Genomic DNA, 72,089 nt, shown 5'->3' with positions numbered 1-72,089 from the left:
GAGTGATTACCTTTATGCTCCATTGAGGTACTTAACACAGTGTTATAGTCTCCTACCATAATGATTAGATCATGTGTTGCCTGTAAGTTCAATAAATTGGTATAAATGTTTTCGAAGAAGTGTGGATCATCCTGATTTGGACCATATAAATTAATGAGCCAAATCTCTTTTTCGTCCACTTTCATATTCAAAAGGATCCACCTTCCTTGCGAATCATTCCTGACTATTTGCACATTCAGATCAACATTTTTGTTTCTTAATATCATCACATCCTTTGAGTTCCTTTGTCCATGACAGAAAATTATTTCACCACCCCATTCCTTTTTCCACGTAACTTCATCTAAGGATGTCGAGTGAGTTTCCTGTAAACAGTTTATTCAGTGGGAAAGGGAATATATTCCTTTTCTTTTAGCCATGTAAAGACAGATCTTTTTTTTTTATCTGCTAAACCATTACAATTATAACTGGCTATACTTATTTCACCCCTTACCATAACTAGATACTATTCTCAGTCTAAACTGACCCTAATTAGTGCTTGTAAAGTTCCTGGCATCAGAGGTATTATGAAGGTCAAAACTAAAGCTTTCAAATGTCTGAAATTTAGAATTCAAGAAATAGGTTCTAGCAATATTTGTTTTATTCCCGTGTCTGTTTGCCTGTGAGCCAATGCCACAGATGTTAGAAAATTGAGACAGGATATTATGTGTGTATCAAATCTGAGTAGGTTGATGTGTATGATATTGGATGTGATATAGTGAGTGTGTACGATGTCTGGTCAAGAGTAAGACTATAATCTGTGATGTCCAAATAAGTAATAACTCTGCCAATTTGCATGGTTGAGTGTTTGTGTGTAACATGTAGTGCGTTTAGCCTTAATATTCATGATGATAATTGTAATCCATATCGTATCACCATCATAGTTGTGTCATAATTACCTTTAACATAATTGAAAAACACATCCCAGCATTTCCATAGCAATTGACGTTTCACGAGACCTTGCATTACTCTAAAGACGGCTTCACTACAGTACAAATGTATTCCATACAATATGTTATTCCCCAATGCCCCTATTCTGATATCTTCCCCTTGCTTGTTGTAAATATATATAAACGTGTAGACAAATACATAAAAAAGATAGACAAACAATAAACACATTAAATTATAAAACAGTTCTCGACAAGAGAGAGGGAGAAAAGAGAGAAAAAGAGAGTGCGAGAGGAGAGCGAGATCAGGTGTGTGTGTGAATGTATAATTCCATATGTGTAAGCAAGCATGTAATTGAGTATGTGTGTGTTCATATCCACTTCATAATGTTCAAATAATTTTACAGTTCCCATACCTTCTTTTTTTTCGTAACCTGAAGGTCTCTGTAGAATTTAGTACAGCCATGGTGTTATGGAGCTGTCTTGGAATAGCTGTCCATCTATAAAGAGTTTGTCCACAATGATAAAGGCACGCCGACCATCCTTCATTTGTTGTCTTTGTACCAGATACAGTCTCTTACGACATTCGTTTATTTCCCTTGGAAATTTGTCATTGAGACCTAATTTGCTTTTGATCAGCTCCTTTTGTTGGTAGTCTTAAAATTTTGCGATGATCGGTCGGGGACCTTTGGTCTTGTCGCTCCGAGCTCCAAGTCTGTGTACTCGGTGGAAAGCCACCTTGTTCACAGTCTCTAAAGGAAGTTTCAAGGCGGATTGCATGAATTCTCTGATCGCGCCCTCTGGATTATTGGATGCGTCCTCAGGAATCCCAGAAAAAAAATATTATCATGCATGCTACGACTTTGTATGTCTAGTAGCGACTCCTTCATCACCCTGTTTTCCCTGAGTAGACAATCCATGTTGGAATCGTGGATTTTTACATTGGCTGTATCTTGTTTTCTCTTTGGAGCGTGAGAATTTCACTCTGGCTGAAGTCCAAACTCCCTCTCAGCCCTTCTACCTTCTCATACAACTTTTTCAGTGTTGCATTGATTCCAGCCAGAGCACTAGCCTCTACCTCAATGGTAAGTAAATCGTCCGTGTCTGTAGATTAATCTGTTTTTCTTTTTTTTGTCAGGTTAAAGTTATTTTGTGAGGTGGTCGGATCTTTCCATGAAGGAGTATGTTGTTCCTCCATTGCGTAAAGCTGTTGGTACTCGTCGATTTCCCTCAGGATCTCCTTAGTATCCAGATTGGCTCTTTACTGCAACCAGTTGTTTTACGAAAAAATAATGAGTCTTTCCCACGATGATGACAGGTGTCTGTAGTACAGCCAGCTTGCACTCGCGGAATCCACACACAAAAATGAACACAAACTTGCAGTCCCAGCCGTAAAGGCTAACCGCGTCGTGGAATCCTTAGCAACAAAACTTTAGTTCGGAATAAAATCGATTTAATGAAAATCTTTTAATGTAAACAACAAACTGAGTGTAGACAGTACAATGTACAATTTAACCTGTTGAGTGTAGGGGGCAGTATTTTGATGTTTGGATGAAAAATGTACCAAAATGAAACTGCCTATTTCTCAGGCCCAGAATCTAGAATATGCATATACTTGTCAGATTAGGATAGAACACACTCTAAAGTTTCCAAAACTGTCAAAATATTGTCTGTGAGTATAACAGAACTGATATTGCAGGCGAAAACCTCAGGAAAATCCAACAAGGAAATGCCTAAGAGATACGAATCTCCCTGTTCCATTGCATGCCTTCCCTCCATTTAAAAGGGATATCAACCAGATTCCTTTCTCTATGGCTTCCACATGGTGTGAACAGTCTTTAGACATAGTTTCAGGCTTTTATTCTGTAAAATGAGCGAGAAAGATCACATGGCTTCAGTGGATGGCTGGGAGCCAGTAGAGTTTTGCATGCGCAACAGCTTAGAGCAGACATTTTCTCTCTCTCTCCTATTGAAAAAGCTACGGTCCGGTTGAAATATTATCGATTATTTGTTGTAAAAACAACCTGAGGATTGATTATAAAAAACGTTTGACATGTTTCTACAAACTTTACGGATGCTATTTGGAATTTGTCTGCCCCGTCGTGACCGCTCGAGCCTGTGGATTTCTGAACAAAACACACCAACCAAATGGATGTATTTTGGATATAAAAAATAATCTTTATGGAACAAAAGGAACATTTGTGTAACTGGGAGTCTCGTGAGTGCAAACATCCAAAGATCATCAGAGATAAGCGATTCATTCTATTGCTTTTCTGACTTTCGTGACCAATCTACTTTGCAGCCAGCTGTTTGTAATGTTTTGCCTGCTGAGAGAGGTGTCCTAACATAAACGCTTGGATAGCTTTTGCTGTAAAACTTTTTTGAGATCTGACACGCCAGGTGGATTAACAACAAGCTAAGCTGTGTTTTGCTATATTGCACTTGTGATTTCAAAAATGATCCCGCTAATGGGATTGGTGCGCCAATAAGTTAATGCATTTTAGAATTAAAGCGCAAACGTAACAAAATGCGGAGAAAGTCAAGGTGTCTGAATACTTTCTGAAGGCACTATCATTTGCAGAGGTGGCTAGAGTACTAAAAGTTTGCACTTAAGTAAAAGTACTGTAAATTAGATTAATTTACTCAAGTAAAAGTATCCCTTTTAAGAAACTACTCAAGTAACAACAACAAAAAGTGTCAGGTCAGAAAACTACTGAAGTATTAGCTACAAATGTTCTTTGGTCATTTTTTACACCTTGTGGTAACCTGTGAGAACAAACAAAAAGGACAACAACTAGAGCTGATTTCCAGAACTTTGGAATATTTCCTGATAACAATGTTAACAAAAAAAATGTGGGTTATTGAGCAAACAATGATGGGCGCTGCACCTTTCCTGCCAGGTGTAATGTTAAATTTGTTACTGAACCATGATCTCGGTGTGCATAAATGAGAATGATTTGCTGGTGTTAAACCCTATATGTGACTAGTTTCAGGAAACTAGGGGTATGTTGCACGTCACTACTTCACAGGAGTGGCATTTGAATGGAAACATTCTATTTTTTGAATGCGTTTTTTGGCAGAAATGCCTTCTGCATCATGTGAACGTTCATGTGCCTTAATAACAAACTTGATTTCCATCCATAAATACAAATCAAATTGTTAAATTATGAGCGTAGTTGGTTTAGCTTCGGAAAAAGACAGGAACGTTCCCGGTAGCTAGGCTGGATGGGCTGGACATGCCGGGAGATGACTTTGGATTGGTCTGCCATGTAACATGTTTCTGTCTATAACACAAGCTTTTCAGTATGTGTTGACAATCCTTTCTACCATGCTGTTTTTGAAAGATATAACGTTAGCCATCAAACTACAAAAGTTTTGCTACTTTTCTCAACAACACTGCACACTCCACGGTCAGTGTGAACTGGAGTGACCTGACACAACGCTGCCAAACAAGATGCAGCTACAAACAAAACAGAGTTAAATGGTTCCAGTCTGCTGTGAAGCATTCATCCATGTATGTAAGAGTCTAGCTAAATTTTCAGATAAGTTTCTAATTTTGTCAGAATTATTGAAAGTTAATGCATACGGTTAGTTAGCTAACAAAAGTTAGCTTGCTGGCTAACATTACATGTATGATCTGTGTAGTAATATTTTTCCAGTCAGAAATCCCTTTGCATTGCTAGTTATAGCCTAATGTTAGCTAGCTAACATTGAACCTAGTTTGTTAGCTTTAGCTACCTGCAGATTCATACTACAGCTATGACAATGTTTGCATTGGTAGTAGTATGAGTTGGGATTATGCCAGTTTATTGTTTAGCTACTTAGCTACATGTCTAAACAAAAGATTCCACTTCAGGTGGATTATTACATGACCCATCAAATTAGCCAGGTGTGTCTGGGGGTGATTACGGCCATCTATTTTATTGTCTAGACAATAGTGACCCATCCACTTAACTATATGTGACTGGGGGGTGGTTATAGCATTTCCTTCACATGACCCATCAATTTAGACAAGTGTGTCAGGTAAGTGTCATTTAATAATTATGACATTTTTATCTGGACACTTTGTTTTTGATGTTGCAAGTAACTACTTCACTGTACCGTTTCCACATTCTGTGCCTGGTACATGTGACAAACTTTTATTTGATATAGTGTGTGTTTACCACATGACCTCACGTGAATCCTTAAAGAGATGGGTGGGGCTAAGGCTTAATAGGGTGTGAAAGATGCTGAATGGGTGTAGACAAAGAAGAGTTCTACAGTAGGTTTGCTGAAACATTCAAAGGCCATTTTCTAAAAAGTGGGGTTACGAGTTTATCAACCTTCAAAGTAGAATTTCTTTCCCATTGTATCTGGAGAAGGCCAGCATCCCAGAGTCGCCTCTTCACTGTTGATATTGAGACTGGTGTTTTGCGGGTACTATTTAATGAAGCTGCCAGTTGAGGACTTGTGAGGCGTCTGTTTCTCAAACTAGACACTCTAATGTACTTGTCCTCTTGCTCAGTTGTGCACCGGGGCCTCCCACTCCTCTTTCGCCATGTAGCACTCACTTCCGTCATCATGAAGTGATTTGAGAGACTAGTCGAGGATTATATCACCTCCACCCTACCTGACACCCTAGACTCACTCCAATAGGTCCACAGACGACGCAATCACACTGCCCTAACCCATCTGGACAAGAGGAATACCTATGTAAGAATGCTGTTCATCGACTACAGCTCAGCATTTAACACCATAATACCCTCCAAACTCGTCAGACCCTGGGTCTCGACCCCGCCCTGTGCAACTGGGTCCTGGACTTGCCGTACCCAGGTGGTGAGTGTAGGAAACAACATCTCCACCCCGCTGATCCTCAACACTGGGGGCCCACAAGGGTGCGTTCTCAGCCCTCTCCTGTACTCCCTGTTCACCCATGACCGCGTGGCCATGCACGCCTCCAACTCAATCATCAAGTTTGCAGACGACACTAGTGTTAGGCTTGATTACCAACGACGAGACGGCCTACAGGGAGGAGGTGAGGGCCCTCGGAGTGTGGTGTCAGGAAAATAACCTCACACTAAACGTCAACAAAACAAAGGAGATGATCGTGGACTTCAGGAAACAGCAGAGGGAGCACCTCCCTATCCACATCGACAGGACAGTAGTGGAGATTAGATTTTTTGATTTTGATTTTATTAGGATCTCTTTTAGTCCCCATTTGGACTAATCTTCCAAGAGTCCTTAACATTAAAATACAATTTATAATACAAACACACTTTCACATATAACACACTATTACAAACATACATAATACACTAGCATAATGACCCAATAAATACTCAATCTAAAAAAAATAAAAAAAATATTGATTCTTCATCTACTATAGTCCCACAACATTTCTATATACTATATTTAAATTGTTTTTAAATCATGTTTAAACGTATATATTGAAAGGTTTCTAGTTTGCTCAGTTAATTTATTCAATTTCTTTATTGCTCTAAATCAAAATGTTCTTTTGCCCATTTCTTTTTTCTGTCTGGATAATGCATAGATTGTGGACAATCTATTCCTAGTATTTACGGAATGTCTGTCTCTTATCAACTGAATACCATTGTGAATAGAACTTGGCAATTTTAAATGATGTATATTATAAAATAAGATAAGCATGTTTTTTTCAATTATCTTGTCGATTGATGACCAACCAAGAACACTGCGCATGACTGCAACAGAAGAACCATATCTCTGCCTTAAAACAATCCTTGCTGCTTTATTCTGTTCATTCTGCAGCCTCCTAACTTCACTAGATGATGCATTCCCCAGACCACCGAACAATAGTTCACTTGACTCTCAACCAATGCCTGTGTTATTTGCTGAAGGATTTTCCCTGGTAAATATTTAGCTATCCTTCTGATTATGCATGCTGTTTTAATATATATTTTTTTTTACATAGATTAGTTATTTGAGACGACCATGATAAGCAGTTGTCTAGCTGCACTCCCAGTAGTTTGGTTTCTGCCACTTCTTCAATTTGTACTCCTCCCATACTTAATTGTATCCCATGCTGTTTTGGCCTTTTCCTAGTTGAACAGACCAACATAACTTTGGTAACCCCCCTATCCACATCGACGGGACAGTAGTGGAGAAGGTGGAAAGTTAAGTTCCTTGGCGTACACATCACGGACAAACTGAAATGGTCCCCACACACAGACAGCGTGGTGAAGGTGGTGCAACCTCAGGAGGCTGAAGAAATGTCTTGTCACCAAAAACACTCACAAACTTTTACAGATGCACATTCGAGAGCATCCTGTCAGGCTGTATCACCCACCGCCTGGTACGGCAACTGCTCCGCCCACAACCATAAGGCTCTCCAGAGTAGTGAGGTCTACACAACACATCAACAGCGCGTCAAACTACCTTTCCTCCAGGACACCTACACCACCCAATGTCACAGGAAAACCAAAATGATCATCAAGGACAATAACCACCCGAGCCACTGCCGTTCACCCTGCTATCATCCAGAATGCGAGGTCAGTACAGGTGCATCAAACCTGAAAAACAGCTTCTATCTCAAGGCCATCAGACTGTTAAAAAGCCATCACTAATATTGAGTGGCTGCTGCCAACATAATGACTCAAATCTCTAGCTACGTTAATAATAAAAAATTGGATGTAATAATAAATGTATCACTAGTCACTTTAAACAATGCCACTTTATATAATGTTTACATGCCCTACATTACTCATCTCATATGTATATACTGTACTCTATAACATCTACTGCATCCTGCCTATGCTGTTCGGCCATCACCCATCCATATATTTATTTGTACATATTCTTATTAATTCCTTTACACTTGTGTGTATAAGGTAGTTGTTGCGAAATTACTTGTTAGATATTACTGCATGGTCAGAACTAGAAGCACAAGCATTTCGCTACACTCACATTTACATCTGCTAACCATGTGTATGTGACCAATAAAATTTGATTTGGTTAGAGACCGTTTGCTTTGTTTGGTGAAGGGAGTAGTACACAGAGTTGTACGAAATCTTCAGTTTCTTGGCAATTTCTCACATGGAAAAGCCTTCCTTTCTCAGAACAAGAATAGACTGACAAGTTTCAGAAGAAAGGTCTTTGTTTCTGGCCATTTTGAGCATGTAATCAAACCCACCAATGCTGATGCTCCAGATACTCAACTAGTCTAAAGAAGGTGAGATGTATTGCTTCTTTAATCAGTACAACAGGTTTCAGCAGTGCTAACATAATTGCAAAATAATATTCTAATGATAAATTAACCTTAAAATTATAAACTTGGATTAGCTAACACAATGTGCCATTGGAACATAGGAATGATGGTTGCTGATAATGGGCCTCTGTACGCCTATGTAGATATTCCATTAAAAATAATCTGCCATTTCCAGCTACAACAGTCATTTACAACATTAACAATGTCTACACTGTATTTCTATTCAATTTGATGTTATTTTAATGGACAACAAAAAAAAAATACAAAAACAAGGAAATGTCCCCACACACAGACAGCGTGGTGCAACCTCAGGAGGCTGAAGAAATGTGTCTTGTCACCAAAAACACTCACAAACTTTTACAGATGCACATTCGAGAGCATCCTGTCAGGCTGTATCACCGCCTGGTACGGCAACTGCTCCGCCCACAACCATAAGGCTCTCCAGAGTAGTGAGGTCTACACAACACATCAACAGGGTCAAACTACCTTTTTTTGTGGGAATTTTACCCCGTTTTCTCCCCAATTTCGTGGTATCCAATTGTTGTAGTAGCTACTATCTTGTCTCATTGCTACAACTCCCGTACGGGCTCGGGAGAGACGAAGGCTGAATGTCATGCGTCCTCCGATACACAACCCAACCAGCCGTACTGCTTCTTAACACAGTGCGCATCCAACCCGGAAGCCAGCCGCACCAATGTGTCGGAGGCTACACCGTGCACCTGGCAACCTTGGCTAGCGCGCACTGCGCCCGGCCCGCCACAAGATTCGCTGGTGCGCGATGAGACAAGGCGATCCCTACCGACCAATCCCTCCCTAACACGGACGACGCTAGGCCAATTGTGCGTCGCCCCACGGACCTCCCGGTCGCGGCCGGTTACGACAGAGCCTGGGCGCGAACCCAGGGACTCTGATGGCACAGCTGGCGCTGCAGTACAGCGCCCTTAACCACTGCGCAGAGGCCGACCCCAAACTTTTGAACGGTAGTATAAATAGAATAATGAAATTTCTTACTATTCTCCATGGTTGGTCCTCTTGCTTATTCTTTGAAAGTGGAAGGAGTCACAGTAACACACCTGAGCCTGCTTACTGCACAACACACTCCACCAATCAGATTGATACACAAGTGTGAAGGTGTGGGTTATAGGGTGTCTACATTTTTCAATATGCATGACTCTTAAAAAGAGCCTGTTTTTGTACAGACATCACATCCTTACCTAAACAGCACCCTCACCTGAAAAGTAGAAACTGGGAATTTAATAACTGCAGTTGAAATAGCTACGTAAATGGAAGAATACTCTTATTGCAATGTGAATGGCTCTTAAAATAGTCTTTGGTTGTGCATAGTCTATCAGTCTATGGTGTTGCCAGGGAACAGCACCCTCTTCGAAGAAGTAGGAGGTGAATATCTCCAGCACACAGCTTGACTCTCTTGCTGCGTTGTTGGACCCCATCCTTGAAACATCGTGCAGCGCAGAAGGCTTCTCTGGCACAAGGCAGTGAGCTGCAGATCCCCTCCTGGTCCTCGTGTCCATCCTCATGAAGTTATGTAGAGCAAAAGGTAGCCTTCACACACCTGAATTCCTCCAGGAGGCAGTCCCAGATGGCCCTGGTCACCCAACCTTGCAGTGCCCTACACGTTAACTGTAGGCAATCGTTTTGAAGAAATCTCCAGTTACAAGGTATCTGTTGGAATATGGAAAACAATTGTTAGATATTTACATCACTGGATTAAAAGATGCATGGGCACATGTTCAATAACACGTGACAAGTGACAATAACAGGATCATATCAAGGATAGCATCACAAATGAATACATACAGTGCCTTGCGAAAGCCCCCTTGAACTTCGCGACCTTTTGCCACATTTCAGGCTTCAAACATAAAGATATAAAACTGTATTTTTTTGTGAAGAATCAACAACAAGTGGGACACAATCATGAAGTGGAACGACATTTATTGGATATTTCAAACTTTTTTAACAAATCAAAAACTGAAAAATTGGGCGTGCAAAATTATTCAGCCCCCTTCAGTTAATACTTTGTAGCGCCACCTTTTGCTGCGATTACAGCTGTAAGTCGCTTGGGGTATGTCTCTATCAGTTTTGCACATCGAGAGACTGAAATTTTTTCCCATTCCTCCTTGCAAAACAGCTCGAGCTCAGTGAGGTTGGATGGAGAGCATTTGTGAACAGCAGTTTTCAGTTCTTTCCACAGATTCTCGATTGGATTCAGGTCTGGACTTTGACTTGGCCATTCTAACACCTGGATATGTTTATTTTTGAACCATTCCATTGTAGATTTTGCTTTATGTTTTGGATCATTGTCTTGTTGGAAGACAAATCTCCGTCCCAGTCTCTGGTCTTTTGCAGACTCCATCAGGTTTTCTTCCAGAATGGTCCTGTATTTGGCTCCATCCATCTTCCCATCAATTTGAACCATCTTCCCTGTCCCTGCTGAAGAAAAGCAGGCCCAAACCATGATGCTGCCACCACCATGTTTGACAGTGGGGATGGTGTGTTCAGGGTGATGAGCTGTGTTGCTTTTACGCCAAACATAACGTTTTGCATTGTTGCCAAAAAGTTCCATTTTGGTTTCATCTGACCAGAACACCTTCTTCCACATGTTTGGTGTGTCTCCCAGGTGGCTTGTGGCAAACTTTAAACGACACTTTTTATGGATATCTTTAAGAAATGGCTTTCTTCTTGCCACTCTTCCATAAAGGCCAGATTTGTGCAATATACGACTGATTGTTGTCCTATGGACAGAGTCTCCCACCTCAGCTGTAGATCTCTGCAGTTCATCCAGAGTGATCATGGGCCTCTTGGCTGCATCTCTGATCAGTCTTCTCCTTGTATGAGCTGAAAGTTTAGAGGGACGGCCAGGTCTTGGTAGATTTGCAGTGGTCTGATACTCCTTCCATTTCAATATTATCGCTTGCACAGTGCTCCTTGGGATGTTTAAAGCTTGGGAAATCTTTTTGTATCCAAATCCGGCTTTAAACTTCTTCACAACAGTATCTCGGACCTGCCTGGTGTGTTCCTTGTTCTTCATGATGCTCTCTGCGCTTTTAACGGACCTCTGAGACTATCACAGTGCAGGTGCATTTATACGGAGACTTGATTACACACAGGTGGATTGTATTTATCATCATTAGTCATTTAGGTCAACATTGGATCATTCAGAGATCCTCACTGAACTTCTGGAGAGAGTTTGCTGCACTGAAAGTAAAGGGGCTGAATAATTTTGCACGCCCAATTTTTCAGTTTTTGATTTGTTAAAAAAGTTAGAAATATCCAATAAATGTCGTTCCACTTCATGATTGTGTCCCACTTGTTTTTGATTCTTCACAAAAAAATACAGTTTTATATCTTTATGTTTGAAGCCTGAAATGTGGCAAAAGGTCGCAAAGTTCAAGGGGGCCGAATACTTTCGCAAGGCACTGTAAATACCACTTGAAGCTTGATGATGAGTTGATCATTTGATTCATCGGTGCAGTGCTAAGGAAAAAACAAAAATGTGCACCCCTTTGAGTCCCCAGGACTGAGAACCACTGCTCTTCATTGGGACCTCTTCATATGTAGACTGGCTTTCATAGCTCTCTTTATCTGAAGACAGAAAACCTCACAAGAAATAGACTTCATTATAGTCAAATTCACCACACTGAATATTATGTTGCTATTATCTCCATCCTCACTTCTAGGGACAGGAACTACACAAAAGTACCTGCCCTATCTAGCATAGCCTACTCTCTCACTGGCAGTTGGGGCTGCTCTCCTTTGTTTGTTTCTTTACAGTGATAAATACATCAAGATAGCTAGCTAATATGAAGTTACAGCTGAAGTCGGAAGTTTACATACACTTAAGTTGGAGTAATTTAAACTCGTTTTTCAACCACTCCACAAATATATTGTTAACAAACTATAGTTTTGGCAAGTCGGTTAAGACATCTACTTTGTGCATGACACAAGACATTTTTCCAACAATTGTTTACAGGCAGATTATTTCACTTAAAATTCACTGTGTCACAATTCCAGTGGGTCAGAAGATTACATACACTAAATGGACTGTGCCTTTAAACAGCTTGGAAAATTCCAGAAAATGAGGTCATGGCTTTAGAAGCTTCTGATAGGCGAATTGACATCATCTGAGTCAATTGCAGGTGTACCTGTAGATGTATTTCAAGGCCTACCTTCAAACTCAGTGCCTCTTTTCTTGACATCATGGGAAAATCAAAAGAAATCAGCCAAGATCTCAGAAAATTGTAGACCTCCACAGGCCTGGTTCATCCTTGGGAGCAATCTCCAAACACCTGAAGGTACCACATTCATCTGTACAAACAATAGTACGCAAGTATAAACACCATGGGACCAAGCAGCAGTCATACAGCTCAGGAAGGATACACGTTCTGGTTCCTATAGAGATGAATGCACTTTGGTGCAAAAAGTGCAAATAAATCACAGAACAGCAGCAAAGGACCTTGTGAAGATGCTGGACGAAACAGGTACAAAGTTATTTATATCCACAATAAAATGAGTAATATTTCAACATAACCTGAAAGGCCGCTCAGCAAGGAAAAAGCCACTGCTCCAAAACCGCCATAAAAAAAGCCAGACTACGGTTTGCAACTGCACATGGGGACAGAAATCATACTTTCCTCTAGTCAAAAATAGAACTGTTTGGCCATAATTACCATCGTTGTGTTTGGAGGAATAAGTGGGAAGTGAAGCACGGGGGTGGCAGCATCATGTTGTGGGGGTGCTTTGCTGCAGGAGGGACTGATGCACTTCACAAAATAGATGGCATCATGAGAAGGAAAATTATGTGGATGTATTAACGCAACATCTCAAGACATCAGTCAGGAAGCTAAAGCTTGGTCGCAAATGCGTCTTCCAAATGGACAATGATCCCAAAGAATTCTTCCAAAGTTGTGGCAAAATGGCTTAAGGACAACGAAGTCAAGGTATTGGATTGGCCATCACAAAGCCCTGACCTCAATCTTATAGAAAATTTGTGGACAAAACTGAAAAAGTGTGTGCGAGCAACGAGGCCTACAAACCTGACTCAGTTACACCAGCTCTGTCAGGAAGAATGGGCCAAAATTCACCCAACTTATTGTGGAAAGCTTGTGGAAGGCTACATGAAACATTTCACCCAAGTTAAACAATTTAAAGGCAGTGCTACCAAATACTAATCGAGTGTATGTAAACTTCTGAACCACTGGGAATGTGACGAAAGAAATAAAAGCTGAAATCAATCAGGTGGAACTCTACTATTATTCTGACATATCACATTAAAATGAAGTGGTGATCATAACTGACCTAAGACTGGGAATTTTTACTAGGATTAAATGTCAGGAATTGTGATTTTAAATGTTTTAAATGTAAAATGTATTTGGCTAAGGTGTATGTAAACTTCCGACTTCAACTGTAGGTATATTGTGATATTGTTAGTGTTCAAATACTGGAGAGTTGAGACCAAATCACGGACGCTGGACAGAGTGGATTTCAGTTGTAACGAAAGACAGTTTTAATGAGTCAGAGATATCTTGTCCCGCAGTTTTACGTGCACGGACCTAGTTCACATAACTCGGCAAGGAGCCAGGTGAAAAAGAGGCCTATACAATGGTTACATACATTTTTATACATAGAATAAAGTAGGTGGAGTCTTGTCGTTTCGGTCTTCTTGACTGGTCGGAGGGTTGGAGGCGGGCCTTGCTCTAGCCAGAGCGGGCCCCATTGGTGCACAGCAAAAGTTCTTTGCTCTTGGGACCGGCCAGTTAGAGGGAGATGAGATGTGTGTTTATATAAGGAAGAGGGGGTCAGTCTTATGGCTGGGTGTATGTGTTCTTACGACGGAATGTCTTTGTTTATATGAGCTATGTGTATGAATATTTATATAACAAATCCCCCTCTTCACATCTATTAGACGTGAAAACTATAGCAGAAAGGTGGCGGTTGCAATCGTGGGTATACATAAGGTGGTGCTCCTAACCTTGTCTGGTTTGCATGGTGGGTCTGTAGGTGTAGTGCTACGTTTGGGACGGGAGTGATTGGAGGGAGTGATATCAGGAAAGGAGTTAGGGACATGTGTAGGGGTTGGTGTATGTGATGTGGCAGGGTGAAATAGTTGTTCAATTAACCATGTGAAAGTCCTAGGGTTACTCCAAATATCAGTATGAATATCACAAATAAGGGACCAGATATCCCCAGCCTCACCCAGAGAGGGAGAAATTTCCCTCTAACTGGGCGAGGTTCCCTTCTCAGGGGAGGCGGAGTTTGATGCCGCATCACCTGAGGAAGGAGTGTCTTCATTTGGAATCGAATTTAGGCCGCTCAAATCAGCTCTGACTTCAGTCAGTGTTCTAGAAGGAATTGGGGCTGGGGTGCAATGTGTAAGGCGGTGCCAAGGTGTGCCTGATTTACCTTTGACCTGGACTGAGTGTGAAGTAACCTCCTTCACTTCGTACGGTCCAGTCCACCTGGGTTCCAGCCACTTTCTCTTGTGGACTGTAACCCTCACCCCGTCACCAACCTTTACCTTCAGTAGTGGCGTGTCCCCCGGCAGCTCCCCCTCCTGGACCTTGTGAACCTGGGTAGAGAGTGCTGCAGAGAGAACCGTCAGTTTTTTCACATAATTAGACATTACAATTTGTTGTACATCAAGGGCGGGCATATGACCTCCCTCCCTTGGTGGACCATGCATGACTCTACCAGTCATTATCCCATGAGGCACATACTTTAGCTATCTTAGCTTTTGCTTTTGGTTTGACGTTCCACCAGATTTTGGGATTGGGGCCTGTACACAGATCCAAATCTGTGGGTTATGCCAAATCTTTCTTCCACCTGTCTCAGGTGTTTGTTAAATGTGAGCCATTTGTCAAATTTGATTTGTCTTGGGATGCCATACCTGGGTATTAGTTTGGTTTGTAGCCACTTAAAGACTGACCTAGCATCCTCCCTTTTTGTTAGTATTGCCTCTACCCATTTGGAGAACCTATCTACTATGACTAGGAGATAGAGTTTGCCTTTAGATAAATTTTCGGGGCCCATGTCGGTGTAGTCTATACTAATATCCTGAAAACATGCATTAGGTATTACGTATGAGCCCATTGGTGTTTGATATGGTTTCTTTGGGTTGTGTCTGTCACAACCATTGCATTCGTCACAAAATAAATCATCGTCATAAAATAAGTCAGTCATATTTTTTATGTGAGGGTGCCACCAGATGTGCGAGGCCTTTTTGGAGGGTCTTTAGTTTGCCTTCGTGTGTGGGGCCATGTGTTTCTCATAAAAGTTCTGGGTCCATCAGTGTGGCCTGCTTCATAGGCATGGGCTGAGTCTGTATAGATATTCAGTCTTTCCTTTTCCTCTGATGAGGACCTGCGTCAATCCGATGATTTCAGCTAATTTGGCCGATGCTGGTTGAGGGATGATGGCTGATTGAAGGGTGCCATCACGAGGTGAGCTGTTTTTTCAATAGCTTTTGCTACTGCAGCAACGTATCTGGAGCATGTTGACTGTCCTACCTCAATGTGGTCAAGTTTGAAGAGTAGTACATCAAGACCCTTCTCTCCCCCTCTTGTTTCTGGAATAGGACGGATGAGGTGAATCCTTCCCTTTCAGAAACATCCAAATGGAACTTGTTCTTGTAGTCAGGTGCAGTCAGAGCTGCTGCCGCTGATAGATCTGTTTTCAGGAATGCTATGGCTGTTGATGCTTCAGCCGTCCAGGCCAGGGGTGCATGGAGGTTCCTTGATCGTAGGATGACCGGTGCTGCCACCCCCTCTGGGCCACACCCAATGGTACAACACCTGATAGGTGGGGTCAGGTGCATCATGTCTTCGTCCCAGTCTGCAGTGTAGAGGCAGTCATCAGTTTCTGTTGCATTGAGTGTGCAATGGATCTCAGCTTGGGGAGTCTTATATGGGTGCAGAGTGTAGATTTGAGCTTTCAGTTGGTTGAACTTAAACTGGATGTGAGGGGTGGCAGGCCCTGTGGGTAGGCATTTTAGCCAGTACACTTCTTGGGCTTCAGACAGTGTGGTCATCGGCAGGAGTGGCATCCTCATCATTCTTACTGGGTGATCAGGTGTTGAAGTGGGAGGGTTGGTTGTAATCTTGCTGCTCCTGCTGCATGTGGCTAGATTCTGGGTGGTTGTATGCTGGCTGTTGCTGATGCATGGGTGTGGGTCCTGGTTGCTGATTTGCAGAGGTGGGTTTCCCCCACTTCCTCTTGCTCTCCATTGCTGTTGCTGCGGGGAGAGTGGTTTCATGCAATCTCTGCCAAAATGACCGGTAATTCCGCAGTTAAAACACTGGTAGTTTCCCCCTCTGTGTTGTCCAGTGTAGGGACCCCGTCGAGCCCATACTGGGTGTTGTTGTTGCAGGATATACTGCTGTGGGGGAGGGTATTGGGGTGGTTGGGCCCCCCTAGTGGCCGTGAGTGAGGCTGCCTGCTGTTGGATCATCTGAGCGACAGTCTGGGCCACTATTTGGGAGATGTCTGTTTTGGTTCCCGGCTCCTTCGTTTCTTCCGCCACCATCTGTTTCTTAGGTTTTTCTCCTTGTTGTGCTTCCTTCAATTGGAGTTTCAGGAGTTGTACCTGGAGGGACTGCACCTGGCTCTCAGCACCCCCTCTTTCCTTGTTGTGCTGGGTCACATGGTGGTGCACATGCGTATTGAATTGGGTCAGAGGAAGTGCAATCAACCCTACCGTTCCTCTGAGTTTGGTTTTAACATCTCCAGGACACCCGTTGACCACCATTTCCTTCCACATGCTGAGTGTGGTATCAGTGTGATCGAATGGTTCTTCGTGGACCGATCTCCATGTGGTCTTAGCCCTGTCCAGGTATGCTGCAGGTTGCTCACCTGGGTTGATTGTGAAGGAGGATAAGGTGGCATGGTTTCTTTCTGTAGGGTATGCTCTCCGTAGAACTTCCCATAATCTGGTACGGAAGTGGTCTATGGGCAGTGTTGGGGCCCGCCATCCAAGGTCAGCTGCTGTCATGAGGGCCTCCATGGTTCCGTGGTCGGTGGCTCTTGCTAGAAGTGCTTTCATGTCCCCTAGGCAGAGTTGCAGGCCTGACGTAAGTGTCTGCAGTTGATGTAGCCACGCTGAAGCTCCTCCATGTAGGCTAGGCATCTGTCCCATCAGTGTTGTTAAATCAGTCATTTTCCAGGGCTGGTACTCCACAGTGTGTGCATCACCTGGTGTCGGTCGCAGGGGGTACTGTCCTGCCATCTCCTGCTCTCGCTCTCTTCTATCAGCAATTCTGGAGGATCGACGGAGTGTTTCGGACCCCATTGATTCGGTAACTTTGGTTACTGTTCCTCTCATTATGCCTTCCACACGGTAGGCTCCCTCTCTGTTGTTATCTTGGTTAGCTATTAGCTCCCTGAGTTCCTTAGCTCGAGCTATTGATGATTTCAGCAGCTCCTGCATCTTAGTCACGTTTGGAGCTCCCATCGGAGCTGGGGTGAGCACCATGTCAATTTCTTCTTCGTTTTCGATATCCATGTTCTGATGACAGTCCTCCCTATCCGTCTGATAGAAGTGGTTTGAATCTAATCTTGTTTGTAAGTGTCCTCTGGTTTCAGAGGTGAGAGAGTTCACAGAGGAGCATTGCGGCCTCCGTTCCTGGGGGAGGTCTCCTGCTCCTGGAATCCCAGTTTCGAACTGTTCACATACCATATGGCCATCCGTTATCCCCAGGGTAATTTCCCCTTTTAACTCCCCTTGGTCTATTCTCAGAACTGGAGCCTGTATTGTGGGAGGTGCCCTGGGCAGGAATGGGTTGTGTGACGGGCTCCGGTGATTTTGTCCCTTTGAGTATGGCTGGGGCTGAACTGCCTCCATTGTCAATTGTGGATATAGTGAGGGAGAAACGGCCACTGGGGGAGCCGTGGGCAAGTTCTCAGGCGGAGCTTTAACATCCCCCGACGCCACAATAGCCACGCCCATCATGTCTGGTGTGTTTTTGGGCAGCACCCTCCTACTCTCCTGTATGGCCCATGTACCTATCTTGAGCTCCCCCTCTGCTCTCTCTCTCTCTCTTGTACCTACTTTTTTGAACCTGTGTATCTTGTTTCTCTCCGCCTCACTCGCTTTTGCATGCTCTACTGCGTCCTCTAATTCTGTCTGCATATCTTTGAGTTTCCCCCCTGTAGGTGGTCCTCCGCTAAAATAACCTGCTTGTGTCCATCTTATCCGTAATCCTTTCCACACTTTCTCCACTTTCCCATACTGTTTTTTACCTCCCGCTCTATCAATCATACTCTGATCTAAATATTCATTGAATTTTAGTTTGGGCGTGGTAGCTGCAGACATTTTATCTAGTTCGTCTGATAATGTGTATAATGCGTTATTTAGGTATATTCAATCCTTACTATGTGGTGTTTATTTCTATCGTTGTATGCTTAGCCTGTCCCTGGTCGAGACAAAGGGGGTTATCAGTATGTGACGCCCGCCACGTGTGTATTTCACCAGTATTTTATTTGAATTTGTTCAGCGATTCGTTTAGGTATTTTCTATAAATGATTCTGCGATTTCCTTTTGGAACAATATATCAGTGAATATATGCGGTTCTATAACAATTTTCAGAGTAATTCTAGCCCTTTAGGAAATATAGATAGAATGTCTAGACAACTAAGAGTTGTTCAGTGAATTATTTAAATACTTTCTGTAAACAATTCAGTAAATTCCTTTATGAACTTATATCAGTAAATTCGAGCGATTCTATAGCAATTGTCAGAATAATTATATATCTTTAGGAAATATGGATAGAATAGAAAAACCCCAAAATCAGTGTGTAGCTTTTAGCGTCTGTCAAACAAAGTCTGTACTAAGCTCGGCGGCTTATTTAAATACTTTCTAGAAACAATTCAGTAAGTTCCTTTATGAACTTATATCAGTAAATTCCAGCGATTCTATAGCAATTGTCAGAATAATTTTAAACTTTAGGCAATATCAACAGGAATGAAAAAAAAACGAAAATCAGTATTCCAGCCCGACTGCTGTCAATCAAAATTGCACGGCCATTCGATACTAAGGTGGCTTTGTCTACCAGCACGTGTGCATAATAGCCCAGTTACGTATCCCAACCTACTCCGCGACAAACGTTTCTTTCAATTTAATTTCCCCCATCTCCAAATCATGGAATGTCAACTCTGGTTCATATTATGTTTATTGTTTGATGTGCAATAGCCACCTCATTCCCGATCTCTGTCTTGTGGAACGCCAAACTTACATATCCTGTATCTACTCGACTACACCTCTTACAAAACCTATGAAATAATACACAGCTTTTTTAATAGGGCATTTTTCATGCAGATTCATTCAATCCAACCACACCTCCACAAGACCTATTCGATGTTATGTGTATCAACAGGAGATTTTACTTGCAGATCCGGTTCATCCATAATTCAACTATAACCCCACCTCCACAAGACTATATTCGATAGTATAGAACGTATCAAAAATAGGACATTTTTACTTGCAGATTCGGTTCATCTATAACCACACCTCCACAAGACCTTACTTGCAGATTCGGTTCATCTATAACCACACCTCCACAAGACCTTACTTGCAGATTCGGTTCATCTATAACCACACCTCCACAAGACCTTACTTGCAGATTCGGTTCATCTATAATTCATTCATTCGTATGAAATTCTCATTGAATTTCCAACATCCATAATTGTGTCCATTACGTGTTAAAACACAGCCACTATTTAACGTCACCTCTATACACAACCCAATACATATATAATTAGGACAGTTTTCTATGCAGATTTCAGAACAAATAGGGTCCCTGGAGGAATTTAACACATTGGTCAATCACAATTCACACATTCCTATTAAAATAACTGAGTATAGGCCCATTAATAAGAATATATATATATATATATATATATCTTTTTTTTTTACAAAACAAGATATCTTTAATCAATGTCTTAGGTTCTTATGTAAAAAATTTGGGCACCGATTCATACTCACGCCCAGTACTTTCTGATCAAAATTTGGTTTAGGCTATAATACAATATGCAGATTTCGATAAAACGGGCTCTGCTCACCTTTATATAGAGCGCTCCGATCAGATTTCCTGAGGCAAGATGAATGGCTGGGGAAGTCACTCTTCCGTCTGATTTTTTAGCCGTGATCAGTCTCGTCCTCTCACACTAACTTATAATAGATCGAATTCAAGAACAACCATCCTCTGCTACCAATTCTGTTAGTGTTCAAATACTGGAGAGTTGAGACCAAATCACGGACGCTGGACAGAGTGGATTTCAGTTGTAACGAAAGACAGTTTTAATGAGTCAGAGATATCTTGTCCCGCAGTTTTACGTGCACGGACCTAGTTCACATAACTCGGCAAGGAGCCAGGTGAAAAAGAGGCCTATACAATGGTTACATACATTTTTATACATAGAATAAAGTAGGTGGAGTCTTGTCGTTTCGGTCTTCTTGACTGGTCGGAGGGTTGGAGGCGGGCCTTGCTCTAGCCAGAGCGGGCCCCATTGGTGCACAGCAAAAGTTCTTTGCTCTTGGGACCGGCCAGTTAGAGGGAGATGAGATGTGTGTTTATATAAGGAAGAGGGGGTCAGTCTTATGGCTGGGTGTATGTGTTCTTACGACGGAATGTCTTTGTTTATATGAGCTATGTGTATGAATATTTATATAACAATATTTCATTCACTTAGCTAGCTATCTATACAGTATGTGAAGTTGGCTAGATAGCTAGCCAACTTCACAACTAGCTAGTTCATTTGAGTTAGCATGTACTGTAGCTAGTTAGCTAATAATACATCGTTTGTTTTAACATTTTTGAAAAGTATTTAGGACGATTAGAAACAGGGCAGCAAAGTTTGTTTGTCACCAGCGCGGTTTCGAGCATATTACTATTTATCTGTGAATAAATTCATGACATGGAAAACGGATAACACTATTTACCCATTTAATAACTAGACCTTCATACAAACTTGCTATGCTGAATTCTTTACGCACAATCGAAAAGCTGCTATATGCTGCCAACACGCCCACAAGCGAGACACTCTGTGCGGCCCGCGGCGATGTACACAAGCCATCCAGTATAGTAGGGGGCGGTATATGCGTCTTAGTTGTGATCCGCCAATACAAATTTAAAGAAGAAGCAGTTCAGTCCACGTTCGGGATGGTACTCATAAAGGAATAGTGAGTACATTATGCACGCGAATTATATTTATATCATAGCGTCCATCATGACTCTTAATCGTTACCACAATATATACAAATATGTTATTTAATGCATAACATAGCTAATGCAAGGAGGAATTTGAAGCAGTGATTTGGTTCGAGGTAACGTAAGCGGTTGGCTAGCTACTACGGTAGCCACCCAGCTTCAGCTAGTTAGTAAAGCTATGTCAATGTTTGTTCGATAATACTGGCTGTCTATTAGACTAGCTAATGTAACTCGCAATTGTGGGACATACATAGCTAGATATCACTACAATATGGCACTCCTTGAGCCGATGACAGGTTTTCAGAAATGTTGAATGATCGGTGATAGCTAGCTGACGTTACTTAGTGTAGAAATATAGCTAACGTTATCTAGCCACTGACTCTAGATAGCTAACGCGATAGCGGCTCTACGGATAGCCAATTTCGAACCTGTCCTTGGTTTGTAGCAAGCTAGCGGCGATGCTAACGTGTGGAATGTAATCTACTATAGCACGAGCTGATGATACCATACCAGTCCGCATAGCCGACTTCACTCAACATATTGTGGATTTGAGTAAACTCTGTTAATGTTCACACAATAACTACTTATCCAATTGTATTGACTTGTATGTCCGTTTTCTTTATCCTCCATCTCTTGATAGCCAAGTGCTGTTGCCCTGTTCAGTTGAAGAGGTAAGAGCATGGTTTCAATATTTCGTTTAGCCAAACACTTACACTGAACAAAAATATAAACGCAACATGTGACGTGAAAGAAGAACCCAAAATGTTAACATAGGTACAAAAAGTAATCGCAAATTTTGTGCACACATTTGTTTAGATCCCTGTTAGTGAGCATTTAAACTTTGCCAAGATAATTCATCCACCTGACAGATGTGGCATATCAAGAATCTGATTAAACAGCATGATAATTATACAGGTGCACCTTGTGCTGGGGACAATAAAAAGCCTCTGAAATATGCAGTTTTGTCACACAACACAAGGCCACAGATGTTTTGAGGGAGTGAGCATTTGGCATGCTGACTGCACGAATGTCCAACAGAGCTGTTGCCAGAGAATTTAATGTTAATTTCTCTACCATAAACGTCTCAGGGAATCTCATCTGCATGCTCGTCATAATCGACTTCAGTGGGCAAATGCTCATTTTTGATGGCCACTGGCATACTGGAGAAGTGTGCTCTTCATGGATGAATCCCGGTTTCAACTGTACTGGGCAGATGACCTGGTGTGGGCAAGTGATTTACTAATGTCAACGTTGTGAACAGAGTGCCCCATGGTGGCGGTGGGATTATGGTATGGGCAGGCATAAGCTACGGACAATGAACACAATGGCAATTTGAATGCACAGACACTGTGATGAGATCCTGAAGGCCATTGTCATGCTATTCAGCCTTGTTGGTTAAGCAACAGAAAAAGGCGGGAACCTTCCCAATAGCCATGATTGGCTGAGATAAGATTAAATATGACCGGTATCAGTAAACGTCTGCAAAAAAGCGTAATGAAATTGTTGCCAGCAGAGCTGGTTAGGCTATTTTCATGTTATCCAATCATCGGCCAGAGCGTGAAGTGTGCGCTCCACGAGCGAAATGAGATGGTTGGGGCTAAAGCTTAAGAGCGTGTGAACGATGCTGAATGAGTGTAGACAAAGAGCTCTTCACAAAATACAAAACATTCAAAGGCCATTTTCTCAAAAGTTAGTTTACAAGTTGAGAAGTTTTATAACTTTTGAAAAAAAAATTGTAGACTTCCACAAGTCTGGTTCATCCTTGGGAGCAATCTCCAAACACCTGAAGGTACCACGCGTACTGTTGTTTGTACAGATTAACAAGTATAAACACCATGGGCCCACGCAGCCGTCATACCGCTCAGGAAGGAGACGCGTTCTGTTTCCTAGAGATGAACATACTTTGGTGTGAAAAGTGCAAATCAATTAGCAGCAAAGGACCTTGTGAAGATGCTGGAGGAAACAGGTACAAAATATCCACAGTAAAACGAGTCCTACATAAACTGAAAGGCCGCTCAGCAAGGAAGAGAAGCCACTGCTCCAAAACCGCCATAAAAAAGCCAGACTACAGTTTGCAACTGCACATGGTGACAAAGATTGTACTTTTTGTAGAAATGTCCTCTGGTCTGATGAAACAAAAATAGAACTGTATGGCCATGACGACCATCGTTATGTTGGAGGAAAAAGGGGGATGCTTGCAAGTCGAAGGACATCATCCCAACCTGAAGCATGGGGGTGGCAGCGTCATGTTGTGTGGGTGCTTTGCTGCAGGAGGGACTGGTGCACTTCACAAAATAGATGGCACCATGGGGCAGGAAAATTATGTGGATATATTGAAATAACATCTCAAGACATCAGTCAGGAAGTTAAAGCTTGGTCGCAAATGGGTCTTCCAAATGGACAATGACCCCAAGCATACTTCCAAAATGGCTTTAAGGACAACAAAGTCAAGGTATTGGAGTGGCAGAACTGAAAAAGCGTGTGCGAGCAAGGAGGCCTACAAACCTGACTCAGTTACACCAGCTCTGTCAGGAGGAATGGGACAAAATTCACCCAACTTATTGTGGGAAGCAAGTGGAAGGCTACATGAAACGTTTGACCCAAGTTAAACAATTTAAAGGCAATGCTACCAAATACTAAGTGAGTGTATGTACATTTCTGACCTAACCCACTGGGAATGTGATGAAAGAAGAAAAAGCTGAAATAAATCATTCTTTTCACATTCTTAAAATAAAGTGGTGATCCTAAGACAGGGAATTTTTACTGGGATTAAATGTCGGGAATTGTGAAAAACAGAGTTGAAATATATTTGTCTAAGGTGTATGTAAACTTCTGACTTCAGCTGTAGTTCTAATTGCATTGCCTCAATATGGACATACATTGTTAAATAGGCTATGGCATTTTCACTGATTTTGGGTCTAGGCCTACTGTTAATTGCAGTCTGGACATGGACATGCCAAATGTAGTCAATAAGCATGATTTAAATTCAATAGGCTATTGATAAAGCCTAAAAAGACTATATAATTCGAATGGAAACTAAATGACATGTTCTAAATAGGATATGTCTAAATACATTTACAGGCGCTGTCATTTCTCCCCTTTTCACAGTAGCAGGATAAAGATCCAATATAAAGGGGACTTGTCCACTCACTGTTGTACTACTTGCAAATGTAATGTTTATAAACATGGACCCATCTTACCGATTTAGTATTTGCACTCCAGAAATAGCAGATGAAATTGCATTGCATCGAGCCATGTAGCAGACTACTTCATCACAATAAACCCATGGATGGTGAATATTCGTATTCTAATTAGGATCGGGTCAGAAGCATGATATCATAAATCGCTTATCTCCTTCCATGGGATGTGTGCACATGTTGGCCTAAATGTCTTTATGCATTACATTCGCACGTACAAACTAGCTCCTGTCAATTGTATCATTGCCTATGAGGTTTGAATAGTTTGGAGGGGTGTGCGTGTCTTTGGTAATCGGACGAGGGGCCCTCTTTGAAAATGGGGATGGAAAGCCTACTCAAACAAGCTAAATGAAGTATGCAAGTATGTCAATTTTGAATAATGAAAAAGCATGAGGACAAACACCTCCAAATGTTTCAAAGCACGCTCAGTAAAACTCATTTATTCATAGGCTAGTTGGCTAATGGCCAGGATAAAACGACACCTATATGATGCTGCTAAACCAGCCTTGATTAAGGGGAGGGGAGGCTATACTTGGTTCTTAATTAAATGAAATGGGGTGGGATCCAATAGTTTCTAAATATGAGATTCACCTGCATAAAATTCACTTTAATAATGGAACACTAGTCACTTTTAATAATGTTTACATATGGCTTTACTCATACTGTATTTAGTCAATGCCACTCGAGACATTGCGCGTCCTAATATTAATATATTTCTTAATTCCATTATTTTACATTTAGATTTGTGTGTTGTGAATTGTTAGATACTACTGCACTGTTGGAGCTAGGGACACAAGCATTTCGCTGCACCCACAATAACATTGCTAAATATGTTTATGAGAACAATACATTTGATTTGAATTTGATCTCCAATGGGCACTCGCTGTGCGTCACGGCTGGATAGACTTCTGCTCTCAAAATCCATGCCGTCATCAACTGCATTACTGCTAAGACCTTCTTTTTGTGAGTCTTAACTTCCCATTAGTGCTGCATGAAATTGTCACTTTTGCTCATGTTTTTAAGGACACATCTCAAATATTGCCCCCTCACACGACAGTGCAAGTGAGCTGTTGTTAGACAGGTAAATGCCAGTGGGGCATTTACATTAGGGCTGAAAAATGCCAGAATGCCAGTTTTTACATAATGAAATTGCAAACTAATGTGCATATGGCAGCCAAAAATAGAGCCCTAAGCGAAGAATATTTTACAAATCTTTACAAATTTCTATTTTTACAAATCTTTCATTGAGAGAATTTGAAATTTTTGTGTTGTTTGTTGGTTTGGCAATGCCACTGCCAGCCAGAGAAATATGCTGAGAAGGATTATCACCACAGCAAGCAAGGTACTTTGAGTCACACAGACAGGCCTGGATGAGATCTTTAAGGTCAGGGCTCTCTGCAAGGCTCACAAAATCATTTTAGACCCAAGCCACCCCCTGTACCCGGACTTTGAACTACTCCACTCTGGGCGCAGGTATAGGGCACTCCTCAGCAGAAAAAACAGAACTAGACAATAATTTGTGCCAGGTGTGATATCCCTCCTAAATAGCTCGGACTAATGTTCCTATCAACTCAGTAAGGCCAGCAGGCTAGTCTTTTTTACATTCTTTTTTGTTTTATTGGTATGTAACTGTTATGAAAGTTGTATTGTCAGTTTTGTTTTGTATTTAAACGCCACTTTAAACGTGTACATGACACTTCAATAAAAAATAGGGTAAGTAAGGTGATGTTGCGCTGCATGAAGCAAATGCTGGTCATACCAGATACTGACTCGTTTTCAGATCCACACCCCTACCTTTTTGTTAAGGTATCTGTGACCAACTGATGCATATCTGTATTCCCAGTCATGTGAAATCCATAGATTATGGCTTAATGAATGTATTTCAGTTAACTGATCTCCTTATATGAACTCTAACTCAGTAAAATCTTTGAAATTGTTGCATTTTTGTTCAGTGTATTTCAGCATCTACCACATCGAATACCAACTTCCGTGTCTTTATTTCCCATGCTGTGAACTGATTAAGCTGGTGGGAGGCCTGGCTACATTAGCTACACATGCATACTTATGTAACGTCTTCACTCATTTACAGTACCAGGTCGGCCAGCTGTTCTCTGTTGCTGAGGCTAGCAAGAATAACACTGGAGGAGGAGAAGGTATTGAAGTGCTTCGAAATGAACCATATGAAAAGGATGGAGAGAAAGGCCAATACACGCACAAGATCTACCACATACACAGGTGAGTACTTCTGGAAAAATACATCTGGTGGATCTGGCCTACACATTTGCTGTCCTTTTTTTCTATTACATGCAATGAGCCTACTTCACTATTAGCCTACTTCAAAGTGTAAAAACCGCTGCGAGATGCGTTCTGCTAGGGAAGTAAATACTTCTCAACAGGTAGGGATTTAATGTATTTAATTTTTATGGAAGCGTAAACATTTTCCTATTAGGTGAGCAAGAAAACATTAGGCTAACCTATGTATTTTTACAATCAGATCAAGAAAAAATGGAGTGAAACAGTTCAGTTTTGGCATTGTACAATGATCATTTTAGCAGCGTCATTTACAAAATACATTTGTTTAGAAGTAGTTGACGTTACAGACTAGTGAAATAGGGTGTTGGAATTGAAACCTAATTCCTCTTAAAAATTCAAAAAATGTTCAATACACTACATGTGAACGTTTTCTAATAACTTGCCCACTCCAATATCTCTAGCCAACATTTCACAGATTGGAAGTGGAAAGTGTACATGATGAGAGTATGGTTAAGGGGATATATAATAAAGTGGTAACCGCCATATCATGTTTCAAACAATCTCATAGACAGAGCCCCACCCATACTGCTTATTGGAAATGACCAAGCTCTGTAATTTATTCAGCTTTTCTTCGCTGGCAGGCCTACACAACTAAGCACCACATGACTCTAAATGTACTTTGCTAATTCTATTAAAATATATAGATCACAATTTCCACAGCATCATGTACATTATATGTAGGTAACTGCCAGAATAAAGGAAACGCCAACAAAGTGTCTTAATAGGGTATTTGGCCATCACGAGCCGCCAGAACAGCTTCATTGCCTCTTGGCATAGATTCTACAAGTGTCTGGAACTCTATAGGAGGGATGCAACACCATTATTCCTGGAGAAATTCCACCATTTGGTGTTTTGGTGGTGGTGGAAAACTATCGCAGGCTAAAAGTTAAATTGGGTTAGGATCTGGTGACTGAGACACACACACCCTTTAAACCCTTTATACTCCTTTGAGACCCCTCTTTTAAAGTCACAGATCTCTTCTAGCCATGGTGGCCAAAAATAATGGGCAACTGGCTGTTTTAATACATGACTCTAATCATAATAAGATGTTAATTGACTCAGGAACCACACCTGTGTGGAAGCACCTGCTTTCAATATACTTTTGTATCCCTCATAATAAAGGAAACACTAATCTGTATATCACTTGGCTTAACATCATCCATGTGATTATTAGGCCTACTCTAATTCTATCCAACCATGTCAAGTGCCGGGTATATGTTTTCTAATTTTATAAAAATAAATGGTCTCTACTAAACGCCGGGTTAAAGTGTAATTACACATTCACACATTTTGCCTGTCTGTCAAAATGCAAATCTGTAGCCAGAGAGAAATGATCACTTCCCCCCTTTTGTAACAGTTGCAGTGCATTGAACACTACCTATTATGAGTAGCTTTTTTTGTCAGCTTGTAGACTGAGAAAACCACATCATAAAGGGGTGAGCTGGGCTTTCCACACCTCAAACGGCGATAAACGCTGGTCCCCAATACATGCTTTGCAGTTCAAGTAAGTTTTGGGGTACAAGAGGACTTTGCATAAAAATGGTTTGCTGGAATTCCCAATACAGATCAAACCATTGTCATGGACAATGGCTTCAGTCAGAGGGTAGCTAGCTAGTTGAGTATGTAGAACTTTCAATTACTTTTACTATTAGTGACCTTTTTAAGAAAAAAATAGTTACTGATTGTTTTGATTCTTTCCACCTGTGTTGAAAGTATAAGAACCCTACTTGGAGGACATTTTGTGTTAAAACAATAACTCATAACTGTTTTTGTTGCATGATTGAATCCATTCTATCCTCTCACTCTTACAGCAAGGTACCCAGTTTCATCCAGATGTTTGCTCCAGAGGGAGCCCTTGTCTTCCACGAGAAAGCTTGGAATGCCTACCCCTATTGTCGCACCAGTGAGTGTTCAGGACTGTGTGTGTGTGTGTGTGTGTGTGAGAGGGGTTTGATTGAGTTTCCTGCTCAAGTGAATAATATTCATAGCATCTGGTTTTCCCTGTTTCTGTGGTCACAATTTCTTCTCGAAAAAAGAGGTCATCTATAGGTTTGTCCTATCGTGATAATGTACCCATAAAACATTGTGAAACAGGATGTTAATCGTAACCCAAAAATGTGTGAAAAACAAACTGCTTTAACAAATGTTTTGCTATAGCTCAAAATCGAATGCGCCAACTGGACGAATCATGACTAAGCATAATGTTTTTGAATGCCTGGGCAGAGGCTAAGTGCAGGCAGATATGTTCTAATATTCCTTATGGTGGAGCTTCAGCGTGGAACAGGTGTGTATGTTGGAGTCCTGTACTGGTCAGTGTTTTGGACTTGCGCCTGTTCCACGCTGGCCACATCAATTCCGAGCCCGATACCAGACATCGGGGCAGATTTTTTATTTGCAACCTGACACATATACAGTGGGGCAAAAAAGTATTTAGTCAGCCACCAATTGTGCAAGTTCTCCCACTTAAAAAGATGAGAGGCCTGTAATCTTCATCATAGGTACACTACAACTATGACAAACAAAATGAGATTTTTTTTCTCCAGAAAATCACATTGTAGGATTTTTAATGAATTTATTTGCAAATTATGGTGGAAAATAAGTATTTGGTCACCTACAAACAAGCAAGATTTGTGGCTCTCACAGACCTGTAACTTCTTCTTTAAGAGGCTCCTCTGTCCTCCACTCGTTACCTGTATTAATGGCACCTGTTTGAACTTGTTATCAGTATAAAAGACACCTGTCCACAACCTCAAACAGTCACACTCCAAACTCCACTATGGCCAAGACCAAAGAGCCAGAAACAAAATTGTAGACCTGCACCAGGCTGGGAAGACTGAATCTGCAATAGGTAAGCAGCTTGGTTTGAAGAAATCAACTGTGGGAGCAATTGTTAGGAAATGGAAGACATACAAGACCACTGATAATCTCCCTCGATCTGGGGCTACATGCAAGATCTCACCCCGTGGGGTCAAAATGATCACAAGAATGGTGAGCAAAAATCCCAGAACCACACGGGGGGACCTAGTGAATGACCTGCAGAGAGCTGGGACCAAAGTAACAAAGCCTACCATCAGTAACACACTACGCCGCCAGGGACTCAAATCCTGCAGTGCCAGATGTGTCCCCCTGCTTAAGCCAGTACATGTCCAGGCCCGTCTGAAGTTTGCTAGAGAGCATTTGGATGATCCAGAAGAAGATTGGGAGAATGTCATATGGTCAGATGAAACCAAAATATAACTTTTTGGTAAAAACTCAACTCGTCGTGTTTGGAGGACAAAGAATGCTGAGTTGCATCCAAAGAACGCCATATCTACTGTGAAGCATGGGGGTGGAAACATCATGCTTTAGGGCTGTTTTTCTGCAAAGGGACCAGGACGAAATAATGAATGGGGCCATGTATCGGTAGATTTTAAGTGAAAACCTCCTTCCATCAGCAAGGGCATTGAAGATGAAATGTGGCTGGGTCTTTCAGCATGACAATGATCCCAAACACACCGCCCGGGCAACAAAGGAGTGGCTTCGTAAGAAGCATTTCAAGGTCCTGGAGTGGCCTAGCCAGTCTCCAGATCTCAACCCCATAGAAAATCTTTGGAGGGAGTTGAGAAAGTCCGTGTTGCCCAGCAACAGCCCCAAAACATCACTGCTCTAGAGGAGATCTGCATGGCGGAATGGGCCAAAATACCAGCAACAGTGTGTGAACCTTGTGAAGACTTACAGAAAACGTTTGACCTCTGTCATTGCCAAGAAAGGGTATATAACAAAGTATTGAGATACAGTGCCTTGCGAAAGTATTCGGCCCCCTTGAACTTTGCAACCTTTTGCCACATTTCAGGCTTCAAACATAAAGATATAAAACTGTATTTTTTTGTGAAGAATCAACAACAAGTGGGACACAATCATGAAGTGGAACGACATTTATTGGATATTTCAAACTTTTTTAACAAATCAAAAACTGAAAAATTGGGCGTGCAAAATGATTCAGCCCCCTTAAGTTAATACTTTGTAGCGCCACCTTTTGCTGCGATTACAGCTGTAAGTCGCTTGGGGTATGTCTCTATCAGTTTTGCACATCGAGAGACTGACATTTTTTCCCATTCCTCCTTGCAAAACAGCTCGAGCGCAGTGAGGTTGGATGGAGAGCATTTGTGAACAGCAGTTTTCAGTTCTTTCCACAGATTCTCGATTGGATTCAGGTCTGGACTTTGACTTGGCCATTCTAACACCTGGATATGTTTATTTTTGAACCATTCCATTGTAGATTTTGCTTTATGTTTTGGATCATTGTCTTGTTGGAAGACAAATCTCCGTCCCAGTCTCAGGTCTTTTGCAGACTCCATCAGGTTTTCTTCCAGAATGGTCCTGTATTTGGCTCCATCCATCTTCCCATCAATTTTAACCATCTTCCCTGTCCCTGCTGAAGAAAAGCAGGCCCAAACCATGATGCTGCCACCACCATGTTTGACAGTGGGGATGGTGTGTTCAGCTGTGTTGCTTTTACGCCAAACATAACGTTTTGCATTGTTGCCAAAAAGTTCAATTTTGGTTTCATCTGACCAGAGCACCTTCTTCCACATGTTTGGTGTGTCTCCCAGGTGGCTTGTGGCAAACTTTAAACGACACTTTTTATGGATATCTTTAAGAAATGGCTTTCTTCTTGCCACTCTTCCATAAAGTCCAGATTTGTGCAATATATGACTGATTGTTGTCCTATGGACAGAGTCTCCCACCTCAGCTGTAGATCTCTGCAGTTCATCCAGAGTGATCATGGGCCTCTTGGCTGCATCTCTGATCAGTCTTCTCCTTGTATGAGCTGAAAGTTTAGAGGGACGGCCAGGTCTTGGTAGATTTGCAGTGGTCTGATACTCCTTCCATTTCAATATTATCGCTTGCACAGTGCTCCTTGAGATGTTTAAAGCTTGGGAAATCTTTTTGTATCCAAATCCGGCTTTAAACTTCTTCACAACAGTATCTCGGACCTGCCTGGTGTGTTCCTTGTTCTTCATGATGCTCTCTGCGCTTTTAACGGACCTCTGAGACTATCACAGTGCAGGTGCATTTATACGGAGACTTGATTACACACAGGTGGATTGTATTTATCATCATTAGTCATTTAGGTCAACATTGGATCATTCAGAGATCCTCACTGAACTTCTGGAAAGAGTTTGCTGCACTGAAAGTAAAGGGGCTGAATAATTTTGCACTCCCAATTTTTCCGTTTTTGATTTGTTAAAAAAGTTTGAAATATCCAATAAATGTCATTCCACTTCATGATTGTGTCCCACTTGTTGTTGATTCTTCACAAAAAAATACAGTTTTATATCTTTATGTTTGAAGCCTGAAATGTGGCAAAGGGTCGCAAAGTTCAAGGGGGCCGAATACTTTCGCAAGGCACTGTAAACTTTTGTTATTGACCAAATACTTATTTTCCACCATAATTTGCAAATACATTCATTAAAAATCCTACAATGTGATATCTGGATTTTTTTTCTTCTCATTTTGTCTGTCATATTTGAAGTGTACCTATGATGAAACTTACAGGCCTCTCTCATCTTTTTAAGTGGGAGAACTTGCACAATTGGTGGCTGACTAAATACTTTTTTGCCCCACTGTAATTATTATGAGAGCTGGTCCATTACCCGTCATATAACATCAATTTGTTTAATTGTTTATATGACTCCAGAGTAGTAGGATTTATTATAATAATAATTATTACTACTATTCTTCTTTCTTGCTTGAATAAACTTGTCTGCCTGTCTATTCAACATTTGCATAAAAGGAAACCATGCCATGAATTAAGAACGAAATCTTTTCATAATGTGATGTATCACTCAAATCACTTTGAGAAAAATAGCCTTCTAATTAGCCTTCTTACCTAATGAAAGCCTATAATGGACATAACAAAACAATAGGCCTACCCTTACATTCAATATCGTTTAGATAATCAAATAGTTTAGGCTTAATTCAAACTGAATTCAAACTAAAACACTTTAGTAGACTACTCAAATTTTTACCAGATGAACCGGTTTACACTATATGGTCTAATGAACGAAAGCCTGAATGACTGTAATAATTAACTTAATTATCAAAACGAATAGGCCTACCTGCTTGCACTTTGTGCAGGCTTTCCCCATCTACCGCGTTGTTGTCTATCCTGGGGATTTCACTTGCGCAGCACCTGTTTCCACAATGATGTTGTAGCCTAAATTTCCTTATAACCTTTTTATTTCTCTGGTTCGGCCTATGTTAGTAGGGGAAAGTAAACTTGGCAATGTGTCATATTCTCATGTGTGGCGAGGGACCATAAGCTCTCTGCGTGGACAAAATAGAAAGTTTTAGCATCACATAAATAAGGGACAGTTCCCGGCTCCACACAAACTTAATGCGTGTGTGGCTGATCGCCTTATGTCTGCCTTGCCGCTCACAGACAGGAAGTACATCAAGCTCCTGGGTTTTTCAGGCTCATTATCTTGATTTAAAATGTTTTCGGCCCGCAATGTAATTTCTCTGAACCGCGAACTGACCCACGGGTTGAAATAATGTTTTCATTCCATTAGAGGTCGACCGATTTTAATCGGAATGGCCGATTTTAATTAGGGCCGATTTCAAGTTTTCATAACAATCGGAAATCTGTATTTTTGGATACCGATTTGGCCGATTCAAAAAAAATACATATGTTTTTTTACACCTTTATTTAACTAGGCAAGTCAGTTAAGAACGCATTCTTATTTTCAATGTCGGCCCAGGAACTGCCTTTTCAGGGGCAGAACGACAGATTTTTACCTTGTCAGCTCGGGGATTCAATCTTGCAACCTTACAGTTAACTAGTCCAAAGCTCTAACCACCTGCCTTTCATTGCACTCCACAAGGAGCCTGCCTGTTACGCGAATGCAGTAAGCCAAGGTAAGTTGCTAGCTAGCATTAAACGTAGCTTATAAAAAACAATCAATCAATCAACAATCAATCATCATCAATCACTAGTTAACTACACATGGTTGATGATATTACTAGTTTATCTAGCATGTCCTGCGTTGCATATAATCGATGCGGTGTGTATCGTTGCTCTGTGTACCATAAACATCAATACACAGAAGTATATATTTTTAAACCTGCATATTTAGCTAAAACAAATCCAGGTTAGCAGGCAATATTAACCAGGTGAAATTGTGTCACTTCTCTTGTGTTCATTGCACGCAGAGTCAGTGTATATGCAACAGTTTGGGCCGCCTAATTAGCCAGAATTTTACGTAATTATGACCTAACATTGAAGGTTGTGCAATGTAACAGCAATATTTAGACTTATGGATGCCGCCCGTTAGATAAATACGGAACGGTTCCGTATTTCACTGAAAGAATAAACGTTTTCGAGATGATAGTTTCCGGATTCTACCATATTAATGACCTAAGGCTCGTATTTCTGTGTGTTATCATGTTATAATTAAGTCTATGATTTGATAGAGCAGTCTGATTGAGCGATGGTAGGCACCAGCAGGCTTGTAAGCATTCATTCAAACAACACTTTCCTGCGTTTGCCAGCAGCTGTTTATGACTTCAAGCCTATCAACTCCCGAGATTAGGCTGGTGTAACCAATGTGAAATGGCTAGCTAGTTAGCGGGTTGCGTGCTAATAGCGTTTCAAATGTCACTCGCTCTGAGACTTGGAGTGGTTGTTCCCCTTGCCTTGCAAGGGCCACGGCTTTTGTGGAGCGATGGGTAAATGCTGCTTTGAGGGTAGCTGTTGTCTTTGTTCCCGGTTCGAGCCCAGGTAGGAGCGAGGAGAGGGACGGAAGCTATACCGTTACACTGGCAATACTAAAGTGCCTATAAGAACATCCAATAGTCAAAGGTTAATGAAATACAAATGGTATAGAGAGAAATAGTCCTATAATTCCTATAATAACTACAACCTAAAACTTCTTACCTGGGAATATTGAAGACTCATGTTAACCACCAGCTTTCATATGTTCTCATGTTCTGAGCAAGGAACTGAAACGTTAGCTTTCTTACATGGCACATATTGCACTTTTACTTTGTTTTTGCAGTATTTAAACCAAATTGAACATGTTTCATTATTTATTTGAGGCTAAATTGATTTTATTGATGTATTATATTAAAATAAGTGTTTATTCAGTATTGTTGTAATTGTCATTATTACAAATAAATAAATCAAATTTGTCCGATTTAATCGGTATCGGCTTTTTTTGGTCCTCCAATAATCGGTATCGGCGTTGAAAAATCATTATCGGTCGACCTCTACATAATTTTTTTTTTTGCTGATCACCAATGGGGAACCATGGGTATACGACCCGATGCAGGACTTAAGTGTCTGTGTGGCACACACATGATGGAGCAGTGACAGAACTGATGAGGAACGGTCTGTAATGAGAAAGTGTTCACACACCTCAACTTTTTCTGCTTTTTGTTGTTATAGCCTGTATTTAAAATTGATTGTCCTTGGCCTACACACAATACCCCATAATGTATAAGTGGATTTTTTTTTAACAAATTAATTAAATGAAAAGCTGAAGTCATGTGTCAAGTATCTACCACCTTTGTTATGGCAAGCCTAAATATGTTCAGGAGTAAAAATGTGCTTAACAAGTCCCATAATAAGTGGCATGGACTCACTCTGAGTGCAATAATAGTGTTTAACGTGATTTTTGAATTACTACCTACATACTATTATCTTAACTCAGCAAAAAAAGAAACATCCTCTCACCGTCAACTTATTTTCAGCAAACTTAACATGTCTAAATATTTGTATGAACATAAGATTCAACAGCTGAGACATAAACTGAACAAGTTCCAAAGACATGTGACTAACAGAAATGGAATAATATGTTCCTGAACATAGGGGGAAGTGGTCAAAAGTAACAGTCAGTATCTGGTGTGGCCACCAGCTGCATTAAGTACTACACTGCATCTCCTCCTCATGGACTGCACCAGATTTGCCAGTTCTTGCTGTGAAATGTTTCACCACTCTTCCACCAAGGCACCTGCAAGTTCCCGGACATTTCTGGGGGAAATGGCCCTAGCCCTCACCCTCCTATCCAACAGGTCCCAGACGTGCTCAACGGGATTGAAATCCGGGCTCTTCGCTGGCCACGGCAGAACACTTACATTCCTGTCTTGCAGGAAATCCAGCACAGAATGAGCAGTATGGCTGGTGGCATTGTCATGCTGGAGGGTCATGTAAGGATGAGCCTGCAGGAAGGGTACCACATTAGGGAGGAGGATGTCTTCCCTGTAATGCACAGCGTTGAGATTGCAACAAGCTCTGTCCGATGAGGCACACCGCCCCAGACCATGATGGACTCTCCAAATCAATCCCTCTCGAGAGTACAGGCCTTGGTGTAACGCTCATTCCTTCGGCGATAAACGCCAATCCGACCATCACCCCTGGTGAGACAAAACCGCGATTCGTCAGTGAACAGCACTTTTTGCCAGTCCTGTCTGGTCCAGCGACGGTGGGTTTGTGCCCATAGGCGACGTTGTTGCCGGTGATGTCTGGTGAGGACCTGCCTTTACAACAGGCCTACAAGCCCTCATTCCAGCCTCTCTCAGCCTATTGCGGACAGTCTGAGCACTGATGGAGGGATTGTGCGTTCCTGGTGTAACTCGGGCAGTTGTTGTTGCCATCCTGTACCTGTCCCGCAGGTGTGATATTCGGATCTATCTATCTTGTGCACGTGTTGTTACACATGGTCTGCCGCTGCGAGGAGGATCAGCTGTCCGTCCTGTCTCCCTGTAGTGCCTTAGGCTTCTCACAGTACGGACATTGCAATTTATTGTTCTGCAGTCCTCATGCCTGTTCGCATCATGCCTAAGGCATGTTCACTTAATTGTCTACTGTCTGTAAGCTGTTAGTGTCTTAACGACTGTTTATGGTTCTTTGAACAAGCATGGGAAACAGTGTTTAAACCCTTTACTATGAAGATCTGTGAAGTTATTTGGATTTTTACGAATCCTTTGAAAGACAGGGTCCTAAAAATGGGACGTTTCTTTTTTGCTGAGTTTAGATCCCGCTATAAACCTCAATCCCAAATAAATGGGAGGGATGGGCACGATCCAATCTAACTTGATTTATAGAAGCACAGCACTATAGTAAGAATATGTGCACCAACTTTGGTGTATCTATCTTTAAAAATAACTTGTATTTGATTTATAGCTTGGTTTTGTATGTGTGGCTAATTCTACTGTCGTGTTAAAGTTTTAGTAGGAACATCCTTAATGTTCTATTATCACGTATCTTCCTACTTCTTTTCTCTTTTTCCCCTCTCTACCCTGTTCGTCTTGCTCTAAATCTGGGATTATGCAGTTGTGACCGTAAGTGTTTTTCATTTATATTACCTTTATTTTTGTTTACAGTGTGCATTATTATACATTATGCAGACATTTTTACTTATTTTTCTTTTCGCAGAATGAATACATGAAGGATGACTTTTTCATTAAGATTGAGACCTGGCACAAACTAGACATGGGGACCACAGAAAATGTGAGAATTTTTTTCAAGTAATTATTACACTAATGCAGACTTAACACAGTATTGGGATTGGGCAATAATACAACTAAATATCATTCTGAAATTCAGAATCCGCTCGATTTGTAATGCCTTTACCAATATATTCTGCATGAATTTATGCAGAGATAATAAACTCTGTTGTATTTATGAAGGTATATGTGATGTCACTTTTTTTCCTATTCTGTTATTACAACAGTGGAAACGTGTTAACAGTATACGTCCCCCTCACTTTCTCTTTGAAGCCCCATGGTCTTTCCCCAGAGGAATGGGAGGAGGCTGAGGTTGTTCCAATTGACATCGCTGACCGATCACAAGTTGATGATGTGGTAAGTTCCTTTTAGAGACCTCCTCTAGAGAAAATGAATTATTTGTGTTTTAAAATGGATTTTTTTAAACCATAAAATCCCTGTTGCTGATTTGTAACTTCAAGAAATTAAATGCATTCCTTAATTGTTGAAAATTACATAATGAGGCTAGGACCACTCTTACCCTCATCTTACCCCAAAAACATCAAACCTCTTGTTCTGTTTGTTTTTGATGTCATGATTTTGTAAATGAACAATGTATAGCTGAACTCCAGCAGAGGTACAATATTCATGTGTCAGGGCCACTTTGTCTTACCATTCGAGTGCATAGTAGCAAACTTGGCTGTAACAGTTGCTTTTTTCTCAGGGTTATCACGACTAAACGGCCTTCAGCGGCCTTGTCAGCCTTGTCCTCTTCAATTCAAACCACAAGTTTTCAAAGGGGTTCAGGGCCAGCGCCATAACGAATCATTTGGATGGGCCTTTGATTTTCATTGGGGGGTACATTTTCTTCCCTGGGCCTCGTTTAAAAATAAAAAAAAGTGTTTTATAGTAATGTAAAAATGTATTACCTTTTTAATGTTGCATGAACTCAGCCAGTCATGATGTTTTCATCTGATTGTCAAACAAATCACTTAAAAAATTAGTTTACATTTGCTTTTCTATTTATTAGGGATTCCCGTTAGCTCCTGCAAAGGCAGCAGCTACTCTTCTTGGGGTCCAAACACATTAAGGCACTTACATTACACATTAAGCAAAAAATAAAATGGTACATCATATAGCATTATTACTCAACTACATATCTATAATACAAAATGTATAATACCACCATACAACAATATTACAATTTACGTGTGTGTGTATAGTGCATGTGCTAGCGCCTGTGTGTGTGCGTGTCTCTTCACAGTCCCTTTTGTTCCATAAGATGTTTAAAAAAATAATAATCTGATTCTACTGCTTGCATCAATTTACCTGATGTGGATTAGAGTTCCATGTAGTCATGGCTCTATGTAGTACTGTGCGCCTCCCATAGTCTGTTCTTGGATTGTGAAGAGACCTCTGGTGGCATGTCTTGTGGGGTATGCATGGGTGTCCTAACTGTGCTAGTATTTTAAACAGACACCTCGGTGCATTCAGCTTGTCAACACTTCTTATAAAAACAAGTAGTGATGAAGTCAATCTCTCCTTCACTTTGAGCCCTAAGGCTGTAACTCAGTAAAATCCATAACACCGGCCCTGTCGTGGTCAAGTCCGGGGACTGTGAGACCATTTTTGTAGATTTTGATGTGTGCTTGGGGTTATTGTCTTGCTGGAAGATCCACATTTGTCTGAGTTTCAGCATCCTGGCAGAGGCAACCAGGTGACAACAACCATGGCCTGTAGGACCTGTCTTGTTGATAGTGTTAAGGCAGAGTAGCGCTTTTAATATGGACAGACTTCTCTCCATCTCGGCTACTGTTGTATCAATGTGTTTTGACCATGACAGTTTACATTCCTGGGTTACTCCAAGCAATTTAGCCACCTCAACTTGCTCACTTTCCACATCATTCATTACGAGACATAGTTTAAGGTTTAGTAAATTATTTGTCTCAGATATAATGCTTTTAGTTTTGAAATATTTAGGACTAGCTTATTCCTTGCTACCAATTCCGAAACTAACTGCAGCTCTTTGTTAAGTGTTGCAGTCATTTCAGTCGCTGTAGTAGCTGACGTGTATAGTGTTGAGGCATCCGCATACATAGACACACTGGCCTTACTCAAAGCCAGTGGCATGTCGTTAGTAAAGATTGAAAAAAGCAAGGAGCCTAAACAGGGGAATTCCTGATTCTACCTGGATTATGTTTGAACACCCTCTGTGTTCTGTTAAAACTCTTTATCCACATTATAGCAAGGGGTGTAAAGCCATAACACAAGTTTTTCCAGCAGCAGGCTATGAACGATGATGTGAAAAGCTGCACTGAAGTGACATGGGTCCTGCATTATCATGCACGGAACATAAGGTGATGGAGGCGGATGAATGACATGACAATAGGTCTCAGGATCTCTTCACGGTATATCTGTGCATTCAAATTGAGATCAATAAAATGTGATTGTGTTCGTTGTCCATAGCTTGTGCCTGTCCATACCATAACCCCACCGCCACCATGGGGCACTCTGTTCGCCCACACAACACCATACACGTGCTCTGCGGTGGTGCGGCCGGTTGGACGTATTGCCAAATTCTCTAAAACGACGGAGGTGGCTTATGGTAGAGAAATTAACATTAAATTCTCTGGCAACAGCTGAGGTGGACATCCTGCAGTCAGCATTACAATGTGTGGTGCAACCAAAGTACACCTTTCAGAGTGGCCTTTTATTATCCCCAACACAAGGTGCAATGATCATGCTGTTTAATCCGCTTCTTGATCTGCCACACCTGTCAAGTGGATGGATTATTTTGGCAAAGGAGAAATTCTCACTAACAGGAATGTAAACAAATGTGTGCACCAAACAGCGGGGATTGTGATGAGCTAATGGGGATCCCTAATAAATACAAAATTCAGAGTAACTGGTACCACAAAAGTGGCTCACCAAAAGTGGCTCACCATGAAGGACCTTGGCGTTACTCTGGACCCTGATCTCTCTTTTGATGAACATATCAAGACTTTCAAGGACAGCTTTTTTCCATCTTCGTAACATTGCAAAAATCTGAAACTTAGTCCATAAATGATGCAGAAAAGTGAATCCATGCTTTTGCCATAGACTACTGGCTTTTGATGATCCTTGGTTGGGGCCTAGGCAGATTATTTGTTGCGATTGCCAACCTAATAAATTGGTAGTCCGATAGTCCAGGATTATGAGGAAAAACATTAAGATCCACAATATTTATTCCACGGGACAAAACTGGGTCCAGAGTATGACTGTGGCAGTAAGTAGGTCCAGAGACATGTTGGAAAAAACCCACTGAGTTGATGATGCCTCCAAAAGCCTTTTGGAGTGGGTCTGTGTACTTTTCCATGTGAATTTTAAAGTCACCAAAAATGTCTATCTGCCGTGACAAGGTCCGATTTAGGAATTCAGAGAACTCAGTGAGGAATGCTGTGTACGGCCCAGGACACCTGTAAACAGTAGCTATAAAAAGTGATTGAGTAGGCTGCATAGATTTCATGACTAGAAGCTCAAAAGACGAAAATGCAATCATTTTTGGAAATTGAAATTTGCTATAGTAAATGTTAGTAACACCTCCGCCTTTGCGGGATGCGTGGGGGGATATGGTCACTAGTGTAACCAGGAAGAGAGGCCTCATTTAACACAGTAAATTAATCAGCCTTAAACCATGTTTCAGTCAGGCCAATCGCATCAAGATTATGATCAGTGATTAATTGACTTTAACTGCCTTGGAAGTGAGGGATCTAACATTGTGGCCCTATTTTGAGATGTGAGATATCACTATCTCTTTCAATAATGCCAGGAATGGAGGTCTTTATTCCTGTGAGATTGCTAAGGTGAACACTGCCGTGTTTTGTTTTGCCCAACCTAGATCGAGGTACAGACACGGTCTCAATTGGGATAGCTGAGCTTACTACACTGACTGCTAGTGGCAGCTAGAGGAGTTAGAGCCCTGTCTGTTCATAGGTAAGATGAGAGCACCCCTCTAGCTAGGATGGAGTCCGTCACTCCTCAATAGGCCAGGCTTGGTCTTGTTTGTGGGTGAGTCCCAGAAAGGGGGCCAATTATCTACAAATTCTATCTTTTGGGAGGGGCAGAAAACAGTTGTCAACCAGCGATTGAGTTGTGAGACTCTGCTGTAGAGCTCATCACTCTCACGACACGCAGGTTAAAATATCAAAACAAACACCGAACCAATTACATTAATTTGGGGACAGGTCGAAAAGCATTACACGTGTATGGCAATTTAGCTAGTTAGCTTGCACTTGCTAGCTATAATTTCTCCTATTTAGCTAGCTTGCTGTTCCTAGCTAATTTGTCCTGGGATATAAACATTGAGTTGTTATTTTACCTGACATGCACAAGGTCCTCTACTCCGACAATTAATCCACACATAAAATGGTCAACCGAATCGTTTCTAGTCATCTCTCCTCCTAGGCTTTTTCATCTTTGAACTTATATGGTGATTGGCATCTACACTTTCATAGTATTACCACGACAACTGGCAAAACAGTGTGTCTTTCAATCACCCACGTGGGTATAACCAATTAGGAGATACCTGGGTACCTGCTTCTATAAACCAATGAGGAGATGAGAGAGGCAGGATTTGCAGCGCGATCTGCGTCAGAAATAGGAATGACTTCTATTTTAGCCCTTGGCAACGCAGACGCTCGTTGGCGCGAGCAATAATTCAATAACATATATATTCCTAAATGTATTTTGCAACGCGAGCGGTGTAGTCAGGGTATTAGCCAGCATCATCTTCTGATTAGCCTTTACGTCGGTAGCCCTGCCTCCTGGTAAACAGTGTATGATCGCTGGATGATTCTTTTTAAGTCTGATACTGCGGGTAATGGAGTCGCTAAGGACTAGGATTTTCAATTTGTCAGCGCTAATGGTGGGAGGCTTTGGCGGCTCAGACCCTGTAACTTGTGGAGGAGAGACCAGAGAAGGCTCGGCTTCTGACTCCGACGCGTTGCTTAATGGGGAGAACCGGTTGAAAGTTTGTCGGCTGAATGAGCGACACCTGTTGAGCATTCCGACAGCATTTCCTTCCAGAAGCCATGAGAATATTGTCAGGTGGAATTTGACTGCGGCCATGACTCTAACAGCCCTATTCATACCATGGATCATTTCGCTATTTGATCTAGACTTTTAGGTATAACAAAAATTAAGAATTTGACCTTTACTACTATAGTCCATAGAAACGCATTGAATAACACATTAATAAATGGCAAGAAGACAGTCAAAAAATAAATCATATGGTTTTAAAGTGTCTGTCCTATATCTAGGAGATGTAATATTTCCTGAGCTTATCTTTTTTTGCACACATTTAACCCTATTATTTTTGTTCAACTTAAACTACCTCCATACTTCCACTTTTTTGTTACTTAGATTGACACATGGGTGTGTCAATAGACTCTCAATAGACTCTTAAGGATTTCATAGGCACTGTCTGGCTAGCTAATAAACATACAGTGCAGATAAATACTTAACATTTATTGTTTTACACCACATTTCTTATCACAGCACTGGCAAACCATGGTTGATTAACTCCCTGACCAAAATGTTTGACTTTTATACCATTTAAGAAGGTTCATGTCTAATTCCTTATTCTATGCATACTGTAGTCTATATGTAAAATGTATACATATTGAATTCTGTTTTCATATGTAGGACTATAAGCCAGAGGAAGACCCAGCCATCTTCCATTCTGAGAAAACTGGAAGAGGACCCCTGGGACCAGGATGGAAGGCATGTCTGAAATTACACTTTACCATATTTTACCATAGATTTTATGTATCATAAAGGCAGCGTGACATTTTCAAAGTAAAAGAAGCATATTTGTTTCCCAATCTAGCATTGAATAGAAAAGTGATTTACATGTTAAATCTGGGTATCCTTTGCCTCTCTTATTCCTCCCCTTGTTTTGTCTGTTCAATCTCTCTTTTACTGTGTAGAAGGAGCTCCACAACAGTAACTGTCCCTATATGACTGCCTATAAGCTTGTAACGGTGCATTTCCGCTGGTGGGGGCTGCAGGGACGAGTGGAGAACTTTATTCACAAGGTAAGAGCTTAGAGCATCATTACATTCATTAGACTTGTTGCTGCACCGTCTTCTTCGTAGATCCCCAGATTTTAAACTTTTATATTGAAATTACAACCTTTTCTTACCTTTGGATGTGGCTTGGCAATGCAAGATTCTTGCTGCGCAGCTCAAATTTACAGTGAACATCACAGTAGTGTTTGTTTTTATTTTGTCTTTTGTGTTTTATTTTTTTCTACACTTTTTTTTTTACCCCCTTTTCTCCCCAATTGGTAGTCAGTCTTGTCCCATCTCTGCAACTCCCGTACGGACTTGGGAGAGGCCAATGTCGAGACCCCTGCGTCCTCCGAAACACAACCCAGCCAAGCTGCGCTGCTTCTTGACACAATGCCCGCTTAACCCGGAAGCCAGCCGCACTAGTGTGGTGGAGTAAACACTGTACACCTGGTGACTAAGTCAGTGTGCATTGTGCCTGGCCTGCCACAGGAGTCGCTAGTGCGCGATGGGACAAGAACATCCCTGCCGGCCAGATCCTCCCCTAACCTGGACGACGCTGGGCCAATTGTGTGCCGCCCCATGGGTCTCCCGGTCGCGGCCGGCTGTGACAGAGCCTGGACTCTAACCAGATTCTCTAGTGATACAGCTACACAGTGCCTTAGACCACTGCGCCACCTTTGCCAACAACTTTTAATGTTAAACATTTTACACTGTTGAATAATAGTGTGAAATAATCATTTCACTCGTCAATAATGCAACAATTCACAAGCAAATCAAATTTTATTTGTCACATGCGCCGAATATAACAGGTATAACCTTACCCTGAAATGCTTACTTCTTGATGCACCCATCCCGTTACCGGGATCATTTTCGTCAACATCTGCTGAATTGCAGGGCGCCGAATTCAAATTAAATTACAAAAAATATTACATTTTCATGAAATCACAAGTGCAATATAGCAAAACACAGCTTAGCTTGTTGTTAATGCACCTGGCGTGTCAGATTTCAAAAAAAGCTTTTCGGCGAAAGCATACCAAGCGTTTATGTAAGGACATCTCTCTCAGCAGACAAAACATTACAAACAGCTAATAGCCAAGTAGATTTGTTACAAAAGTCAGAAAAGCAATAAAATGAATCGCTTACCTTCGATGATCTTCGGATGTTTGCACTCACGAGACTCCCAGTTACACAATAAATGTTCCTTTTTTTCCATAAAGATTATTTTTATATCCAAAATACCTCCATTTGGTTGGCGGGTTATGTTCAGAAATCCACAGGCTCTAGCGGTCACGACCGGGCAGACGAAAATTCCAAATAGTGTCCGTAAAGTTCGAAACATGTAGAAACATGTCAAACGTTTTTTATAATCAATCCTCAGGTTGTTTTTACAATATATAATCGATAATATTTCAACCAGGACTGTAGCTTCTTCAATAGGCGAGAGAGAGAAAATGTCTGCTCCAAGCTGTTGCGCATGCAAAATGCTGCTGGCACCCAGCCATACAATGATGTGATCTTTCTCGCTCATTTGTCAAAATAAAAGCCTGAAACTATGTCTAAAGACTGCTTTTCCTATGGCTTCCCCATGGTGTGAACAATCTGGTTGATATCCCTTTAAATGGAGCGAAGGCAGGCAATGGAACAGAGAGCTTTCAGGAAAAACAGCACTTCCGGGTTGGATTTTCCTCAAGTTCTGTAATACTCACAGACAATATTTTGACAGTTTTGGAAACTTTAGAGTGTTTTCTATCCTAATCTGAAAATTATATGCATATTCTGGGCCTGAGAAATAGGCAGTTTCATTTGGGTACGTTTTTCATCAAAATACTGCCCCCTACACACAACAGGTTTTAACCAACAATGCAGTTCAAGAAATTGAGTTAATAAAACATTTGTCAATGTAGGGCGGGGTGTCAATGTAAATAGTCCAGGTGGGCCTTCCTCTGACACTGCCTAGTATACAGGGTTAGACATCCCTGAATCCGGGTCTGGTAACTTCTACGTCTGAAAGTTAGAATGAGGTAAGGTATGGTGGAAGTTTATGCAAGAGGGCTTTATAAACAAAAATAATGCAATACATCGATCTACAAGACTTCAAAGGGAGCCAGGCTACTTTCTGATTCAAAATCCAATGTGTACTGAACCTATCACCCGTAATAAAGCGCAATGCGCTATGATCAACTGCATCCAATGGGTTCAATACAGTGGCATCTGTATTTATATATAGATGATATCGCCATAGCCAATACCCGGAATGAGTGTTGACGGAATGATTTGTTTTCTGCTATGTAACGAAGGACCGGACCTGTTTTTATAGAACAGTGATCCCTGAGATAATTAGCAAAGACACCACTGGACAAGTACTTTTGACCTAATTCTGACAGATAGCCCCCAATCAGTGAGGCATTTGCTGGATTTTTTACATTCATCCGTGTGGGTTTTGCAATCAGTTGAGTCAGGTTAAAGTCGAGACAAATATTCTTAAAATGGTCTGAGGCCGGGGTAAGCCAGTCTAAGTTAAAACGAATAATTCAGATAAAAGGTTTTAAATACTCAAATAGTACCAACATCATCCGCCAATGGATTTTGGCTTATGGCCACATCTATAACCAAGAGCTTTACGGCAGTCCTCTGAACTCTGTCGCAGACGTCATCATTTTGAAGAGGTCTCACAACCGACTGTCACCAATATCGTAAGGGGAGACTCTCACGAACAAGAAGGTGTTAGTTGTGTTGCTCTGCGATGCACACAAGCTTCAGGGTAGTCGTATAAAGGTAACCCAGTACCAGGCTGTAAAAAGGGCACAATGTTGGGTGAAAAGTGTCACAGTGTGATTATAATGTGACCAAACATGGGTCTAAAAAACGAAAATGTTCCCTCTGAGTTTTCTTAGATATACACTTGGACAGACACTTAAAAATCAGATTCCTTCTGATTTATTTTTGATTGACATGTTTTGTCATGTACAAATGTGTTATTCAATGCGTTTCTATTGGCTATAACAGTAAAGGTGTACTGTTGGGGGTACTCGAGGACCAGGGTTGGGAAACACTGATGTATGTGTATACGCATGTATTTATTGTTTAGTTCTGATGATCCTGTCTTGTATATTATCTCGAACCATCTATCTGTGTGATTTGAGTCTACATGATAGCAGTAACCCAAAACATTTTTGGTTTTATTTGACCATGTCACTGCCTAAATACCACAAAAAAGTCACGTGGTTAAAAAAAGGTATCCACATTTACACCTCTGCTCTACTCTGCAGAAGTTGTTTGGTTCTCAACAGGGGGAGGAGGGTTTTATTGTATACTGCTGTACAATACAAATATTTCCCTAATGGGTTAAATTGTTCAAATTGACAATGTATGTGATAAAACAGAATTTCAACAGTATTTCACTCAACATTCCAAATGGCACATACATTAGTGCTGATATAACATGGAGCAAGATAAAAGCAGTTGAATGTCTCAGAATTGGATTAAGAGCCAACTTCTGGCTGGGTTTGGGCTTAACAGCAATTTGTATGACTTGTCAAAAAGTAATGACAAACACGTATTCACAATAGAAAGACACGTTAGGATTTTTAAAACACGTTAGGAGTTTTACTTGAATAATTCAGTTTTGTCTTCAAGAACAACATATATTTAAATGTGTTGTTTTTGTTTGTTTTAAGAACCGTTTCACTTAAACTGATCTACTGTAAAATGCATATCCCTACCAGAGAGTGAGCCCTCAAAGATCCCAACAAAAAAATCAATTGTCCTGCATGATCTCTTTGTGGTAGTACATTCCAATTACCTTTTTTTTATATATGTAAAGCAGATTGACATGCCCTACTAGATTTAGGATTGATCAATAAGAAAATTCTAATGTGGGGCCTTGCTTGTGTAAGAAAGGTTGAGAACCCCTGCTCTCTCAACTGCTTAAAAACACATCCTCATTGTCTCTTCCCTTTCATCTGTACTGATTGGAAAAAAACTGGTGAAGACAATCGGGTAAAAGGTCGTCATTAGACTGGTTTGTACCTAGTCACTTTAAGATCAGTGCAGTGACAATTAGAAAAAGAGTTCCATAAGAATATATCTCTCTCAACACACTCATATCCCCTCTTCTGCCCTCCATCCCTCCCCCTCCTGGAGCAGCAAGAAAAGCGCCTCTTCACTAATTTCCATCGGCAGCTCTTCTGCTGGCTAGACCGTTGGGTGAACCTAACCATGGATGACATCCGCCGGATGGAGGAGGAGACACAGAGAGAGCTGGACCAGGTATGCATTCATAAACCCTGATATTGAATGAATATTGGGCACCATTTTCTGCCTGCTAAACAGTCCTTACTATTACCTGTACAGTCTCCAATAGTGTTCAATTTGGTATTAATGCACTTGTGAAAAAGGAGCAGTACTATCTACTTTAGAGGAGTTATATTCATTGATACCTTTTACTCTTGTAAATGGCACATATAAAACCAGATCGAGACAAAGAGCATTGGAAATCTCACTTTAAAAATAGTTAGAATGTGTGACAAAATACATACAGTGCATTCGGAAAGTATTCAGACCCCTTGACTTTTCCCACATTTTGTTACTTAACAGCCTTATTCTGAAATTGATTAAATTGTTATTTTTTTCCATCAATCTACACACAGTACCCCAAAAACAGGTTGATATTTTTTAAAGTTTATTCAAATGGAAATATCATAATTTATGTAATTTTCAGACCCTTTACAAAGTACTTTGTTGAAGCACCTTTGACAGTGATTACAGCCTCGAGTCTGCTTGGGTATGACGCTATCAGCTTGACACGCCTGTATTTAGGGAGTTTCTCCTATTCTTCTCTGCAGATCCTCTCAAGCTCTGTCAGGTTGGATGGGGAGTGTCGCTGCACAGCTATTTTCAGGTATCTCCAGAGTTGTTCGATCAGGTTCAAGTCTGGGCTCTGGCTGGGCCACTCAAGGACATTCAGAGACTTGTCCTGAAGCTTCTCCTGCGTTGTCCTGTTGGAAGGAGAACCTTCGCCCTAGTCTGAAGCAGGTTTTCATCAAGGATCTCTCTACTTTGCTCTGTTCATCTTTGCCTCAATCCTGCCTAGTGTCCCAGTACCTGCCACTGAAAAGCATCCCCACAGCCACCACCATGCTTCACCGTAGGGATGGTGCCAGGTTTCCTCCAGATGTGACACATGGTATTCAGGCCAAAAAGTTCAATCTTGAATTCATCAGACCATAGAATCTTGTTTCTCATGGTCTGGCAGGTAGCCTAGTGGTTAGTGCATTGAGCCAGTAAACGGAAGGTTGCTGGATCGAATCCCCAAGCTGACAAGGTAAAAATCTGTCGTTCTGCCCCAGGCGCCAAAGACGTGGATGTCGATTAAGGCAGGCCCCCCCGCTCCTCTGATTCAGAGGGGTTGGGTTAAATGCAGAAGACACATTTCAGTTCAGTACTTTCAGTTGGACAACTGACTAGGCATCCCCCTTTCCCTTCTTTAGGTGCCTTTTGGCAAACTCCAAGTGGGCTGTCATGTGCCTTTTACTGAGGAGTGGCTTCCACGTGGCCACTCTACCATAAAGGGCTGCATAGATTGGTTGTCTTTCTGGAAGGTTCTCTCATCTCCACAGATGAACTCTGGAGCTCTGTCAGAGTGACCATCAGGTTCTTGGTCACCACCCTGACCAAGGCCCTTCTCCCCCGATTGCTTAGTTTGGCTGGGCAGCCAGCTCTGGGCGGCCAGCTCTAGGAGTCTAGCTCTAGGAGTCTTGGTGGTTCCAAACTTCTTCCTTTTAAGAACGATTGAGGCCACTATGTTCATGCGGACCTTCAATGCTGCAAACATGTTTTGGTACCCTTCCCCAGATCTGTGCCTCGAGACAATTGTGTCTTGGAGCTCTACGGACAATTCCTTCGACCGCATAGCTTGGTTTTTGCTCTGACATGCACAGTCAACTGTGGGACCTTATATAGACAGGTGTGTGCCTTTCCAAATCATGTCCAATTATTTGAATTTACCACAGGTGGACTCCAAACAAGTTCTCATCTCAAGGATGATCAATTGAAACAGGATGCACCTGAGCTCAATCTCAAGTCTCATAGCAAAGGGTCTGAATAATTATGTAAGGCACACCTTTTATTTTTAATACATTTGCCAAAATAAAAACGGTTCGCTTTGTCATTATGGGGTATTATGTGTAGATTGAGGGGGGGAAACATATTTAATTAATTTTAGAATAAGGCTGTAACGTAACAAAATGTGGAGAAAGTCGAGGTGGCTGAATACTTTCCAAATGCACCGTATATATCCAAAGAGATGTCAAAAGAAAACAGCTAAAACAAACAAATGCAGATAGTTTGCTGTCATTTCAGCTGGAGAGTTTTACATCTTTGTTTGCTGTCGACAGCTTGTTAGCTAGCAAGTGACATGAATGTTAGCCAGCCTTCATTGATTGCTTAGCAACGAAAAATAATTAGCAACCAGATTTTTGTCTGGACTATTTCTTCGAGGCAAAGATGAACAGAGCAAAGTACAGAGAGAGCCTTGATGAAAACCTGCTCTAGAGCGCTCAGACCTTAGACCCGGGGCGGGGCGAAGGTTCACCTTCCAACAGGACAACAATCCTAAGCATACAGCCAAGACAACGCAGGGGTGTCTTTGTGACAAGTCTCTGAATGTCCTTGAGTGGCCCAGCCAGAGCCTGGACTTGAACCTGATCGACTATCTCTGGAGAGACCTGAAAATAGCTTTGCAGCAATGCTCCCCATCCAACATGACAGAGCTTGAGAGGATCTGCAGAGGACAATGGGAGAAACTCCCCAAATACAGGTGTGCCAAGCTTGTAGCGTCATACCCAAGAAGGCTCAATGCTGTAATTGCTGCTAAAGATGCTTAAAAAAAAAATGCAGAGTAAGTAGTCTGAATACTTATGTAAAAGTGATATTTCAGGATTTTTATACATTTGCAAAAATGTCTAAACAAGTTTTTGCTTTGTCATTATGGGGTATTGTGTGTAGATTGAGAGAAGAAACAAACCATTTAATACATTTTAGAATAAGGCTGTAATGTAACAAAATATAGAAAAGGTAAAGGGGTCTGAATACTTTATGAATGCACTTTACATATCAATGATGCTGATGCATGATTTTTCCTTGCTCAGAGAAGTTGCTGTCTTGTCAGGACACTGTTCACTCTATGGTACAAGGATAATAGTATTTGTAAATTGCAACATTGAGGTCATAGAGGTTTATACAAGCCAGTCAACAGATTTTTTTTGTTGTTGCTTTAACCATTTTAGAGAGGGAAGCTCTTTCTGTCAGGGTTTGATACTGCGACCAAACAGTCACATTTGCAGCTGTTTGACTTGGCAGTGCGACACATTTTTTTTATTGGTCTCAAGGGAGCCAGTGATTGATTTTTTTTATTTTTAAAATGTTTTGACCTTTTTGGTTCACAATTAGATTTTTTTAATGTTTTATTGAAACCGTAATCTGCAATTGACCATCTTTCCAGAGGCAACAACGCCACTGGAATGCCCGTCTCTGTGTGCGGTGCACGTAGGGCCTATATGTCTACCACAGTGGCGGACAGTGCCGTTTAAGATGAGGGAGGATGATTTTATTTTCATGACCATGGCCTTATTCCTATTACAGCATATTGGATGACTCATTCATATTCTATTCACCCAGTTCAATGTAACAGCGATAGGTTTAGGCTACTACATTATACTTACATTTTCCCTATACCCATGATGAGGTTGCTACAACCTAGCCTATGAATGAAAGTTTAAAACGTAGGTGCACACAGTTCGAGAGACAAATTTGAGGTGACCAACTGTGACAGTCAATACCGCCTTGCATACATGTGCCTGCATCTAGCTGATATGGAGTGTAATCATTAGTCCAACAGTTGCAAACGAGTTTCTGTTGGACAAATTCAGGTATGTTTATCCCGTTTTGTTCCGTTTACTTTCTTTGGAAGAAATGTTTTTCAACAGAATCGGCAGAATGAATACACCCCTGATCACGCGTAAACAGAGTTCACTCATAACAGCCATGTTATCTTCGCTTGTGGACTTCAATGCACAACACAGCTGTATGTAACTACGGCTGTTGTGATGACCTTATTACCGCAACACCAGCGGTCACTGGTCATGAAGGCTGTCAAATTCCACATGACCGTTTAGTCACAGTAATTAGGCTTCTCCAAGCTTTGATGCTGCTGCTTGTCATTAGTAGCCTGACAAACTTGCTAACTGCCTGGTACTCAGCACTCTATTCAAATCAAATCAAATTTATTTATATAGCCCTTCGTACATCAGCTGATATCTCAAAGTGCTGTACAGAAACCCAGCCTAAAACCCCAAACAGCAAGCAATGCAGGTGTAGAAGCACGGTGGCTAGGAAAAACTCCCTAGAAAGGCCAAAACCTAGGAAGAAACCTAGAGAGGAACCAGGCTATGTGGGGTGGCCAGTCCTCTTCTGGCTGTGCCGGGTGGAGATTATAACAGAACATGGCCAAGATGTTCAAATGTTCATAAATGACCAGCATGGTCGAATAATAATAAGGCAGAACAGTTGAAACTGGAGCAGCAGCACGGTCAGGTGGACTGGGGACAGCAAGGAGTCATCATGTCAGGTAGTCCTGGGCATGGTCCTAGGGCTCAGGTCAGTTGAAACTGGAGCAGCAGCACAGCCAGGTGGACTGGGGACAGCAAGGAGTCATCATGTCAGGTAGTCCTGGGCATGGTCCTAGGGCTCAGGTCCTCCGAGAGAGAGAAAGAAAGAGAGAAGGAGAGAATTAGAGAACGCACACTTAGATTCACACAGGACACCGAATAGGACAGGAGAAGTACTCCAGATATAACAAACTGACCCTAGCCCCCCCGACACATAAACTACTGCAGCATAAATACTGGAGGCTGAGACAGGAGGGGTCAGGAGACACTGTGGCCCCGTCCGAGGACACCCCCGGACAGGGCCAAACAGGAAGGATATAACCCCACCCACTTTGCCAAAGCACAGCCCCCACACCACTAGAGGGATATCTTCAACCACCAACTTACCATCCTGAGACAAGGCTGAGTATAGAGCACTTCATAATAACAGAGGTGAGTGCTACGGGGTGATAGTCATTACGTTCAGTTACCTGTGCCTTCTTGGGTACAGGAACAATGGTGGCCATCTTGAAGTGTGAGACCAACTGTTATTTGCTTGACAATCACCGGCTGACAATTCTGTGACCGCCACAGTCCTGTATGTGACCAGGCGAAAAAACTTTCCCAAGCCAAACCTCTACACACAGCCTACGTCGTTGTCACCATATTAGCTAAAGTAATGTCACAGTCAGCATAGCTAATAGCAGTGGTGGATAAAGTACCCAACTGTCATACTTGAGTAAAAGTAAAGTTACCTTAATAGAAAATAAGTCACCCAGTAAAATGCTACTTGAGTAAGTCTGAAAGTATTTGATTTAAAATATACCTGAGTATAAATAATTTCAAACCAGATGGCACCATTTTTATTTATAAACAAAAAAATGTAATTGCGGAAAGCCAGGGGCACTCCAACACTGACATAATTTACACACGAAGTGTATGTTTAGAAAGTCCGCCAGATCAGAGGCAGTAGGGATGACCAGGGATGTTCGGTTGATAAGTGCGTGAATTTGACTATTTTCCTGGCCTACTAAGCATTCAAAATGTAATGAGTAATTTTGGGTGTCCTTGAAAATGTATGGTGTAAAAAGTACAATATTTTCTAAAGGAATGTAGTGAAGTAAAAGTAGTCAGAAAATATAAATAGTAAAGTACAGATACCCCAAAAAACTAAAGGAGTACTTTAAAGTATTTTAAGTATTCTACACCACTGGCTAATATAACTAATGTGTTTGTAAACCAGCTACAATCATGCCGTAATGTTAGTGTAAACAGTTGCACCGGTGGGCCCGGTGGCAATAAATTAGTAATACCAAAAGCTTACCTTGACTTGGAAGAGTGCCAGTGTTGTTGGAAAGTCATAACCACCTAGCTAAAATAGCATCCTTCTGTTTGAGCAGGGTGTTTCAGTAGGCTAAACTAGCTAGCTGCATTTGGTAACTAAGTGAGTGAAAGTTAAACACCGGAAGTTCTACCTTGTCCAAGACCTGTTGTTTTGGACTCTCTCTACCGCACCTGCTGTCTCTAACTCTGGATGATAGGCTATGAAAAGCCAACTGATTTAATCCTGAGGTGTTGACCTTTTTTTTTTTTGACCTGTTGCACCCTCTACAACCACTGTGATTATTATTATCTGACCCTGCTGGTATTCTATGACGTTTGAACATCTTGGCCATGTACTATTATAATCTCCACCTGGCACAGCCAGAAGAGGACTGGCCACCTCCTCATAGCCTGCTTCCTCTAGGTTTCTTCCTAGGTTCTGGCCTTTCTAGGGAGTTTTTAGGTTGGGTTTCTGTACAGCACTTTGTGACATCGGCTGATGTAAAAAGGGCTTTATAAATACATTTTCATTGAAGAAAAAAAGACTCTTGCTTCTCCTTCATTTTGGAAGAAATTAATTTCTTCAGAACTGTTCAACTATTTTATTTTTCCTCTGAGTCATCTACTCACCAAATGTTATACACTGCAGTGCTAGCTAGCTGTAGTTTATGCTTTCATTACTAGATTAATTCTCTGATCCTTTGATTGGGTGGACAACATTTCAGTTCATGATGTAAGAGCTCTGATAGGCTGGAGGAAGTCCTCCGGAAGTTGTCATAATTACTGTGTAAGTCTATGGAAGGGGATGAGAACCATGAGCCTCCTAGATTTTGTATTGAAGTCGATGTACCCTGAGGAGGACGGAAGCTAGCTGTCCTCCGGCTACACCATGGTACTACCCTAGAGAGTGCTGTTGAGGCTACTGTGGACCTTCTTTGCAAAATAGTGTGTTATAATCAGGTAAAATGAATTAAACTATAAATGTCAGCTACTAGAGCGACTGAAATTAACACTTAACCTCTCTGGGATATGTGGGACGATAGCGTCCCACCTCGCCAACAGCCAGTGAAAGTGCAGGGCGCCAAATTCAAAACAACAAAAATCTCATAATTAAAATTCGTCAAGCATACAAGTATTTTACACCATTTTAAATATAAAATTCTCGTTAATCCAACCACAGTGTCTGATTTCAATAAGGCTTTACAGCGAAAGCACCACAAACGATTACGTTAGGTCACACCAAGTCACAGAAAAACACAGCCATTTTTCCAGCCATAGAGAGGATTCACAAAAAGCACAAAGAGAGAATTAATCACTAACCTTTGATCTTCATCAGATGACACTCATAGGACTTCATGTTACACAATACATGTATGTTTTGTTTGCTAAAGTGCATATTTAAATTAAAAAATCTCATTTTACATTGGTTCAGTAGTTCTAAAACATGCAGTGATTGTGCAGAGAGCCACATCAATTTACAAAAATACTCATCATAAATTTTTATGAAAATACAAGTGTTATACATGGAATTAGAGATATACTTCTCCTTAATGCAACCGCTGTGTCAGATTTCAAAAAAACGTTATGGAAAAAGCAAACCATGCAATAATCTAATACAGCGTTCAGACAACAAAGCAGCCAAAAAGAAAAGTTCAAAAAGTTATATTACATGATGTAGAAACTTGTCAAACTAAGTACAGAATCAATCTTTAGGATGTTTTTATCATAAATCTTCAATAATGTTCCAACTGGAGAATTCCATTGTCTGTAGAAAAGCAATGGAACGAGAGCTAACTCTCTCGTGACTGCGCCTCACGAGCCTGTGGCACTCTGCCAGACACCTGGCTCAATCCCCTCTCATTCTCTCCCCCTTCATAGTAGAAGCCTGAAACAAAGTTCTAAAGACTGTTGACATCTATGGAAGCCTTAGGAAGTGCAATATGACCCCATTTACACTGTATATTCGAATGGCAAAGAGTTGAAAAACTACAAACCTCAGATTTCCCACTTCCTAGTTGGATTTTTCTCAGGTTTTCGCCTGCCAGAGTTCTGTTATACTCACAGACATCATTCAAACAGTTTTAGAAACTCCGGAGTGTTTTCTATCCAATACTACTAATAATATGCATATATTCGCATCTGGGACAGAGTAGCAGGCAGTTTACTCTGGGCACCTTATTCATCCAAGCTACTCAATTCTGCCCCCCTGTCACCAAGAAGTTAACAAAGAGCTGCAGTTAGTTTCAGAATGGGTGGCAAGGAATAAGTTAGTCCTAAAATATTTCTAAAACTAAAAGCATTGTATTTGGGACAAATCATTCACTAAATAATGTGGAAATTGAGCAAGTTGAGGTGACAACTGCTTGGATTAACCCTGGATTGTAAACTGTCATGGTCAAAACATATTGACACAACAGTAGCGAAGATGGGGAGAAGTCTGTCCATAATAAAGCGCTGCTTTACCACCTTAACAGCACTATCAACAAGGCAGGTCCTACAGGCTCTAGTTTTGTCGCACCTGGGCTACTGTTGAGTTGTGTGGTCAGGTGCCACAACTCAATTAGCCCAGAACAGGGCAGCACGGCTGGCCCTTGGATTCACAGAGCGCAAACATTAATAATATGCATGTCAATCTCTCCTGGCTCAAAGTGGAGGAGAGATTGACTTCATCGCTACTTGTATTTGTGAGAGATATTGACTACTGGCATACAGCTCAGACACCCATGCATACCCCACAAGACATGCCATCAGAGGTCTCTTCACAGTCCCCAAGTCCAGAACAGATTATGGGAGGCGCACAGTACTACATGGAGCCATGACTACATAGAACTCTATTCCACATCCGGTAACTGATGCAACCAGTAGAAGCAGATAAAATACACCTTATGGAACAGCGGGGACTGTGAAACACATGCATATACACACGATAACATACACATGTACACATGGATTTTGTGTTGTAGATATGTGGTAGTGGAGTAGGGGCCTTAGGGCACACACTTGGTGTGTTGTGAAATCTGTTATGAATGTATTGTAACGTTTTTAAAATTGTATAACTGCTTTAATTTTTCCAGACCCCAGGAAGAGTAGCTGCCTTGGCAGCAGCTAATGGGGTTCCAGAATAAATACAAATGGCTCTATTCAATCTGTAAAGCTGAAGCGTTACAGATTCCGCAATATAATTAAGTGAATTTCCGATTGAGCCGACAAATGCAGCATTTACCATGAATGCAGTCTCCTCTAAAGCAGGAACTTTGACATTTAAAGGCAATCACACTGTAAAGACAAACTTATGCAATGTGGATTGAATAGAGTCGTAAGTGTCTTGCTCAAGGGCACAGCGACACATGATATCATCTAGGATTTGATACCAACAACCCCCTGGTTAACAGCTCACTTCCTGACTGATTTTTCCCATCGGACCTGGGATTAGAACTGGCAACCCTCCTGTTGCTGGCTTGCATCTCTAACCACTATGCTACTGTGCTTGCCACCTCGGAAGGCTACCTTACGAGCATGTGTAGTCAGGCCAGGCAGTCCACAGCTGCTGTCAGATCAGCAGCACAATCAGGTGGACTGGGGACAGGCACAGCCAGCAATCATCGAGCCAGGGTGTCCTCAGCTGCCGTCCTACGGTCTCAGGCCCTCCGGAAGGAGAGACCGAGAGAGAAAAGATTACTGGGAGCATGCTTACGATCACACGGCACACCGGATACGACAAGTTGACCCTAGCCCCTCTCAACATACTGTATAAGCTATTGCAGTAGTTGTCATACACGACTGTACACTAAATGTGTTTTGCTATGGCTTAAAATCATATTTGAACAAAAAATGTATGTTGCTTCGTGGAATGTCTGGAAAATGTGTGATTGGATGCATTTTTACATGTTGCAGGGATATAATGTATGGTTTTTCCTCTGCTTTTTTCAGATGCGGAATGAGGGATCTGTCAGAGGAATGAAAGCAGGAGAAGACTAGACAGAGGGAGGGAGAAAGAGATTGGATGGAAGAGAGGGATATGGGGCTATGTTCAATCAACCATTATTTGACCTTCAGTCCCCCCATGGCCATTCACAGCGTGCCACATCACCGAGTCCTTCCACACATGAAACTGTCATCCCTCATCCAGGAAGTGTCTATGTGTACGTGAGAGTGCATGGTTTCTATGAGAATGTGTATGAGTGTGTATCTTTGTCATAGTTTTTGTCCTTGCTTTTCCGTTGGCTCTTAACCTCATTATTTGCTGGCAAAATTCATTGTTTTTTACTGAAAAATGTTACACGATATCAACCTTTTTATAATAAGTATTATTACTCTCACTGTTTTTTATTCATTTTGAACCATTAGCTCGTGACTATGCCAGTGAATCCCATAAAAAATCACCCCCACTATTAAGTCTGTGGTGCATTTCTCCTATTTACACATGTATCTAAATTATGATGATAACCATTCACTTATTTTAATTAAAATGTATGCTACTTCAAGTCTCAGTGGTAGCTTCAGATTGAAGAGAACCTGTGAGATAGTCACCATTTTAATGCAGACCTATGAAAGTTTTGAGATGATTGAGTGGATGACATGTCTTTTAAACTTGAGTGTAACCAGTGGAACCCCTCCCGCCTCTGCCCAGACCACGCTTCCAAAGAGTTGGGTTGGCTAGGGAACTTTTGGAGAGTTGAGTCTGATTTACAATAATAATAAAGACTAATATTGACTATCATGAAGCACGGGGTACTGTAGATATGTTGTAAATACCATCTTTTTCAGTCTGTTTTGACATTTTGAATTTCACTTCTGGTCTGCTTGTTTTTCTTGCCAAAATATTCCCATGGTCCTGGGATTAAAGCAATTTATGCTTTGCAGCTAATGCCTTCTATTTCATCGATTTGGATATAGCAAACATATATTCAGTAGTACTGATGTGTTGCTATTGTAGAATGTGATACCACTGTATTTGTGTAGAACTGATAGCTAAGAAAAAAGTTTCAGAGGAATTAATACAGTATGTTAGGTGTCAACATAGGTCAAATGGGACAATGTTAATGTTTTAGACACTACTCGCTCGCTTTGCTTCTGTAGAGCATGACACCGATATCTAATCAGAGCCAAGTAAGCTGCGTTAACCGGAACAAAGCGCTCTGTGTTAGTGTTTCCATTAATACCTTTAATGCGTTTAAATGCCAAGCATGCCCCAGCAGTCTGTGGACAAGAGGGGCATTGCCACACTTCGGGCTAGATTCACATAATAGTGCGATAAATATGATTTCCGATTGAGCCGATGTATGCAACATTTGCCTTGAATGCAGTCTCTGCACATGTGACCTTTAAATTTCGCCATCTGAATTGATTCTAGGCCTTGATTAATTTACAAAATGGACTGACAAATGTAAAGCCTTTTAATAAAGGATCTCGACTTTGGATTTAACATAGTATTGTAACTACATTGTGAAAAGGTAAGTCATCTCTTGGTACAGTTTTCCCGACCAAATTTTGGGGATCTTCATTTTGATAAGAGAAAAAAGTATACACTATGGATAACTGGGGGCTGCATCAACATTTTAAACATTGTTCAGGTTGGAACCCAGCTGAAGTGGTTTAACCCAGCCCAAACTCGGTCCTTCCCCCCTGGTGCACGTTTAGTTTTTTTTTCCCACCACTAACTACAAAACTGATTCAAATAACTCATCAAGATTTGATTATTTAAATCAACTGTAGTACTGTGACCAAAACGTACACGGGGGGCAGGACTGAGTTTGGGAAACCCTGGTTTAAGGAACCAGTCAATTTTAATTTACAGAAATTGTTACCTGGAGGAAAATTGGGCAGGGTCATGCTTTTTCAATTTCATTCAGGGGGAGGGTTTTAGTATTTATTATGTTTTTGTCCAGGCCATGGCTGTTCGATCAGTCCCTCTTTGTGTTTGGCGTGTGGAGTATCTGGCAAATCAAATAGCGCTTGTACTGATGATATAGGGAGCTAGCGCAAGAAGAACCGTGGTAGAAATGCAACAATTCAAAACAACTGTGTACTTGGAAATCTCCGAGTTATGTGCATTCAAAACAAGTGGGAAAATTGGTTTTAAAAAAATGTGCGCAACTGCGAAAATCATTTCGAATGGTCATCCAACTTGGAATTCAAAGTCGGAAACTCAGGCATCTTTCTCGAGCTCTGACTTTCTGACCTGAATTTCACTGACATGACTCCGTCCTGAAGTATATATTTTTGTAATTGTTTTGTCTTAAATCATTTTTTTGTGTGATTTTATCACAACAAGCATGGCCTTAAACAATTACACAAGGACCACAGCTCGGGAAAAAAGTTCCATGGAATGTTGGAAAAAAGTTAATGTATTCAATCAGGTGTTGGAGGAGTCGCTACCGAATGAGGACAACAGTCCATGTGGATGGCTGGACTATGTGTAGACTATGCCTACGAGTTGTTCTCCATTTTCGAGCGATATGTTTATCCTAGGCTGCATGCATGTCATTTCATATCAATCCGATTAAAAAATATATTTCACTGTGTAAATTCTAGGCCTATAAGCTATTTATCGCAGTATTATTTCTAATAATTCCTCTAGCTCTTATAGATAGAATAGGCCTACAATAGTTTGTACACTTTTCAAGCATTGTATTTGCTACTACAGTCTACTGAATGTAAAATACAGAAACTGTTGATGATTAACTACAGGAGAGTGAGACCAAATCATGGACGCTGGACAGAGTGGATTTCAGTTGTCAAAATATATCTTGTCCTGCAGTTTAACGTGCACGGACCTGATTCATATAGCTCAGAAGGAGTTGGCTGAAAAAGGGACCTAGACAAAGGTTGTAGCAGATTATATACATGGAATAATGTAGGTGGAGTCTTGTCGTGTTGGTCTTCTGACTGGTCCCGAAGAGTTGGAGGCGGGCCTGCTCTGGCCCCATTGGTGCACAGCAGAGTCCTCTGCTCTTGGCACCCGACCAGTAGAGGGGGGAGTGAGGTGTGTGTGTGTCCAGGAGTCGTGAGATAAGGGGAACTGAAACTGGCAGTTTATGGCTGGGGCTAGGGTGCTTCCTGTTTGGACAGGGGTGCGTGCAAAGACTTGAGTCAGGCGGCTTAATATATGTGCTTGATATATGAGCTATGTATATGAATATGTGTATATATGACAAATCCCCCTCTTCACATCTATTAGACGTGAACAATAGAAATAGAATATGGAGCAACCAAACAATTTGGTAGAAACCAAATTTTGGAGTCCCCCTCTTCACGTCTTTTAAGACGTGAAAACTATAGTAGAACCGAGAAGCAGGAGATGACGAAAACAAAAACCCCCTCTATTACGCAGCGAAACTAGGCAATAAGGTGGTGCTTCTAACCTTGTATGGAGTGTATATTGTTGATCTGTAGGTGTAATTCTGCGTTTGGGACGGGAGTGATTGGAGTGAGTGATGTTAGGGACGGTGTCAGGGATAGGGGACTGGGTAAGTGTACGTGATGTGGTAGGGTGTGATAGTTGTTCTATTAACCATGTGAAAGTGCCCAGGGACACCCCAAATATCAGTAGGAATATCACAAACAAAGGCCCAGATATTCCTAGCCTTGCCCAGGGAGAGAGAAATATCCCTCTAACTGGGCGAGGTTCCTTTGTCAGGGGAGATGGAGTTTGATACTCCATCACCTGAGTCAGGAGTGTCTTAATTTGGTATCGAATTAGGCTGCTCAAATCAGCTCAGACTTCAGTCAGTGTTCTGGAAGGAGTTGGGGCTGGGGTGCAATGTGTAAGGTGGTGCCAAGGTGCGCCTGATTTACCTTTGACCTGGACTGAGTGTAAAGTAACCTCCTTCACTTCGTACGGTCCAGTCCACCTGGGTTCCAGCCACTTTCTCTTGTGGACTTTAACCCTCACCCAGTCACCAACTTTTACCTTCAGTGGTGGCGCGTCTCCCGGCAGCTCCCCCTCTTGGACCTTGCGAACCTGGGTAGAGAGAGCTGCAGAAAGGTCCGTCAGTTTTTTTACATAATCAGACATTACAATTTGTTGTACATCAAGAGCGGGCATATGACCTCCCTCCCTTGGTGGACCAGGCATGACTCTTCCAGTCATTTTCTCATGAGGAGAGAGATGGGTGCCTGCTCCTGGTGAGGCTCTCATGGCCATCAACGCCAGGGGCAGGGCTTCAACCCATGTCAACTTCAAACCTGCACATACTTTAGCTATCTAAGCTTTCAACTTTTGGTTTGACGTTCCACCAGATCTCGGGACCAGGAATGGTACACAGAACCGAATCTGTGTGTTATGCCAAATCTTTCTTCCACCTGTCTTAGGTGTATGTTACTGAACTGTGAGCCACTGTCAATATACCTGGGTAATAGTTTGGTTTGTAGCCACTTAATGACTGACCTAGCATTCTCTTTTGCTGTTGGTATTGCTTCTAACCATTTGGACACCTATCTACCATAACTGGGAGATAGCGTTTTCCTTTGAATATATTTTCGGGGCCCATGTCGGTGTAGTCTATGCTAATGTCCCGAAAACATGCATTAGGTACTGGGTATGAGCCCATTGGTGTTTGATATGTTTCTTTGGGTTGTGGCTACCACAAATGTTGCATTCATCACAAAATAAGTCAGTCATTACGTCGCAAAATAAGTCAGTCATTACTTTAATTTGAGGGTGCCACCAGATGTGCGAGACCTTTTGAAGGGTCTTTAGTTCCACCAGTCCTTTGTTCTTTGTTCTGCTTCCTTTCTGCTTCCTCCCCCTCTTGTTTCTGGAAAAGGACGGATGAGGTGAATTCGTCTTATACAGAAACACCCAACCGCAGATAGATCAGTTGTGCAAAACCTGTTGATGATCCGGGTGCGAGGAGGTTCATTGGTATGGGGTAAAAATGTTGTTGTTTTTTTTCCCCAGTAAGTTGGCTCCCTTCTCCTGCAGCGGGTGGGGGACATCTTCATTGCCAGGGCATAGCGTTCCCTGCCATATCTTGCTGTTGCTGCATGTGGCTGGATCCTGGGTGGTTGTATTCCGGCTGTTCCTGCTGCATATAGCTAGGTTCTGGTTGGTTGTAGTGTAGAGGAGGGGGTCCTCCTCTTCCTCTCCCTCTTCCTGGTGCTCCTCCACGTCCTCTTCCTCTCCATTGCTGTTGCTGCAGGGAGAGTGGTTTCATGCAATCTCTGGCAAAATGACCGGGAATTCCGCAGTTATAACACTGGTAGTTTCCCCCTCTGGGTGGCCCAGTGTAGGGGCCCCGTTGAGGCCATTGTGGCTGTTGCTGTTGCAGGATATACTGTTGTGGGGGAGGGTATTGGGGTGGTGGGGCCCCCATAGGAGCAGTGAGTGGGGCTGCCTGCTGTTGGATCATCTGAGAGACAGTCTGGGCCACTATTTGAGAGATGTCTGTTTTGGTGCCTGACTCCTGGGTTTTTTCCGCCACCATCTGTTTCTTAGGTTTTTTCTCCTTTTTGTGCTTCCTTCAATTGGAGTTTCAGGAGTTGTACCTGGAGGGACTGGGCCTGGCTCTCAGCTCCCCCTTGTCCTTATTGTATTGAGCCACGTGATGGTGTACATGTGTGTTGAATTGAGTCAGTGGGAGTGAGATCAACCCTACCGTTCCTCTCAGTTTCGTTTTCACATCTCCAGGACACCCGTTCACCACCATTTCCTTCCACATGCTGGGTGTGGTGTCTGTGTGATCGTATGGTTCTTCGTGGACCGATCTCCATGTGGTCTTAGCTCTGTCCAGGTATGCTGCAGGTTGCTCACCTGGATTGATTGTAAAGGAGGATAAGGTGGCATGGTTTCTTTCTGTAGGGTAGACTCTGCGCAGTTCCCCCCATAGTATGGTCCTAAAATGTTCCAGTGGCAGGGTAGGCTGGTCGTCGTCCAGGTTGGCTGCTTTCATGAGAGCGGTCATTGTGCCATGGTCGGTTGCTCTGGCTAGTAGTGATTTCATATCTCCCAGGCAGAGATTCAGACCCGAAGTCAGAGTCTGAAGTTGGAGTAGCCATGCTGAGGCCCCTCCATGCAGACTAGGCATTTGTTCCATAAGTGTGGTCAGGTCAGTCATTTTCCAAGGTTGGTACTCTAAGAAGCGTGGATCAGCTGCTGGGCGTAGGGGAAACATGCAGGCTCCACCCCGTTCGGAGTCCCAGTGTTCTCTGGCGGTCACTCCTTTAGCTCTCAGTCCGGCCTGCCGGGCAGACATCCGGGTGGTGGTAGCCCTCTGGGTGTCGGTCACGTCCGTCACCTTTCCCTTCACTATGCCTTCGATGTGGTATTCACCCATCCCTTCTCCTTCGACGCCCATCAATCCTCTTGCTAGGGCTATGGATTTATTCAGTTGTCTTCTTAGGTCTTGTATCTCATATTCTACCTCTACACTGGTGGGTGCGTGTCTGTTACTGTCCTCATCATCTTCCATTGCCTGGCTCACCTGGCTCTGGCAGGATCCTTCCTCAGCTTGCAGGCTGTGCGGGGAACACTCGGTAGTAGGCGGGGTTAGGAGGTGAGAGGAAGCGCACACCGCCATCTGTACTCTTCGGACTCGTGAGAGAGCCCACAGACCCCCTGAGGTCTATCAGGAGTGGTCCGGTTCCGGGGAAAGCCCCAGAGTTGCATTGTTGGTCCTGTTCCTGGGAGGTGTTCCCTGGACCTGGAGTACTGGTGGTGATTTGCTCACACGTAATCTGCCCTCCTGTTATTCCAAAGCTCATAGCCCCTTTTAGCTGGCCTGCCTGTACACTTAGAAGAGGGGCCTGAATTGCGGGCTGGGTCCTGGTGAGGAAAGGGTTGCCTTTGAACGGGTTGTGAGACGGGCCACGTTGATTGTGCCCCATTGAATATGGTGGAGGTTGGGCCACCTCTATTGGTATCTCTGGGTATAGTGAGGGAGGAGCAGACGCCGTGTTGGTGTTGTCAGCTTGGGGGGCTGTGGGAGAATAATTGTGTGGAGCTTTGGTATCTGCTAATGTTGCAGAGACCACGCCCATTATGTCTGGTTTCTTCTGCGGTTGCACCCTCCTACTCTCCTCTATCGCCCATGTCCCTATCTTTAGCTCTGCTTCTGCTCTCTCTCTAGTGCCTTTTTTTTTAAACATGTGTATCTTGTTCCTCTCCGTCTCACTCGCTCTTGCTTTTTCTACTGCGTCCTCTAGCTCTTTCTGCATAGATTGGAGTTTCCCCCCTGTAGGAGGTCCCCCGCTAAAGTAACCTGCTTGTGTCCATTTTAATTTGATCCGTTCCCACACTTTCTTCACTTTACTATACTGTTCTTTCCCTCCCGCTCTATCAATCATACTCTGATCTAAATATTCATTGAATTTGAGTTTGGGCGTGGTGGCTGCAGACATTTTATCTAGTTCGTCTGATAATGTGTATAATGCGTTATTTAGGTATATTCAAACCTTACTATGTGGTGTTTATTTCTATCGTTGTATGCTTAGCCCGTCCCTGGTCGTAACCAGGGATGTATTCGTGGTGTCGGCACAGTATTATCTCTTGTGTCTCACCCTCGCACGCAAAGATTCATCAGTATGTGGTGCCAGCCACGTGTGTGTTTCTCCGGTAGTTTATTTGAATTTGTTCAGCGATTTATTTAGGTATTTTCTAGAAATGATTCGGTGATTTCCTTTTGGAACAATATATTAGTGAAATCAGGCGGTTCTATAACAATTGTCAGAATAATTGTATCACTTTGGGAACCGGTATTTTTTATTCGGATTTGTTCAGTGAATTATTTAAATACTTTCTAAAAATAATTCACCAATCACCTCCCGGAACAATATATTAGCAAATTCAAGCGGTTCTATAACAATTGTCAGAATAATTATATCTCCTGGGGAATACCGACAGCAGTAAGAGGGAAAATAGCAACCAGTCAGCATTCAGCTCGGCGGCTGGTATGGGCAGTATTTGGGCTCAGCGGCCGTCAATTTTACACCGTTTATGTATTCACAGTATGGCAATTATTCCCCAACAAATGTTTTCTCTGAACTGGGCACAACAAAATTGCGGAACGTCAAAACTGGTTATATTATGTTATAGTTTGAATGTGCAATGGTCACATCATTCCCGATCACTGTCTCGTGGAACGCCAAACTTACATATACTATTTCTACTCGACTACACCTCTTACACAACCTATTAGATAATATACAACTCATTTAATAGGGCATTTTCCATGCAGATTCAGTCGATTTAACCACACCTCATACAAGACCTATTCGATAGAAAACAACGTATCAATAGGACATTTTACATGCAGATTCGGTTCATTTATAAATTAACTACACCTCTTACAAGACCTATTCGGTAGTACACAACGTATCAATAGGACATTTTACATGCAGATTCAGTTAACCAGTCTCTATTTATGCAAGATATCTTTTAACCATGCCTTAATTTCTTAAAAGTAATTTAACAGCAATTCATACTCACGCTCAGTACTACTGATCAAAATTTGGCAATTGACTAAAATATAATATGCAGATTTTTGATTTAACAGGCTCTGCTTACCTTTTATGTCGAGCGCTCTGATCAGTTTCCTGAGGCAAGTTGAATGGCCGATGTCTCCTGGCGACAGGTCACTCTTCCGTCTGGTTTGCACCCAATGATTTGTCTCCTCTCACATCAACTTACCCTAGATCGAATTCAGATGTTGGAAACCATCCTCTGCTACCAAGTTTTGTTGATGATTAACTACAGGAGAGTGAGACCAAATCATGGACGCTGGACAGAGTGGATTTCAGTTGTAACAAAAAGGCAGTTTATTGAGTCAAAAGATATCTTGTCCTGCAGTTTAACGTGTACGGACGTGATTCATATAGCTCAGAAGGAGTTAGCTGAAAAAGGGACCTAGACAAAGGTTGTAGCAGATTATATACATGGAATAATGTAGGTGGAGTCTTGTCGTGTTGGTCTTCTGACTGGTCCTGAAGAGTTGGAGGCGGGCCTGCTCCAGCCAGAGCAGGCCCCATTGGTGCACAGCAGAGTCCTCTGCTCTTGGCACCCGACCAGTAGAGGGGGGAGTGAGGTGTGTGTGTGTCCAGGAGTCGTGAGATAAGGGGAACTGAAACTGGCAGTTTATGGCTGGGGCTAGGGTGCTTCCTGTTTGGACAGGGGTGCGTGCAAAGACTTGAGTCAGGCGGCTTAATATATGTGCTTGATATATGAGCTATGTATATGAATATGTGTATATATGACAAAACCAAAATAACTGGCATAGCCTATTCATTACGACGATTCTGTTGCAGAACGTTTCTTAAACGGAAGCAAACAAAACTGGAAGGGACCTAACTGAATTTGTCTTCTTCGATGAGGATTATTGGCAATTGGCATCCAATAAATGTTGCATTACCGCCAACTAGACTGGAGTATGATTTATCAAGGACATCAACCACTCAAGCCACGGCCTATTCACCCCGCTATCAAATCAAACTTTATTTGCCACATGCGCCGAATACAACAAGTGTAGACTTTACCGTGAAATGCTTACTTACAAGCCCTTAACCAACAGTGCAGTTCAAGAAGAAGAAAATATTTACCAAGTAGGCTAAAATAAAAAAAAGTAATAATAAAAAGTAACACAATAAGAATAACGAGGCTATATACAGGGGGCACCAGTACCAATCAGTGTGCAGGGGTACAGGCTAGTTGAGGTAATCTGTACAAGTAGGTGGGGGGCAAAGTGACTATGCATAGTCATCCAGAAGTCGAGGTCAGTACAGGTGCATCAAAGCTGGGACAGAGAGACTAAAAAACAGCTTCTATCTCAAGGCCATCAGACTGTTAAATAGCCATCACTAGCTGGCTACCACCCAGTCACTCAACCCTGCACCTTAGAGGCTGCTGCCCTATAGACATGGAATCACTGGCCACTTTAATAATGAAACACGAGTCACTTTAATAATGTTTACATACTGCTTTACTCATATGTATGTTCTGTATTCTAGTCTACCATATTTTAGTCAATGCCACTCCAACATTACTCGTCCTAATATTTATATATTTCTTAATTACATTCTTTTACTTTTTAAGATTTGTGAATTGTTAGATACTACACTGTTGGAGCTAGGAACACAGGCATTTCTCTACACCCGCAATAACATCTCCTAAATAAGTGACCAATAAAATGTTATTTGATTTATACTTTATTTGAAAAAAGGAAAATAAATCAACAAATAGCCTACCATCTAATCCTATCTAAAGAATGGAACACCACCACTCAACACACCCTGTAACACTGCAAACATCAAATCTCGTACACCCAAATGCTTCTCTGCAGCTGCCACCACAACCTCTATTTTGTGCGACTTACGTTTCATCCCTGCAGTACAGTTGATAACCATTACTATGAACATTAAAAAGCCAATCTTACTGAAGCATATACACTACTGTTCAAAAGTTTGAGGTCACTTAGGAATGTCCTTGTTTCTGAAAGAAAATCAAATTTTTTGTTGATTAAAATAACATAAAATTTATCAGAAATACAGTGTAGAAATTATTAATGTCCTGTGCAAGAGAGGCAGGTTGAGGTTACCAGGGTTTAGAGTAGAGCAGAGGGTGTCATATGTTGAGGCAGTGAAGAAAGTTGAGCAAGATGGGTCAAGGGGGAGTGATCCTGAGAGGATTCGTATGAGTAGTAGAGATATACTACCGTTCAAAAGTTTTGGGTCACTTAGAAATGTCCTTGTTTTTGAAAGAAAAGCATATTTTTGTCCATTAAAATAACACCAAATTTATCAGAAATACAAGGTAGACATTGTTAATGTTGTAAATGACTATTGTAGCTGCAAACTGCAGATTTTTTATGGAATATCTACATAGGTGTACAGAGGCCCATTATCAGCAACCATCACTCCTGTGTTACAATGGCACGTTGTGTTAGCTAATCCAAGTTTATAATTTTAAAAGGCTAATTGATCATTAGAAAATTATTTTGAAATTATGTTAGCACAGCTGAAAACTGTTGTTCTGTTAAGGATGCAATAAAACTGGCCTTCTTTAGTCTAGTTGAGTATCTGGAGCATCAGCATTTGTGGGTTCGATTACAGGCGCAAAATGGTCAGAAACAAATACTTTCTTCTGAAACTCGTCAGTCTATTCTTGTTCTGAGAAATGAAGGCTATTCCATGTGAGAAATTGCCAATAAACTGAAGATCTGGTACAACTCTGTGTGCTACTCCCTTCACAGAACAGCGCAAACGGGCGCTAACCAGAATAGAAAGAGGAGTGGGAGGCTCCGGTGCACAACTGAGCAAGAGGACAAATACATTAGAGTGTCTAGTTTGAGAAACAGACGCCTCACAAGTCCTCAACTAGCAGCTTCATTAAATAATACCCGCAAAACACCAGTGTCAACGTCAACAGTGAAGAGGCGACTCCGGGATGCTGGCCTTCAGTGAGTTTGGCATATATATTAGTTGTATGGTTTGTTTTGTCAAACTGTATTTTTTATGAGTGGTTGATTGCACAAGGTAATAAAATTAGGTTAACGTGTGTCAGGAAAACATTCCCCACACCAGTACACCACTGCCACCAGCCTGTACTGTTGACATCAGGCAGGATGGATGCAAGGACTCATGCTGCTTAAGCCAAATCCTGCCTCTGCTACCAGCATGATGCAACAAGAACTTGGATTCATCGGACCATGTTTTTCCACTCCTCAATTGTCCAGTGTTGGTGATCGCTTGCGTACTGTAGCCGCTTCTTCTTGTTTTTAGCTGATAGGAGTGAAACCCGGTGTGGTCGTCTGCTGCGTTAGCCCATCCGTGACAAGGATCAACAAGTTGTGCGTTCCGAGATGCCATTATTTGTTTGTGGCCCGCCTTTTAGCTTGTATGATTCTTGCCCTTCTCCTTCGATCTCTCTCATCAACGAGCTGTTTTTGATCACAGGACTGCCGCTGACTGGATGGTTTTTGTTTGTCACACCATTCTCGGTAAACCCCAGACACTGTGCATGAAAAGCCCAGGAGGGTGGATGTTTCTAACATACTGGATACGGCGTGCCTGGCACCGACGATCATACCACGCTCAAAGTTGCTTAGGTCACTCGTTTTGTCTTTTCTAACTTTCAATCGAACTGTAACTGAATGCCTTGATGCCTGTCTGCCTGCTTTATATAGCAAGCCACTGTCTGTAGCAGCGATCCATTTTTGTGAGCTGAGTGGTGTACCTAATAAACTGGTCAGTGAGTGTATATACAAATATGAAAAAATATTTCCACTGTTTGTGTGTCTGTGTGAGCTGTTAAGGGGTCTACAGACAATACTCAAACCTCTCTAGGTTTCTTCCTAGGTTTTGGCCTTTCTAGGGAGTTTTTCCTAGCCACCGTTCTTCTACACCTGCATTGCTTGCTGTTTGGGGTTTTAGGCTGGGTTCTGTACAGCACTTTGATAAGCTGATGTACGAAGGGCTATATAAATACATTTGATTTGATTTGATTTGAGGGAGCATAGCTCCCAACACTTTTCAGACCACTGGATTGGCTTCGTGTTCACGTGAAACATGACAATATATTTTGACCATGACAGTTTACAAACTAAGCAGTTTATCTTGCTCAATTTCCACATTATTCATTGCAATATTTAGTTGAGGTTTAAGATTTACTGAAGGATTTTAAAAATATTTAGTACCAGCTTATTGCCACCCATTCTGAGATGCAAATGACTGCCGGTCTCAAGGTTATTGACCGTTAATTAACATAAACATGTTTTAGCGCAACTTTGGAACATCTACAATTTAAAATATTTAATAAATCCATGTAATATAGCCATCCCAATAAAATCCAATATTTATTTAGTTGTGATAGGCCTATAAACCTGGGAATGTCTTCAAAACATAAGGGCTGCATGATGCAAACCTTGCATTTTCAGCAGAGAGATAATTGCATTGCTGCTATGCTTGTGTAGCAAGAAAGTTAGGGGATATCTAATCAATGGAATATGGTATTAAAATGACAGAATTAAAAGTGAAATGAGAAAGGCTACAATGACCAAAACAAATTGTAAACTGCTATTTACGCTATAATCTGAGTGGATTTATGTGTAGGCTAACTGTAGGACAGTGAGAAGTGTAGTAATGTTATGGCTAGTCTCAATTTAGCCTAGTTAGCTAGCTTCTCTCTGTTTGATATAGTCAAAAAAAATTGGATGGTATTGATAAACAACTAGTAAGAAGTTAGTCTAGCGAGTGATAACAGTGGTTGCAGTCTCTCCCTCCATGCCTTGTCTGAGGCTCATTGTGCTCTGAGCATCCCGTGTCTTACTCACCCATTCTCTCTCACTCACACACACACACACACACACACACACACACACACACACACACACACACACACACACACACACACACACCTAGCGTCTTCTGCTCCCTAATAGCCTGCAGCTGCTCGCTTTTTGTCTCTCTCTCTCTCTCTCCCCCTTTTCTCCATGGCTCCGGTTTAATACAAAATTGCTAAAAAAATCATTTTTTTCTGAACTAGCCCAAATTCTTAACCCAGAAACGGTGTCTCCAGTAATGCTGAACTAATGGCATGCTGGATAGGGCCTAAAAAAATATTTTCAGCCACATGCATGAAAAACTGCTCAAAAATATGTTTCTATTTCGTAACCCAGAAACGGTGACTCCCATCATGCTGAAATAGCGGCAGAATTGGGGGGGGTTTTGGCCATGTACATGAAAAACTGCCCATAAATATTTTTCACATTTGTAACCCAGAAACGGTGTCTCCCGTCATGCTGAACAAGCAGCATGCTGGATAGGGCCTAAAATATAATTTTTGGCCATGTGCATGAAAAACTGCTCCAAAATATTTTTCAAATTCGTAACACATTAACGGTGTCTCCCATCATGCTAAACTACCGGCATAAAAAATATTTTTGGGAAATGTGAATGAAATACTGCTCAAAAATATTTTGCACATTTGTAATCCAGAATCAATCAAATGTATTTATAAAGCCCTTCTTACATCAGCTGATGTCACAAAGTGCTGAACAGAAACCCAGCCTAAAACCCCAAACAGCAAGCATTGCAGGTGTAGAAGCACGGTGGCTAGGAAAAACTCCCTAGAAAGGCCAGAACCTAGGAAGAAACCTAGAGGAAGCAGGCTATGAGGAGGTGGCCAGTACTCTTCTGGCTGTGCCAGGTGGAGATTATAACAGTACATGGCCAAGATGTTAAAACGTTCATAGAAGACCAGCAGAGTCAGATAATAATAATCATAGTGCAACAGGTCAGCAGCTCAGGAGTAAATTTCAGTTGGCTTTTCATAGCCGATCATTCAGAGTATCTCTACCGCTCCTGCTGTCTCTAGAGAGGTGAAAACAGCAGGTCTGGGACAGGTAGCACGTCTGGTGAACAGGTCAGGGTTCCATAGCCGCAGGCAGAACAGTTGAAACTGGAGCAGCAGCATGGCCAGGTGGACTGGGGACAGCAAGGAGTCATCAGGTCAGGTAGTCCTGACGCATGGTCCTAGAGCTCAGGTCTTCCGATAGAGAGAGAATTAGAGAGAGCATACTTAAATTCACACAGGACACCGGATAAGACGGTGTCACCCGCTATTCTGAACTAGCGACAAGCTGGATTGAGCCTGAGATTTTCTGGATTTTTTTTCACTCATTTTGTCTGTCATAGTTGAAGTGTACTATGATGAAAATTACAGGCCACTCTCATCTTTTTAAGTGGGCGAACTTGCACAATTGGTGGCTGACTAAATACTTTTTTGCCCCACTGTAAACTCAG

At 41.8% G+C, this 72,089-nt stretch overlaps 1 protein-coding gene across 2 annotated transcripts; it reads left to right on the top strand.

Moving 5' to 3' along the window:
* The first annotated feature begins 21,269 nt into the window (after nt 1-21,269).
* Nucleotides 21,270-58,152, top strand: LOC139420916 (phosphatidylinositol transfer protein, beta, like). Of its 2 annotated transcripts, XM_071171334.1 has the most exons (11): nt 21,276-21,334; nt 22,003-22,033; nt 26,649-26,794; nt 28,684-28,775; nt 37,188-37,195; nt 37,290-37,364; nt 37,634-37,717; nt 43,022-43,099; nt 43,306-43,413; nt 47,536-47,658; nt 57,288-58,152. In XM_071171334.1, exons 1-11 carry the CDS (start codon nt 21,315-21,317, stop codon nt 57,333-57,335), a joined length of 813 nt encoding a protein of 270 aa, XP_071027435.1. In that variant the 5' UTR covers nt 21,276-21,314; the 3' UTR covers nt 57,336-58,152. The 2 variants fall into 2 exon arrangements, with proteins under 2 accessions (XP_071027434.1, XP_071027435.1); XM_071171333.1 differs by lacking the exon at nt 37,188-37,195 and having other exon boundaries at nt 21,270-21,334; nt 57,288-58,151.
* Nucleotides 58,153-72,089: the final 13,937 nt, after the last annotated feature.

This window comes from Oncorhynchus clarkii, chromosome 12, assembly GCF_045791955.1.
Source record: "Oncorhynchus clarkii lewisi isolate Uvic-CL-2024 chromosome 12, UVic_Ocla_1.0, whole genome shotgun sequence".
NCBI classification, from domain to species: Eukaryota; Metazoa; Chordata; class Actinopteri; order Salmoniformes; family Salmonidae; genus Oncorhynchus; species Oncorhynchus clarkii.
The sequence above is the reverse complement of the archived record's forward strand: the minus strand, read 5'-3'. Positions and strand labels throughout refer to the sequence as shown.

Bases quoted from the DNA above. Each gene is read 5' to 3' on its own strand.
- LOC139420916 (XM_071171334.1), top strand. From the start codon at position 21,315: ATGGTACTCATAAAGGAATA. The intron at 21,335-22,002 runs GTGAGTACATTA...ATCTCTTGATAG, and splicing joins ATGGTACTCATAAAGGAATA to CCAAGTGCTGTTGCCCTGTT. The intron at 37,365-37,633 runs GTGAGAATTTTT...TTCTCTTTGAAG, and splicing joins ACATGGGGACCACAGAAAAT to CCCCATGGTCTTTCCCCAGA.